General features: G+C 34.4%; 1 protein-coding gene across 1 annotated transcript; it reads right to left on the bottom strand.

The window, feature by feature from the left end:
• Positions 1-21,139: 21,139 nt before the first annotated feature.
• On the bottom strand, positions 21,140-67,632 carry LOC129225644 (charged multivesicular body protein 2b-like). Its single transcript, XM_054860111.1, has 8 exons — positions 67,499-67,632; positions 60,345-60,436; positions 56,223-56,264; positions 42,884-42,985; positions 39,457-39,507; positions 28,250-28,352; positions 23,509-23,615; positions 21,140-21,392 (listed from the first exon to the last, which is right to left on the bottom strand). Exons 1-8 carry the CDS (start codon positions 67,530-67,532, stop codon positions 21,282-21,284), a joined length of 642 nt encoding a protein of 213 aa, XP_054716086.1. The 5' UTR covers positions 67,533-67,632; the 3' UTR covers positions 21,140-21,281.
• Positions 67,633-70,659: the final 3,027 nt, after the last annotated feature.

Raw genomic sequence — 70,659 nt, 5'->3', positions numbered from 1 at the left:
ATAATGTTAATATGTGCACGTTTTTTTCCACCCCATATTGGGACATTTATGCTAAAATTGGGACTAAAATTGGAATAAAAAGGGAACTATCAATCGGATTTTTTTCGAACTGGTCTATAAACCTTCCAGTACCAAACTGAACAAACGGTGAAAGTTTCAGTCAAATCTGCCGGGTAGTTTCTGAGATCTTAGGGAGCAAATTTACCAAACTCCATTTTTATATCTTAACTAGCATTCCCGTACCCGGCATTGCTCGGGTAATGGAATTAGCAGGGGTTAACAGTGCTTGGTGCACCTAGTTTCGAAAATCCCCTATAATAATTACTTATTACCTATAACTTTTTCTAATTTGGGGAGGATCCCGTGGCCCCTGAACTCCTTACATATATGCCTTTGTCCTTAACCGATCTTTAACTGTTATTAACGATCCTTTTAAAGTATTGATTATCTTTGCAAACACAGGCCATCCACATTTTATTGATATACCTATGTTTAAGCAAGAACTTCTTTGTATACAACATTTTTAGTTTTTTTTTTCTGGTGCTAAAATTATTAAGCTGCTTGATGAACTGACTTTGGAGAAAGCTACATAACATTGGCCATGTGAAAAAAAGTCTTCTCTTAAATTGGTCCCTGCTACTTTTAATGTCTGTCCTTGTGATTTATTAATGGTTATTGCAAAGCAAACTTTAACAGGAAACTGTACTCTTCTAAATTCAAAAGGATAGTTCGCCTGTGATGATGTTCTTAAAAACTTCGTTTCTAGTTTTGAAGAAATGAAAGCAATAGACAGAAACATTATGATTTGACTTGAGAAAAGCCTCGAAGAACCACGTGAGAAACAAAAACAATATCAAATTTATAGTTCGCTATCGACCAAAAGTTGAGATGAAGTACTGAATAATGATTTGAATGGAGGAAAGCCTTCGAAAATAAGGGATTTGAATTCAATGACAGGTTTTAATTTCTCAGAAATTAAGAGGTTTTAATTAATTTCTCCCGAACTAATTGAGATTTCGAAAAATCCTTTCTTAGTGGTTACTTTCGTAATCATGCGGACATGCCTGCCAAATTTCAAGTCTGAAGCTTCAGCGGTTTCGGCTGTGCGTTGATATATATATATATATATATATATATATATATATATATATATATATATATATATATATATGTATATATATATATGTATATATATTATCTCAGGACATTGATTTTTATATATTAAGATATATAAAAATCTTCTGTGCGGACGTTTGTCACCATAAGGCTTTTTAACGGCTGGACCGATTTTGATCAAATTTTTTGTGTGTAATTAAGTTGTGGCAAGCATGGTTTCGAAGCGCGATGGATCGAATCAGAAACGTTTTTGTTAATTAATTAATTAATTTAAACATTGGATGGTTATGTCTCCCAAATGATTAATATTTATTTTAACCTATTGTTGAGCTAGAACTGAAATAAATATTTAACCCGTTGCCAAAGGACAATAAGAAAGCCAGCTCTGCTTTTTGTAATGAAATTTCCTACTGCGATATGTCAATGAAGAATAAATAAAACGTAGAGAAAGAGAGTGAAGCCTTCATTTCCTGAAAGCAACGATTTTAGTTCCCGTGATATACTATTTTAAAGTTAAATACTAGAAGAAATCGGGTTTCTTTCAGTAACCAAAAGTACCGTACCTAGCAACGTGTTTTTCTCGGCTCACAAACCCAGCCGAATTTCGGCACCAGTGGCAAGAATAGAAATTTTATTTTCATCCATTCGCAACTCCAACGAACTATAGGGGGCACTGAAGTCACTGTCTAATGGCGGAATTGAAAACTACAACAAACGCACATGGTAACGAAGAAAATGATAAAAGTGTTGTGATTTTTGTTCGTACGTATGATTTTTTCGCTTTATTCTTTTAAAATTAATTTTCAAAGTCTTGTGGATATTCTGGCCCACGTAGAAAGAAATGAGAATTCAAGAAGCATTACTAAACGTCAAAGATTCATGCAAACTACGTAGTTCGTAGTTCTAAGCAGCTATTTCCACGATGTTGAATTCGATATTTATCAATTCTTGATAAAACTAAATAATAATTGTGGCCTGACAAGAACAACAATTAATGCTAGAAAATTCAATGTGACATTACAAATTGTTATCGAAAGAAGATGATACTTTTTTGCCTTGCTTGGCTAGCGCTTATTTTTTTTTTCCATTTGTAGTTGAGTTATTTCTCTCGAATTCCCGAATCGGTTCATTTAAAAATTTTCTGTTTCGATTTTTCTAATTTCTGAGTTACGATTTAATTGTGTCATGTTATGCAAATCATCAACAAAATTCTCACGGATATATGGTGGTAGTTTTCTTTTCAGTTGATTGACCATTATTTCCTTTCACTTATCGAATTCTGTGATCTTACTACCATTTTATTCCACTCATGATAAAAATTAAAAATGGTTTAACTAAAAACGCGAAATCTCGCCAAGGCTACTTTGCTCGCACAATACTAAAAATTAATAACCCTAAACAAATTTGGCGAAACCTTTCAGCTGAGAATAAAAGGAATAAAGTAAATTCTTTCTCGGTTATTCATTTTGTTCTACGATAATATATTCAAGAAAATATTTTGCATACTGTCCATTCCAACTAAATGCTGCTGTAAAATATGGTAAGTTTAATTAATTTAAGATTAAAAAAACCCCCATATTCTTTCAAATTCATACAAAACAATAAAAATTTTTACCTGGTATAACGTTATCCAATTTTGTTAATCCAGAGTTTTCTTGTTTACGCTTCCACCATTTAATACTTTTTTGAAAGAAATAATGAAAACTAACATTATTTTGAGAAGCTCGAGAATACTACTAAGGGACGAATTAATTTCTGTTGTTGAAGGCGTTCTTAGACATGTTGAATGCGTTACTCAGAACAAACTGACCGCGTTTACGTCAACAGACACACGTGATGCGCAACGTGGCAATGTTTTAGGTGCAGACGCAGTTTTATAAATCACCGCAAGGTAGCGTATTCGAGCGCTGGAGTTCCGAATATAAGTTACAACAGGGTAGTTCTGTACACAAACGATCAGTGCAGTGGAAGATTTTTATCTTTGGCGGAAAGAACAAATTTGGCAATATATGAAGATCATTCAAGCACGCAGAGAAAGATAGGGGGATATTTCGATAGTTGGAAATCTGACGCGTTCGTCTCATCTTGGCGTTAATAGTTTTATTTTAGTAACCCTGCTGATTTATAGTAACCCTATGTAAGTAGATGTTTCCTTTCTCTTTGTTTAGCTTTGCAACGAAAAATACCTCTCGCGCAGGCACTGGAGCCAAAAATTGACGCCAATGAAGAAAGATCGCCAGATTCCCAATTATCGGAATATTTCTAAAGATAGCAAGTGAGAATACTCAGCGAGAAAGCGGGATTTAAAAGTTTTCGTTAAAAAGATCGGACCGCTAATCGGTTAGATGTCGCTTCCTCACTGATCGGCTGGAATACAGTGACGTGGTGGCTTGGCGATTTTGGCCATTAACAATCGAGTTGCGGGATTATTTGTTTGCATTTTAAAGCTACTGTTAATGTAATTTATTGTATTTTTTGTTTATTTCGCGAAATATTTTAAATTGCAAAGAATTGTTTTTGGTTAGTCATGTAAGTTGAACAATATTTCTTTTATATCAGGGGGAGGGAGGATGAGTGATTTTCGCTTATTCAGGGAACTGTTTTTACCTTTATCATTCTTTCAAATGATATTCTTTCGATTGTTTTATTCTTTTTCATATGGTGGACGTTGCAGCGGGATTTGCCGTTTGTTTTAGATGGGTAGTTAGTTTTTTACACTTAATATCTAAGGAAAATTTTTATCCTGAGTATGGCTGAAGGAACAAATCATAAATTTTGTAAAGATCTTTCAAGTATACGAGAAAAAATATGTAATAATACAGCTGCTCAGTGGGCATTAGATAAATCAATTTGTAATAAATATACGCATTCTGACACCAAGCAGCTTAAGCTTAAAACATTTTCTTTTCACTCTTTTTTGTCAACAAAGAAGTTCAAACACTTGATAGTTTATTGAAATTTTTCAACTTTTCAATTTACAGAGTTTGAACAGAGCAACGTCTGTCGGGTCCTCTAATATATAGAAAATATTTCATTTTACATTTTTATCGATTTTAATGGAGTTAATTTAGCATTAGCTATTATATTCATTTTTTATATGATTCAGAAGATAATATCAATATGATTCAGAGATAAGATTCAAAAATAAAAAATATGCTTTAGTCCGTTCACAGTCATTAGACATTTTCTTTTTTTCTAACCAACATTTAATATTTAATTAGGCACTTTTAATATTACTTAAAATTGTTACATTACAAATAATTTTATGAATATAAAATAATTATGTTACTTTGCTGTATTATTGATGTATTAATACATCATAAAAATATAGTGCATAGCCTTTTGGTTATTTTTAATAATAAATGAACAATATTACTATGATTAATATAATTTTTATATTGAAAACACTGTAGCTGAAAAAATAAATATCGAAAATATCAAAATATCATGATATTTTCAAAATAAATATCGGATATATATCGTGAATATATCATGATATATATCAACTGATATATATCGGCGAGCCCTGGTCAAAGCGTGTGATAATACGAGAACTTTTTTAAAGTTGATACTCATATTGTAATACTTTGTTGTAAGTTAAAAGTTATTTTTGTTATTGAAATAATTTCGTTACGTAAAGGATAAAATTCTTGTTATTAACATTTCAAATATTAATTGAGATCTACTAATATTCGGTCTGTTATTTATGTATTTAATATAAAGATTTTTTTAAAATTATTTTAAATGTTTTGTATAGAAAGTTAAGTCTATATGGGGCAAAATGAAGTAGTTTTTTTCGTTTACTTATTCCCTTATTTATTATATCACTTACGCATTCATTTATTTATTAATTCATTTGCATTCCTTCACTAAATATTTCACATATTTATTCATTTATTCGCCATTTTATTCTCTCATTAATTTTTTCTCATATATGATTCAATTTATTACTTTATTTATTCGTTTGTTGTTTCTTTAGCTTTCATTTATTCATTCATTCTTTTATTTAAACTTTCATTTGGTAAAAAAAAATTTTTTAATAATCAAATAGAACATTTTTTGTTTGAAAAATGTTTTTCTTTTCACTTTGCCCCATAAAAAAGAAAAGTGTTTTTTTTTTCTTTTTTTTTTTTTTTTTTTTTTAACAAATTTACTGCAAAAATAGTGTTTCAGTGCAAGGTTTCGTTATAACATACTTTGTTCAAGCTTTATGTACCGTTATTCTCAAAACAATTTTCCAATTTGTTCATGTTGGAAAAGGAAAGTTATCTTAACTATTTTTTTTACTTCATTAATGAACATACTAAGTTTGAATATTACAAATCTGATAATAACATGTAATTAGCACAAAAAAAGAAAAAAAAACTGCAATGAAACTAAAACGAATGCATGTAAATAGTAATACATAATTCCATGTCTTTTTCCTGAATATCGAGATTGCAATAGATAAAGTGCATTTTTACAAAAATATTAATTTTAAATTACGCGAAAGCAGTTAATTATTCATTCTAAGCAATATCCTTTTCCTCACCTGAGAGAAAGGTACAAAACCAAAGAAGTATTAATGATTTTCATGCAAGCGAAAGTTATCGTATATTACAAAATTTTGAATGAACATTTTTAAATCTCGCAACAAAGGGGGTTAATTATCTAACTTAAGGCTATTTGATTCTTGTAAGAATTTTTAACAAAGGATTCCATTATTAGCTTTCCTGTGCCATCACTTCAAATGCAATGTTTTGCATTTAGCGTTTATTCTATGGTTGCAGAACAGCGTTACGCTACAATGTGCGTCGCAGATTCTTGAAAAAATTTGCAGAATATTTCATGGCCATGAGAAAAAAAAAAAGCATAAAATTTTTAAAGAAAAAAGTTTGAAATTTCGCATGTGAAGATTTTTATCGTATTTTCTGGTGCATAATCTACAGGTGGCATGTAGTTGAATTAGCGTCTTATTCTTAAGCATTTATCGGTGTCGATTAAAGTTTTTCAATAAATCGAACATCAGTTTAGCTTGCATACTTTTTTTTTATTTCAGTCGCAGACTGCTGGAAAAGAATTCCGCTTTTAGGGCGTTTATAGCAAAACGCATTTTTGGTCCAATATTAATAAATTAGCTTTGTACGATAGTGATAGTGCACAAGGCTGAAATTGCTCTGCTAATATCTCAATCACCCGTAATCGAGTTTTTCCTTCTTCTTTTTTTTGGAGGGGGGGGGGGGGAAGGATAGATTAATTATGAATATTTCTCGAATTTGTATGTTTTAAGCTTCAATAAAGTAATTATTCACAAGATTTTGCACAACTGAGTGACATAGATGTAACTCATATTAATCACTTAAGTGGACTAAACCACTTCTGAATTTGCATGCAGCCTATTGGGTTTCTCAACAATAAATCATAGTTAGTAAATATTTAATTCAAATATTTGTAACGAATACTTTGCTACAGATTAAAATTTCAAAATTTGAGTACGAGACAAAGGAATTTTTTTGAGTCGAAACAAAATTAGTGGGAATTCTGAAAAATAATTGTACCATGAAGACCGATCTGAAGAAGCACATTGCCTTAATCCAAAAGTATATGGCTTAGTAAAGTAGGTGAATTTTAAAACGCGTTATTATAACTGCTACAAAGGGAGATCAAATTATTATTTTTTTTAATTCAAGAAACCTCTGAGATTCCAGAACAAAATTTAAGTTTTCAAAAATTTGCTAAGTTTCAAAATGAGTTCTGTCCTGATGAACGTTTCCTACTTTATTTTTATATGAATATCTTTTTAAATTTTAGGGCACGAATGGACCCCACTCATATAAATTTGGCTACAGTACCGGCGACGAAGAAAACCCCATGGCCCGTTACGAAGAGAGAAGTGGTGATGGTGTCACTCGAGGATCCTACAGCTATGTTGATGCGCTTGGAAAGCACCAAGTCGTCAACTACGAATCACATCCAAAATTTGGTTTCCGAAGTAAAATGAGTCCCGGCTATTGACCGAATTGAATGTTAAAATTGTTTACGGCATTCTGGTTACAGCCACTGGTGGCCTGCCACTTGCAACTTCACCTCCGAAAGTCATTGAATCCCGAGAACTTGTTGTGGTATCCAAGTCCTCAACAACAATAATTCATGGAAATTGGGAATGCTATTGTGACTTTAGCGTTGTATTGCTTAAAGCAGTGGTGCCTAACCTACGGCTCGCGGGCGATATGAGACCCGCGAAGCTGAGCCTTGTAGCCCGATGTTATGTTCAATATTAAGAATTAAAATCTATGTTTCGAAACTGAAACCTTTCAAAGCAACAGATCAGCTTCAATCTGTATTGAGAAAGCTAGTTGGAAATTTCGTTGCCAAAAAGTAAATGGAAAGTTTGTATTAATGGATAAAGCATGTAGTAATGATAACAACAGTTCTTGGTTTGTATAATTTTCTTTCCTTTTATGTGCTTTCTCATTTTAGCGAGAACAAATTTAAATAGATTTAAATTTTATGTGTGATATGGTCTGCAAGGTTCATCGTGTTAAGAGTGGTTGGGCACCACTGACCCTCCATAATCTTTTTTTTTTTTAACCTTACTGCACTTGTTCAACATCAGTCAACCCAGCACAGTTTAGAGACGCCATATTGTTTTTCGATTTAGCTTCTCCTGAAAGCAATCGAAACTAACTTATCACGTCTGTGTGAACTTTGCAAAATGGTGTTTTAGTTACGAAAAAGAAATTTTAGGGATTAGGAATAAAACGTGAAATTGTTTGAAGTAGAGCGGAAAATTTTACAGCAATATAATTTTCTGTTCAACAGAAAATTTAATTTTCTGTTCAAAAGAAAATTATACAACTACATAATTCAGATGTAGAGCCGAAAATTAAAATGCAATATAACAAAGCAGAAAATTTGCAATAAACGTATTACATTTCGCCGACAGATAAAATATAAAGTTCACCGTAAAGAATTGTAGAAATGAATGTGATACCTATTTGTATTTTTCAAATTTTCCTGGGAAAGCTTATGTGTCATTTATTTTTTATTAGTTCTTTTTTGCCCATATTTGCTTTGTCAGAAAACTTTTTATCAAGTAAAGACAAAAATGTTACTTTTTGTTGTATTGAATGTTTTACTATTATGCAAAAAAATAAAGCTCGAATTATTCTTGCAATGCAAAGAGTATTTTTTCTTGTTTGTATCCATTTTTTACAGATCCTGTCGAATTATTTCAATTGTTTATGTGATTCGAAAAAACAGTTAAATAATACAAAAAGAATTACCTACTTCCGCATAAAAACAAAACTTAACAAAACAAAATCTTACTCATTAGCCTAAAAGAAACGAATTTAAGCTTTTAATTAATTTTGTTTGTATTTTCTTCCAAATAAAAAATTAATTAATTTGTTTCCTACTTCTTGCAAATTTCAATCTGTGGTTAAGAAAAAAACATTAGGGAAGCAAACGTTTAAGTGTTTTCACTTTTCCTTGTTTTAATGAAGAAAAATATTGTGAAAGTTTATAAACAGAAGAGTAGTTTGGGTAAACAATTTCTTTAATTTAATGGGAGGAATAAAGACGCAACTTCGTACATCACAAGATATTTCCTGCAAAAAAAAAAAGCAAATTGAAAATTCGAATTTTCACATGTCAGTATAATTTGATAGAGATAAACTATGTTAAAAGGAATACTGGATTTTGTTGCTGAATTAGTATTGCCATTGTCCACTGGATTCTTAACACCATTTTTCCCTTTACTTTCGTAGATTAAGGAATAGTATTTAAAACACATTTTTTTCTTCTTACAAAAATTATTAAACTGATTAAATTGCACTATTAAGACCTATCACCAGTCGATCCCCGTAATAACGAACCCTGAACGGACTGTATTCTTAGGATATCGCTATAACCGAGGATCCGCAAGTCCGAACTTGCTATGATTAAATTAGCTATTCAACTCACAAGGCTGCCACTGAGTTGTTATCCTAAAAAAGTCGTTTTAGTTGCCCCTTGAAAGAAAAATAGTCGCAAAATAAGGTCGTATTATTTTTTAAAAGTTAACAATGAAAGCTTACGGAGCCAGCTCCAGTTACACACTCCGACATGGCTTCATACCAATCTTATTTCAATGATAAGAATGCGAAAGTTCAATGAAAACATAACAATCGCTAATAACTTCTTTAAAATATCTCAAAACATAAAAGTTAAAAAGAAATTTTTTTTTTCCCTTTCAAGTACTAATCGGCCACTTTTCTGTCTTAAATGAAGAAACGTACTATCCCTTCTATTTTGTGCAGCAAAATATTTGTTAATTTTCACAGTATGATATAATGAATAACCCAATAGTCTGTTGAAAAACTCTCTATTGTCTACCAGTCTACCATATGTGAACTGCAGTTAAATACTTTTCTGTTTCACAGCATTGCTAACATACATTAGTTATTTTTATAAGGTACAACAGACTTGAAAATGAAAAAAAAAAAAAAAAACACACACACACACACAGACAAAACACTGTTACTAAATTCACAATCATTTATGAATATAAAGCAATCAAAAGCTTTTATTTGTATTTACACATTAAAGTTTTATTTGCTTTTACAATAAAATGAAAATAATGAATTCATTTGAATTTTGACGTCTTTAACTAAAATTATGTTTTTTTTTCCCCTTCTTCTACTCGGCGAGTTTCTTGTTTCTACAAATGAACTGGAGCGAAAATGGACAAGAAATTCACACCCGTCATATTATGACTGGTGGTTTTCTAGATTAGGTAGGGGAAACTAGGGAGGTTTGACCCATGATTTTTATGAAAAGGGTATTTAGGGAAAATTTTAGTCATATTACTGGTTGACCAGTTACACAACAGTATTTTGCTGGGACAAGCCTTTTCAGAATTGAGTGGTTTTCAAGATACTGCGCCTTAAAAGTAAAGCTTGAAAATTTTGGAATTTTTTAGATTTTTAACTTCCAGTTTTGAGGGAAATGAATTTTTTAAAGTATGCATGCTTTAGTAACTTTTCGAGCTATCTTTTGATGTACAGTAGTTTTATGCATCTTTAATCTAAGCTCTGTAGTAAATTACCGATGGGGGGAAGGCGCACAGACCCCATTTATTTGTGGGGGATTCGACACCCTCTTGACCCCCCCCCCCGTGACGTCCGGCCTTCTCCATAATTTTTGCAAGTCGGCGCCCCTGGGGGGGGAATTGGAGGGGTTCAGAAATTTTTTGAGTATTGTTTTCATTCAACTATATTACATTTTTCCGTAAATCAAACTTAGTTTTAAATGCTTATATTGGTTTTGAGCCCCTATACGGACCCAGAACGTATTGGCCTAAGGTCCCCGATTAAGATATCAGAGGTCGTAGACCAAGCACTTTTTCGAGGCACTTTTTTAGCCAAACATTACAATTATTGACAGTAAAACAGTTTTTGCCATTTAGGGGCCCTTAAATAGCAGGGCTCTAGGCCACGGCCTAGTTGGCTTATTCAGTAAACAGGATCTGACATTGAGTGGAGGAATAGCCCCCAACTTTTGACCTTTCAATTAAAAAAAGAAAGACATAGCTACTTTGTTTTAAGAGAAAACTTTTTTGGAGGGCATTTGCTAATATATTACCTACTAAGTTTCCTCACATTTTTTTTTTCAAAATAAATAAAAGATAGGGATCCTAAAACTAAATGATTTTCTTTTACTTCACCAAAGACAGCGTATTGTGTTTCTTTTTAAACTTCAATTTCGGAAACATTCTGGGAAAGAACCCTAAAAACCTCCTTCTTCCTCATAAAAATCTGACTAAAGTAGCTTAAAACTACTTGTTTTGGAACTTCGATTTCGAAAAATTCCTTAGCAAAGTTCCGAGCCTTAACCATACGCGAATTTATGATTTTAAAGCTGGATCATTCCACGTCAAATCGCCAAAATTAAATAGTCGGCCGTGCCGTCATGTCCCCGATTTTCTCTGTTGTTTTTTTACGAATAGATATTTATGGGACAAGCTCAAATTATTTTGTTTGGATTTCTTGAATGAAAATTACACTTTGGAGAATTTTTTTCAAAAATTCAATTTTTGATCATTTTTCGGAGTCACCGTTTTGGCATAAATTTAGAAAATCTCTCTAATTTCCTTATTTTTCAACCAATTAAGCTGAATATAGTATTAATTTCAAGCTAATACTTTTCTCTTTCAGTATGAACGACAGAAATTGTTCTGTGAATAGTTGGGTGTTGCCACTCTTTATCTAAAGTCACTTTTTATGCTTTTTCAATTGGTAGAATAAATAAGTCATATCTCCGGAGTACGTACTTTGATCTGCATTATTTTTTTTTTTTTTTTTTTTTTTTTTTTTTTTGTAGCATATTCAAATCATCCTCTTGCTATGTAGAAAAAAGTAAAAAGGTGTTTCTTGTTGTTTCAAAATAAAATAATAAAGTGTGTTTTGCAGAAAATACAAGTTTTCTATTGCTTTAAATCCCTTTTTAAGCTTAAAAAAGCTCAAAAATGTTTCGGAATAATTAATACTGGACTGTCAAAGGATAAAAATTGATTTGTATCAATAGTTAATAGCTAAAAAGTTGTTCAATTTGGAAAAGAATTGTGCAAAAAACTCAGTTTCAGAGTTTACAAAAAAAAAAAAAAAAACACCTTTGATTGAAATTTTGATTGTACTAAATATTAAAAATAATAATTTGAAGAATAGTGTAAAAAATACTTCTACTCGCATTATTTTGCTTTTTTTTCGACATCAAAAGATGAAAAAAAATTACTATTTAAAAGTTTTCATAGCTTAATCTTGTTTGAATTACGTTACACCTGACAATAATCTTCCACACTTAACAATACTCATGCAACGTAACTCTAGATTTCTCTGAAGATTATTTTTGCTGGTTAAAGTATATTGTAACGGATTCGGTGCGACTTCCACTTTCTTGAAATGACGACACAGTTCTTGATTAAAAACAAAGAATTTATTCACACTATGTACAGGAAATATCGTCAACAACTGCTAAATTATTCATCAGCAATTAAGCAATTATCACACAACACCGTAAACTCAACGTTTACACACGTATTTACTTCCAAATACGAAAACAACACAGCGAAATGCCTCGCAATAAACAGAGCTAATACACTCTCAGAACAAATTCTCAATCGAAACTCACTTTTTATCCATCGCTAACGGTTTATATACACACCGAAAAGAAATCTCTCAAATATTCCACACGCTTCTGGAAAATAGTAGACCGTTATCAAATTTTATCAATGAACAAAAAGGAAATAGGGGGTCGTATACTTTAGCCATATAAAAAGGGGTTGTATATTCATTACGGGAAACTATTTACAGGTTACGTTACTACAATAATTACTATTTACAGGATTTGTAACATTATTTAACTGCTAAAATTACTACAAGTCACGATGAAATGAAAAGTGACCTAACGTCGATGAAAACCATGATGGAGAATCAACTAAATGCCATGGGAGATAAAGTCGATGCTCTGGAAGAAAAATTTGATACTGTGGAAGAGCGCATCGCCAATATGGAAAATAAGTTGGAAGAAGAAGACAAGAAATTGACTTCATTTAAGGAAGAAATAATTAAGGACGTGGAAAGGAGATTGGCGACCGCGGAAAGCAGCTCTGTACAGTTTGGCGCTCCAACATCGGTTGCTCGACCGTCCATTAAACTTGCCACATTTGATGGGAAAATTTCGTGGCAGGTTTACAAAACTCAATTCATGATAGTGGCGGAAGCGAACGGATGGGACTCTGTTACCAAGGCCTGTCATCTTGCAGCATCCCTGAGAGGTGACGCAGCGGACATTCTCCAGACCCTTCCGGACAGCCAGCGCCTGAATTTCGCCGCCCTCACATCTGCGTTGGAGCTTCGCTTCGGCGAGAAGTGCCAGAAAGATTTCAGCCGACTCCAGTTGAAGTCCCGTTTCCAGAAAACCGGGGAAACCCTGCAAGAGCTAGCGGCGGATGTCGAGAGACTGTCGCATCTTGCTTTTTGCGACTGCCCTGTGGATGTTCGAGACAACCTGGCACTCAACTACTTCATCGACGGAGTTCGGAATACTGAGATCCAGAAGGCCCTCCGGATGGCGAATGTAAACGACTTGAAATCCGCTTTGATATATGCGATGAAATACGAGGCCGCCCAAGAAGCAACCCGTGTGGATCGCCATCTAATCCGGACTCAGGAAGCTGATGAGTCTGATTCCAGGTCGTCCCATCTCGCTGAACTTGAGAGACAACTTGGTGACTTGGCAAGACATCTGAACAGCATAACAGCCCAAAAGAAACAAGAGCAGAAGTGCTGGAAATGCGGTAGTGAAGGGCACCTGCGAAGGAGTTGTCCTGCTCGCCAAGCTACGCGAGGGAAAGAAATCACCTCTACCAGAGCTCTGCAGATTTCCTCTACTAGTAGTGGCAGTGATGGACTTTTCATTTACGCCCATGTAAATGGGAATCCTTGCAAACTGATTGTCGACACTGGAGTCAATGTGACAATCGTTAGGACAGATGTGGCTCGTGAATTTGGATTGAAACTGTTGTGGACATCGCCACGCGTAAGTCTCCAGACTGTGACAGGTGACAAAATTGAGATTGAGGGTAAAGTGGACTTGGAAATAGGGGGATCGTATACTTTAGCCATATGAAAAGGGGTTGTATATTCATTACGGGAAACTATTTACAGGTTACGTTACTACAATAATTACTATTTACAGGATTTGTAACAATATTTTAAAATCTCTTTGAAACTTATCGGTAGAAATTCTGATTTTCTCATCTTTTAATACAAAGGAAATAGTAAAAATTTTTTTAATTAAATGCAGTTCCTACAAGCATGTCTTTCATTTCACATTTTATAAGCGTCAAAACCTATGTGTCGATTCACTTTCAAAGCGAAAGAAGAATGATGCGTATTGCATGGGTGTTTTAAGAGTGGAAGATCAATGTCAGGTGTTATGTAATCCAAACAAGTTTATGCTATAAAAACTTTTAAATTGTAATTATTCTTTTTTTTTTATTTTTTAATGTCGAAATAAATGCAAAATAATGCCATTAGAAATATTTTTAACACTATTCTTCAAATTATTACTTTTAATATTTAATACACTTTCAATCAAAGGTGTTTTTTTTTTTTTTTTTTTTTTTTTTTTTTGTTACCTCTGAAACGGAGGTTTTGCACAATTCTTTTAAAAAGTGAAAAACTTTTTAGCAGTTAACTATTGATACAAATCAATTTTTATCTTTTGGCAGTCCATTATTAATTATTCTAAAAAGTTTTTGTGCTTTTTTAAGCTTTGAAGGGATTTAAAGCAATAGAAAACTTGTATTTTCTGCAAAACACACATTAATTTTTTTATTTCGAAACAACAAAAAACACCCTTCTATTTTTTTTCCACAGTGCTTGACAATTGCTAAGGAACAATTACGTTTTTTGGAATAGTTAAGAATGGATAAAGATTAAAGAAACAGAACAAAATATATAGTTAGTAGGGAGGATGTGCCTTTATTATAAGTACAAAATAATACAGATATTACTGCATCAATGAAGTGAAAACTTAAAAATTAAAAAATAATCCTACTTATATGATTTTCATACAACCACAAAAAATGGTCTAGGTCAGAATGATGGAGACATGAGTACCTTAATATGATGTATGATTACCAGGGACACTGATGCACAATTCACATCTGTTTTCCATACTCCCCATTAATTACTGAGGAGTGCTTAGGGGATGTTTTCTCACTCCTCTCTCAATGCGGATTTGAGTTCTTGTACTATTCTGGGAGGGACGGTTCTTCGCGCAACACGTCTGCCAAGAGTCTCCCAGGCAAGTTCAATTGGATTTAAGTCGGAAAGTAAGCAGCCCTTTGCATACGGAGAATGTTTTCACTTTTTCATGTGTCTGACACTTCAATGCTCCAGTGTGGCCGTGTATAGTCGCCCGTAAAGAGAAAGTCTGGACCTGCAGCCCCCCTAAAAAGACGAACATGGTCAAGCATAACATATCTGCAATACATTTGCGACGTATCGCTTTCTTATTCAAAAATGTGAAGCGGTGTTCTGCCATTGTGCATGATGCCTGCCCACACCATGACGCCAGGGCCGTACCGATCACGTTCGCAAACAAATTTTTGTGCATAACGTGTTCCACGCTCTCTCCACAGTAGTTGGTGACCAGAATCACTTGTCACACTGAAACGAGATTCGTCAGAGAACATCACTCTAGACCAATTTTGATGATCCCACCAACATGTTCCTTACACCAGCGTAATATCTCTCGACGATGGCGGGTTGAACTTGGATGCAACGTTCGGGCTTTCTTGCATACAAACAGACATTATTTATTCGCCGTGAGATGGTTCTTGCAGAAACATGCGTACCGGTAGAGGTTGTTAGATTTGCAGCTTTCTGTCCAAGAGTGAAATTTCTGTTCCTTTTTGCCACGAGGGTTACATAGCGATCCTCTGAAGGTGTAGTGTTTCCTACCACGACCCCCGGCATGGTTTTGCGAAAGATTTCCACCTTCAGCGGCCATCTTTAATCGGGAGAAGGCACTTTTTTATACACCCATTGCAGCTGTCACAGTGGTGACACTTAGACCTGCTTCCAGTCGCCCAACCGCTCGTCCACGATCATAGATACACAAATGATAACTTGCTGACATTTTACTCTTAAGTATTTCAAGAATCAAAGAGAATTTCAGAGAAATACCTTCTTTAACATCCAGCACTATTTTTGTTAAAAACCAAACAGCGTGAATTTTCGTACGAATCTTGAGCGTGTATGCACTGTCTTTTATACAGATAACGAGTCTTGGTTGGTCTTGGTCTACCACGCCATCTGAACTTGAATTTATTTCCATTGGCCAGGTGGTTGAGGTACAAATTTGCATAAATCACTTGTTCCTTAGCAATTGTCAAGCAGTGTACATAACAAGAGATTGATGCTATAAAAAATGTGATGCAGATCATATTAGGCACAGAATAATTTCTGTCGTTCACACTGAAAGAGAAAAGTATTAGCTTGAAAGTGATACTAAATTTAGCTTAATTGGTTGAAAAATAAAGAAATTAAAGATATTTTCTAAATTCATGCCAAAACTGTAACTCCGAAAAATGATCAAAAATTAAATTTTTGAAAAAATTCTCCAAAGTAATTTTTATTCAAAAAATCTAAAATAAATAATTTGAGCTCATTTCATAGATTTTTCGTAAAAAAATAATGAACAAAATCGGCGGTATGACGGCATATGGCATTAGGCGATTTGACGTGAAATGATCCAGCTTTGATTTTCAAAAAATGCCGGGAGAATCCGGGAACCCCATCCTTTCTCATCAGGACATCAGGCAGGACCAGATTTGGAAATATGGAGGCCCCGGGGCAACGAAGGAGTGTAGGCCCCTAATCAGGGTTCGGAAAGATCATCATATTTTCGAAAATATCCGATGTTTTGATATATATCCGAATATTTTGATACATACGCATATATATCCGATATTTTCGACCAGTGAAAGTTAGGATATTTTGTAAAATTTTTATTGTGGGGGTCCCTTTGTTGTGGAGGCCCCGGGGCAGTAGCCTCGCCTGCCCTCCCCTAAATCCGACCATAACATCAGGTGGTCTACAATTGTGTTTCAGGAGTTAAATTTTGAAAAATTTCCGGGAGAAAGCTTCCGATCCCTCGTTCCTTTACCAAAAAGCATATTAAGTTGCATTTTGGGTTTTTGGGAACTTCAATGTAATATTTGTTTATCCCTGAACAACTTTTTCTTATATAATATCCGAAAAACGCATTTGTGGACCACTTTCGATAAAGTTAGGGGAAGGGTATAGAGGGTTTGAAACTTCGCCCCTTTATTTTTCGAAATTGAAGCTCAAAAAAGGCAATTTAAGAATTACAATTCGAAAAACTCCGAAAATTCGAAAAACTCCGGGGGAGAGTAATAAACCTCATCCTTTCTCCTAACATCATCAAAGGTGGCATGTATTTTCAGAAGTTCAGTTAATTAAAAGTTATGGGGATAACTCCTGAACTCGGTTGTTTTAACAGCATCGAGTGTCTTCTAAAATTTCCGACTTCCAATAGCAAAATATTTGTGGAAGAGCGTTACTGACCCCTTCAACTACGTTACAAAAAAAGGCTTGCAATCGCGTTTTAAAACTTCAATTGTGCAAAACATACGACCAAGGGCACTGAACCTTATTTCTTCCCAACATAGAGGAAATTACGTTTTTTAAACTAGAATTTCAGAAGAATCTTAGAAACTCCTCCCGAACCCCTATTCCAGTACAAATATTATATTTACAATTAAAGTCATTTTGCTAATTCGTTTTCTCCTCGTTGTGACAGTTTTGGCCAGTTTTAACCAGTGGCATGGTCAAAATCAGTTTCGTCAAACCAAAACCGCAACCATGGTTTAAAAGTACTTACAAATGTGAAACAAGTTAGATATTATATAAATAAGTGTTGATAACACACTGTAATATTTTATATGGTACAACAGGCTTTTTAATCACCCAATAAAAAAATATATATACCGGGTGGTTATAAAATAAGTATTACTATTTGAAGCAGTCTGTAGTTTGAAAAAATCATCCGATTGCAACTAAAATTGGAACACTAATCTTGAAGCGGGAAGAAGGATGGTGCAATGAAAATATTTAGTTGCTACAATCCCCTATAAGTGGCGCTGCAGCCTTTAGAAGGCGTGTTAGTGCAAAAGGTAAGTTCTCAATGCATAGTATATTATCAAGAATAAAACAAAATGTATGCTCATGCACAATTATTAAAAAAGGAGGGGGGAGACACGCGAATCATGAACATGCGAATGCAAAAGAGGAATTCTACGGCAGCAGAAGCATCAATTGTTAAACAAAACCAGGGTGCCGAGAGTCAAGGCGAGCCCCCTCCCTCATAAAACTTACACTACCTTTCCAAACAGGCCCTCCCATTTCCCAAGGGCCGAACCTCTAGTTTCCCCGACTAGAATGACATGGCTTCTAGTAGGCCTTGCACAAAATCCCTACAAAGCTCCAAAGACTAAAAGCAATTGTTTTCGCGATTACAACGGGTTTGCAAAAATTTAAGTCTCAAGAAAAAATTTTCGTGGCAGATTCTTCAACTTTTGGTTCTGTTCATGTAAAATTTGCGAAATACCTGATATCTTCATTTTGCGAAAATCACCGCTCGCAAAAATAAGTGCTTTTACAGTATGTTAAATCCATTGAGAAGGAATAGATGGAGAGAGTGCAACCCTACTATCCTAATAAGGCAACAGTAACATGTGACCTGGGGAGCAATTTCGAGTTGACCGTAACCGCTGAAGAAGTTTTCATTAGCTGAAGCCATGCATAACAAACAACCTTTAACTGTAGAAGGGAAAAATTAGATTTATAGTAATAGTGCAGTATTCTAGCATTGTAAATTGTGAGGAAAAAGCCACACCAGGAGGTCCAGTAAGTTTTCCCTAGCATGTACGAATGTTTTTTACTTCTAAATAAAGAAAAAAAAAATATTTATATGCATTCAACAAGTACATCTTCCACAGTTGCCTCTAATTTTTAAATTTTTGTACTTATTTTACCTATAAAAGTTATAAAACATTGTATATCTTGATTGTAAATAACATTTTAGTTCCATAAAAATTCTTTTTACTTAAATAGTAATTATTTTAACGGCTCTTAAGCATTTTGTGTACATTTGACTGTTGGTGAGTGTCTTCTTGCCAAGCTCCTGTGAACAGCAGATGCACAAGAATTAAGAATAAAGATTTGCTATTTTCATGCTTCAATTTAAACACTAGTATGCCTGCGTATGAAATCATTTCAAAACATTGATTTGAACAATATGTATGAATCCATGTATTTTCAGTCAATAACAGAACACTTTAAACTATTTGTACATGCCCGTCATTTCAGGGAATAAACATCAAAATACATGAAAAATGCAATTACATTATATTTTAAAATCCGGAAAGAAGTGGGGAGAGGGAGTTTGAATGATAGGCCTGTATTTGTATCCGTTATTTATTTATTTATTTATTATTATGCGGTAAAGGAGTTGAAGCCAGAGTTGCTTTGATTTGTAGCCCCGACTTCATAATAAGCGCCGTCTGAAAAATATTTAATGCCAAAAGAGCGATTGTGTGTCAAAACGCGACAACTTCCCAGCCAAACAAGTTTGTCACCTGAACTGGGAAACATTGGGTCCCAAGCTCATTTCACTGAGACATTTGCTATGGATCCCTCCATTAGTGTTCCTTCTCAATGGTTAAATTCTTGTTTCACCCCTTGAACTTTATGAAGTCTCATAATTAATAGTTTTTAATTGATATCTCCACCAATTATTATCGGAGGATTATGTTAAATGGCCAAACATAAAGAAGGGAAAATTAGGAATCTATCGATGTCTGGTTCGATGGTCACTTCACTGGTGTTCCGTAAAAGTAAGAATATAGATACATATATACATATGCTCAGTTTTTAATTATATAAGATTTTAGATGATCGTCAAGAAATTGAACAATTATTATAGCAGAAACAAATAAATAAGCATAATGTTATTCTATTTTTTATGTTTGGGTCATAAGCAAATTTTATGGGTGACATTTTTAACTAAAGAATGTTTTGTTGCAAAAAAATCTGTCTTAAAAGCGCATTTTAGCAAACTGCACTTCTTCAGCAGTTTCTTCTTTTCTGATGAATTTTTAAAGCTTAAATGAACTTCTGGCTCACACTGTGTATAAAATGGCATGCTGTGTAAAAGAAATGAAACATTCATCATTATCATTAGACTACTGTGATTAAAAAGTATCTATTTTGAACAATGTTAAATGAAAAAGATCTATACATATATGACACATGCTGCTTCATAAAACTTCATTTATTAACATGCTCAAATCCCATTCTCAAATGTATATCCCATTAAAAATTGGAGAAAAATAACAAAAGTTGAACATGATAAAGTATCAACCTTTTATATGTGTAATTATTACATTGGTAGCAAATGTAAATAGCTTTCGGTAAAAAGACACAATTAAACCTGCAGAAATGTAGCTACGAAACTAAATTCTCAGTAAACAAACAAAATTAATGCTAAACCTTATTCATAAAACTTGCAATCAAAAGTCAAAAAGGTAAAAAATTAAAATTGTTATTTAAGCCACATAAAATTTAATCATGATATCAGCATAAAACATTTTATAATCATAAGTTTGTTTCATTAAGTCACATGAACAAAAATGAAAGGCACAACATAGTTGATTCTCAAATGAAAACATCAGTGTAATTGTATTTTAAACAAACAATCGCATATGACGCATACACAATAGCTGCGTTCACATGAGATTTTTGTACCTCCCAATGCTGCGCTCCAGCTTCGGAAAAAAAACCAGTTGGAAAATTCACCGTTCACATGTGGAAAAAGATTGTAGGGTTGTACCAGAGAAAAGTTTTACCCAGCATGCTTATCAGCTATACCCAGCAAGTAAATAAACTCGTTTCACTTATTGCATACTAGGTAAAAACCCCACATTTACGCCACTTGAAAGCAAGAGGAAAAAAGATCCACATTACCAGGGAAATAACCGGCATGCGGTTTGAAGCAGGTTTTTCTCGGGGAAGAAAAGCTCCATGTGACGAAAGCTATGGAAAAAGGGAAACAAATACAATTATTTTATGAGAGGGGAAAAAAGAGCTTTCATATTCTCTCTTTGGGGGAAAAAGTCTCAAATAACCAAAAAGTTTGCACAATAAATGCATAGAAATAAAATTGAAAAAAATTCAATGTATTAAAAATTTAACGCTAAAAATTAAAAAAATAAGTATTAATGCATTATGTAAAAATCACTCTGCATTTAATCAATAATTAAAGTTTTTTACAAAATGAAACATTTTTCAAGTCAACAAATGGCATGATACATTGCATTAGCCAGAACAATTTTTATTTACAATGAATTTTTACTATTTACAATAAATGACCTCAAAGCTTTTCTTATAAACACATGTAAGTAATGAAATAATTCAATTTTACAAAAATTTATTGTCTCTAAGTACTATCCTGAATATACAAATATTAATTTTACAAAGAATAGTTTCAATACAATCATTCACTTAAAAAAATATATACTGTACAAAATATGCAATTAGAAGCCTGCACGATTTTTACGTTCGCAGTTGGGCTAATTGCTTTTCCAATTCTTCATCAGTAATAACATCTTTTCCTTTACTGCTTTCTCCAAGTTCACCTCTATGAGCTGATGGGGCTGCAATCATCTAAAATTGTTTTTAAAAAAAATAATTAAATGTTCAACTTTATCTTATTTCTAAATGATATTAGTTAGATATTGTACACAAAAGCTAAAAAAAAGTACGTGTTCTCTGTATCGTACATAGAAACAAAACATTCTGGCTAATTAAGACAGTAAAAATGGCTTTTAAAGAAAAAAAAACTTATAAATGTTCCGTGAGGGGGTGGACTGCCTTTAGCACAATGGTGCTACTTGTGGCCGAGGAAGCACACAAGTTAGTGTCATTGAGTAAATGGAGAAGATAACTTTCTATAGCTTATTGTAGAACTATTTCTATACTTATTGTAGAACTATTTCTATAGCTTATTGTAGAACTATTAATAAGTGTAGCTAAAAAATCAATCTTTCAACACTTCACACACAGTGAGTTGTTTGAGACATCAAATATAATAGCTTATGAACAGTGTGCCCGATACATTTGATCAAAATCAGGATAATTTCTATTGCATCAAAAAACCTACAAAACATAATAATAGTGTTATCAATGACAAAACTTCTCTTGCCATTTATTCTTCTAAAGCTATTTTCTTTGCTTGAATATTAAATTTGCAGTTTTTCTGCAGAAATTGCAAGCTTTTAGCTCAATAAAACAACTAAGTAATAGTTACTAGTTATGCTTAATTGCACTGTGAGAATTTTTTATGTATTTATGTTTTGCGAGTTTCCAATTTTCAGATATGAGGCAGTGAGAAGCAAAGGGACGTAAGTGGACAATTTCAAGTTTTGAGTAAAACGTGTTTAAAGATAAGGTAGGCTAGGTAGGCTTTCATTAAAAAGTTTTTCTAAATAATGTTGTATAACAGAACCTATCAGGGCTACTAGTAATATCTCTTGCCCAAAGACAGAGGAGAGGTTTGCCTTATATTTGTACTGGTTATCTCCAAATTTTAAATTTTGCCACTTTGCTTCACACAGTCTCATATGTAAGGGAAAATGCAAGATCTATCGCTTAAATGTTTAGTACCATCAGTGTGATTCAGCTCCTATATTCGATTTAAGGGGCATATACTACTCAATTGCATTAGATTCAATCGATTTCTATTTAGCAGTAGCATAGCAAGAAATTTACTTCTAGGTGAGGTTTACCTCTAGGTGAGGTGATTGTATTCAATTCCATTGAATTATGTTACAGTTGAATATACACCTTAATCTTATGTTTAAAAAAAAAAGGTCAAAACATTTTTCTGTGTTTTGTTTTATTAGAAATTAAGGATAATAAGACCAATAACATAAAAAATTGATTGGGGAAAAGATAGAAAGGGAGAGTTGGGAGGAATGGGACAATGCTGCATTTATTCTGAAAAAAAAACATGAAAAAGCTTTTCCAGCTTGTTCAGTAAATGTAACAGCGAGAGTCTAAAGCTGCAACAACCACTGGACAATCTGGAAATAATTTTTCCTATTTTATTTTGGTATGAATGCAGCATTATTCTACTTCTTATGATTCTCCTTTATAGGAAAAAGACCGATTATTTCCAAGTCAACAAGGGATTAATAAGGTTATACAAAGTGTTTCTAACAGATATTGAATGGCAATTTTCCACGCATAATAACCAATGATGATTAGTTAAAGATGAGCACATTTGAGAAAACTAACGAATTTAAATACCTTTGAAAAAACCACAATAGAATGAAGCCATGACAGTCGAAGCCCTAAGTAGCAAGGGACAACTGTATTTGAAATCATTTTTTACGCAATTTTGATTATTTAAAGTTTTAACCTAGTTATTAACAGACGTTAGTTCTAATGTTTGTAGAGAAAATTGTTTCACGAAACCTGTTCATTTTTTCTGACATCTGGCGGATGAGAACTTAATATTTGAAGTAAAATTCTAAACTAATTTTTAAACGTCTACGGAATCTATAAAAACACTGAATTAAAATTTTACTTTTGCAGATTTTAATTAGTTCCTGGTCTAGAATCATAAGCTTTTCAAAGAAACAAAACTGAAATTCATTGTTTGGGTTAGTAAAAATTACTTTCTGAAATACATTTATCTGGGGAAAATATATTTGAAGCAAAAATTAAGCCCATTAAAAGGCTGTAATATTTAACATGTATAGACAAACAGAATCCATACCTTTCCTGAAATTTCAATGCCGATTTCATCTAGAACTTGGTTCACAATAGCATCTTGTTCTTCTTCATCACCTGATTCATCTAAAACTGCATTTAAGCTTTCATCGACTGTAATATAAAAGAAAAAAGTTCATTAATGCACTCAAATTCAAGTTTACTGTAACATAAGTTTCCTTTTGTTCTTTTGCATTATCTATCTTAATAGGATTAGGGTAACAGCACCAGTAACTAATAAGGGTCCAGTAACAGACAGTCGTAAGTTTGCATTTAAATAATAAGAATTTTAGGTGGGTAATACTGATATTGCTGCGACCCATGAATATGGTGCACCATCTAGTGTTATCAGAGTGAATTTTATGAGCCAGTTGGCATTAACAAGGCAGGGGTAAAAAGTTGTGAAGAGCCACCAAGAGGTCTGCCGGTGTTTCATGTTCATTTGAATTTAATAAGGTTTTAAATTGAAAATAAAGATCTTTTGGACATTTTGAAAATAAAAGGGGAATTCTGTCCTTTACTCATCCGTTCATCATCCTATGCCTTACTGGGCCTACCTTATCGTCAGAATTGTAGGTGTCTGTTACTGAGGGTCGGATCTTTATTCGAAATTGAGCAAATGAAAATAGAATTAACTAATTCAGTGGATCCGGAAGCACCCACACGTTAGATGAGATGCAGTTGCATGAGAAAAAAATAGTTTAAAAAGTCTAAATACATTAAAAGGCTCAGAAAGTTGAGCTAACCTGAGAACGATGTCTTAAGCATGTCTGTTACTGGCGCCGTTATACTATGTATTTTACAAAAATATTTTTTAATATGGCCAGGAAAGTAATAGGTTTAATTATAGGCAGCACAGAGTATCTTATATCCTTAATTCCTTTCTTTTTAGCATGAAGCCTTAGAATTGCCATGTAGCACTTGGGATCGATCTCAAGCACAGAGTGCATGATGTTGCGGCAAATTCTTTAGAAACAAACTTGCATGTATTTACATTAGCTTTTACTCATGGCTTAGCTCACATTAAGGTAGATTTTGTCAATCAACTCAGGTGTACGGTCAAAACAGATACTATCTGTATATAGTTTAAAATGAAGTCTCCAAAAAGCATCTGTGTGTTGGAACGTGCAAAACTTGAGAACTATTCGTCCAATTTCGCTGAATTTTTCAGTTTACTTCTTTAAGTTCGAAAAAGGTTTGCAGACCGGTTCGAAAAAAATTCGACGAGTGGTTCTTTTTTATTCCAATCTAGGCCCAATTTTCACATAAATTCCCGAACATTGAGTTTAAAAATTACTTGCATACATTAATATTACATATCGTTGGAAAGGGTAGAATTTTCTGCATTCATCGCAATTTGTTTCAATGCTCTACTTTAATTATGGCAGCAGTTATTTGCATTTTTAGCTTGAATTTTTTTATGCTTAGCTGAAATTTAGGCACTTCTTTCTGCATTAAACATATTAATAAAAAATTAAGGAATTGTCCCACAGTGTTCTTTTTGACACCATTGGAAAAAGTGACATATTTTACTCACGATCTATCTCAACCCATAGTCGAAAAAAAACTAAGCTTTTACCTTCAAAGGAAAAAAATTTACAAGACTTTTTGAATGAAGTTCGAAAACTCTCATCTCCATTCAAGTTGTTAGCCATTTTATTTTTGTGTTTCCTTGGTTATGCTTTTTAAATCCATCTTTCTCATTTTAATTTCTTAAAAGTATTTCAATATAGTCAGTGTTTGGAAGGGAAATTTTGCATGATGTTTGTTTTTTTATTTATTTAAGCCTGATTGTTCAATATATGTCACTTGACACAATTTTTATTTTCAAGGTAGACTGGGCAAAGCCGGGCCATGCAACTAGTTAATATAAAACCAACGAACTTTAAACCAGCAGTCGGCAACCAACATCAACTGAAGATCTACTATCAAAGTTCGGTGAATACGAAGATTGACTTGGGTAGGGGGTAAACGGTCATGTTGCATTCGCGGTTAAGTTAAGATTACGCTGACTTCACATTATAGGCAAAATCTTATCAAAATAGGTTTTACTACTTATTAAATAGTAGCATCAAGTTAATGAAAAATATTATGTGAACACTGTTAACTCACACAGAAATATTTTCACCCATAAGTATATTGCTTGTTTTAAAAGTTATAAAATAGTAATCAAAAAAATTTTCCCTGAACATAAAAAGTTTGAAAATCTTTCAAATAGTTTGGACATTAAACCTAATTTTGTTTCAGAAAATGGTACTCCGATAGGAAAAAAAAAAATTGCCACAATCGACTGAAAATAGGCTCGAGATCGACTGTTTGATCACAATCGACGGGATGCCGACCGCTGCTTTAAATCAATCAGGAATAGGTGTAGGAGTAGAAAAGAAGTTTGCACAGCTCATTCCAAAGAATTCATTTTGGAAGGAGGTCAACAGATCTTAAGTAAAAACTTAAAAGCCTCAATCCCAACCTTGCACTGAGCAGGCAAACCTAGATTGTTGTATTTATTCCAGGAGGAGAAATTAGCAGAGTTCATGCAGGTGACCTTTTAAAAATTACTTTTCACTTACTTAAACATACTTATAATTTTCCTGGAGTCAATTAAAGCCCTTTGAGCTTTGGAGCAGAGAAAATCTTCCAATCTGAATGGATGTTATGCCAGCCATTCTTGGCCCTTATACAAACTCTTATACAATGACTTTATACAAGGGCCTCTGACAGCAAATTGGCATTAAGCTGTAAGTTACTGCCCTGAAGCCAGGCCTAAGGCAGAACTAATGCAACATAAGGACACCCCGGTTATGACATCAAGAGAATGCAGTTCCCTCTTTGTTATGGACTCATCAGTCTGGAATATACAATCATCAAGTTGGAGGCGGAGGTTCTCTCACTGAAGCTGAGTTACCAACAAGCAGGCAGTCAAAATGAATTTAGCACACCAGTAAGAGTTTATCTGACGTTTATCGACTATTCTAGAAGAATGAGTCCATAACAAGGACGAAACTGCAGTCTGTCTCTGGATGTCATGACTGGGCTGTTGGTATACTGCATTTAAAAAAACTCACAGTTCATCAATTTTTCATTTTTACTTAGAAGATGGACTCTGTAATACTTATAAAAAGATGAACTATAAAAATAAACCAATTTACATAATTTGTTTAACTAACTAGCCTTTACAAAAATTTCATTTTGTCAAACAATCATTTATAATAACCCAATCAACTGTCCAAATTTAATGAACCTCAGAGCAGCATTTCTTCTACTACAAAACTTTGTCAACAAATTGGGAAAGACAAAAAAAGAGAGGGGCTTATCACTTGCATCTGCATCTGTATGTAGCATTCAAATTGCTTACAAGCATAGCTTTTTTTTCCTGGTAAATTGAAATTTAATGGTTTTAATAATAGGGGAAGCTGTTGGACCCACGGATGGTTGTACCTATGAACCTTGGTTGGGAAATTCCTGGTATTATTGAGAGAGATCCTAATCGGGGTTCAACGTGTGTGTCACTGCCCTCTCCAATACCCCGGGAAGTTTCAACGCCATCAGACGAACATTTAAGATTCTATCACATTTTTTTGGTTTTAGTAGGCTCTAGGTAAAAAAAAGAAAAAAAAACATGAGCAATTTTATTTTTTTTTCTTCCGTCGTGGATTGTATTATTTATTTTTGTTGTAGGTATCATGATTCCCTGTATTTTGAAGGTTTTGTTTCTGATTTTTAATGTCGTAAAACTGTGGTCCTGTAGATATGACTGGCTTGCAAAACCAAAATGGTGCACCTTTGTACCCAAGGACACATAGCTATATGTACCCATGGACAGCAATTTTTAGTTTACTTGGATCACACGTCAGTCTTCTTACAATGTGAAGTTCCTCAAAATGGTGCCTTGTCATCAACGTCCAAAATTTGCTTTCAACAATGATAATGAATTTGAAGTAGGGTTTGAAAATATAGTGTTGAAGTAACCTCCACCAGTTGTAGGATCGACAGACCGTCAATCCCACCTGTTTTCATTTGAAGTCGACTTTTCTAGATTTTTGTTGGTTTAATATAAACTGCGTTTTTTTTTGTAATGGGTTGATTTTGATTACAGGTTTCAATTTGCATATAAATTGAGGTTATTATGTAGGTACATAGAGAGCCATAATTTTATGAATGTAGTTATTTTTTTGTTTAAAAACATATTAATTATTCATAACATCATTAACTCACTTAAGAGTAATAACTTTTTTTAAAGAGTTCACTGTAGTTAAAAATTAAGGAATTAAAAAAAAAAAAAAAAAACAGGAAAAACCTTCGATTAATTTTCAAAGTTTAATTTCTGTTGGATATGTTATTTAATGTTATTTTCAATGGATGTTTGAAGTATTTCAATGTAAAATGGCTTAGGAAAATTCATTGAGTATAATAGTTCCTCAGACCTATTTATGCATTATTTTTTGTATATCCATGGGTACAAAGGCACCTGTCCGCGGAGTGAACGGGGTGTTGTACACAAGGACAAAAAAGATGGTTTTTAAGAAAAAATTTTTGAAGTTGAAAGCTTTGAGAATTTCACCTGACAAAAATTGCCAAATTAGATGATAAGTTGTAGATTCTGTCAGAAAACTTTTCCGATCGATTATCCATTCCCAGAGACCAGTAAAAAATTGAAAAGTAAATTTTGTCCATGGGTACAGCAGCTTCCCCCATTGATAACATAACTTCTAGTTGAATATTACAATTAGTTACTCAAAACAATTTACCAATTTCTTCAGCCATTCCCATTTTCATTGTCTCTTTCTCAAACTCCTGCATTGTTTTCATAATTCCTTGTGGATTCAGTTCTTTATTGACGGCTCCCATTGTCTAAATAAAATAGTAGATTTACACATAAAATGCATTAAAAGTAAATCATTATTTAAACAACACTATCATGTAAAGAATTATTATTTTTTAAATATGTGTTGAGAATTGAAGTGAATTGGTGAAAAAGTGAAATGAATGAAAAATTGTTAGAACAGAGTGCAATATGAAGTTGAAGAAAAGATAGTGAGTTTATTTTTGTCTTGGTAGTTTTGAGTTGTGCCTGCCTTAATAAATGTCTTTTTGTGAAGAAATGGCCATCTGATTATGTCTAGCACCAAGCATTGGGTAGATGCAGTCATGCTGAAGGGTATGCTATTTTATTTTATGATTTAAATAAACATAATTGACACCCATATAGAGCAACTGTGTTCAGAATTTAAGATACAAAGAGAGATTAACTGCATTGAAAACACAAATGAAAAGGCTGAGAATGACTATTACTTACAGTAAGAAAAAGATTGAAGTTGAAACCATGAAGAAAATTAAGGATTCAAATGAAATTTCGTTTTTTAAATTGCAGATCTTCACTACATTTAAGTGATTAGACGATTGTCAAAATACTGTATCTTGAGCTATTGTTATAAAGGGAAAAAATGCCACTGAGATGTACTACTCAGATTTTGAAAAAGCAGAAAATTATTGTGATAAGTTACATTAAAATGAGTTCTCAACTTGATATGTGATTGGAAACTGTTCAGAGAAACAAAAATATTAGAAAATACAAAGTTAAATTCAGAACCGTAGAATTTAAGAAGTTCAAAGACACACAACTAAAGAATTTTTAAAGTTTTGAAGCCATCTTAAGAAAATGCATAAGAATAAAAATATTGATGATGAAATTAAAATATTGTAACGGATCTGGCGCAACTCCCAACTTTCTTGAAAGGACGACACAGTTCTTGGTAAAAACACAGGAGCTTTATTTACATTATGTACAGAAGAAATCATTAACAACTGCTAAATTAATCATCTGCAATTAAACAAATATCACTCAACACTGTAAACTCAACGGTTACACACGTATTTACTTCCAAATACGAAAACAACACAGCGAAATGCCTCGCAATAAACAGAGCTAATACACTCTCAGAACAAATTCACAATCGAAACTCAACTTTTTATCACGCGGGACGCTTTTATAAACATCGAAAGAAATCTCTCAAATATTCCACAAGATTCCAAACGCTTCTCAAAAATAGTAGACCGTCATCAAATTTTATCAATGAACAAAAAAATAGGGGGATTGTATACTTCAGCCGAATGTATAGGGGATGTATATTCATTACGGGAAACTATTTACAGGTTACGTTACTACAATAATTACTATTTACAGAATTTGTAACATTGCCCCCTTTCTAAGGACTGCACGTCCCGGGCAGTACAATCCCCAGAAAGGGTTCCAAACTTCTATCACAAGTTTTCAAATATACACATTAATTAATAACTAACAGATACAGAAAACACAATAATAACAAGAAATATTACTAAACATTAAAAGCAAAAATTATCTACAACTTTTATGTTATCAACTATGGTTGTTTACGTAACACTCATGAACTATGGCCATAGTATGGGGCTTACCGATCATAATGTACAACCCTAGGTTTTGCATTAGGTGATTTTTGGATCCTCACTACGACGTCATTCAGTCGGTTAAGGACTTTGTAGGGTCCATCCCAATGCGACTGCAATTTGGGTGAAAGACCTTTCCGTCGGATGGGATTCCATAACCAAACCTTGTCGCCTTCGTTGAATTCATGTCCAGTAGACCTTGTGTCGTATCGGGTCTTCATCTTCTCCGCCGCGATGTTGATTCGCTCTCGTGCGAAGTTATGAATGTCTTCCAACCGGGCCTGGAGATCCTGGATGTACTCCTCAGGCGATGCAGGCACATCCGGAGGACAACTGAAGACGAGATCACAAGGTAGCTGAAGCTCTCGTCCGAAGAGCATCTGAGATGGGGCATAACCGGTAGTCTCGTGGACAGCACTGCGGTAGGCCAACAGGAACAAAGGTAGCTTCTTGTTCTCTTCTCCACCATGCCGTCCGATTGTGTGTGTAGTGGTGTTGTCCTAGTTTTCTCAATTCCGAGAATTTGACATAGGCCCTTAAACACAGCAGAGATGAAGTTCCTCCCTTGATCAGAATGGATCTGCAAAGGTGTTCCATATCTCGAGATCCAATGCTGGACTAGAGTCTCTGCTACGGTGGTAGCTTCTTGATCTGGAATGGGATACGCTTCGGGCCATTTGGTGAAATAGTCGATGGAAACAAGAATGTATTTGTTCCCATCAGCAGTTCTTGGTAGAGGACCCAGGATGTCGATCCCAATTCGTTCGAAAGGAGCTCCAACGTTGTACAGATGTAGCTTCCCTCTGCTTCTTCTCTTCGGTCCTTTACGAACAGCACAGGCGTCACAAGAATGGCACCACTTCTCCACGTCATGTTTCGCCTTGCTCCAGAAGAAGCGCTCCCGAACTTTATTGAGGGTTTTCAAGACACCAAAATGTCCTCCAGTCGCATTACTATGTATTTCTTTCAGAACATCTGAAATCCTTGATCGGGGAAGTAGTAACTGCCACCTAGATGTTTTGCCGTCATCAGATTCCCATTTTCGGTACAGTACGCCGTTCCGTAAATGGAGTGAGTTCCATAAAGCCCAGTATCTTTTTGTTGCAGGGCTGAAGATGGAAACATCCTGCCAGCTAGGGCGCCGACTTTCACTTTCCATGAACTCCAAAATTGGTTTTATGTCGTGGTCTTCAAGTTGATCTTTTTGAACTTGGTCGTCACTCCATGGATCAGGTTCTGATGATGTTGAAGTCACTGTCACCTGATAAGCAGTAGGGCTAGTCGTTCCATACTGTTTCTTGATTCGGGAACAATAATTGCAGTTCTCAGGACAGGGTCTCCTTGATAAAGCGTCTGCATTACCGTGAGACAACCCTTTTCGGTACTTGATCTCCATGTCATATTCCTGGAGCCGCTGTATCCACCTGGCTATCTGGCCTTCTGGATTCTTGAAGTTCAAAAGTCAAGTTAACGAGGCATGATCTGTCCGAAGCAGAAATTTTCGGCTGTAGAGGTAATGATGGAAGTGTTCTACAGCTTTCACTATGGCCAGTAAATCCTTTCTGGTGACGCAGTAATTTCGCTCTGACTTTGATAAGCATTTGCTCCAGTAAGCGATGACATGTTCATTGCCGTCAATTTCTTGGGATAAAACAGCTCCGATGCCCTCCTTGCTCGCACCAGTGTCCAGGATGAAGGATTTTTCAGGCTGAGGATAGGCGAGGATAGGCGTTGATGTTAAAGCCTCCTTCAGTCGTAGAAATGCATCTTCGCATTCTTTGGACCAATCAAACTTTTGCTTGCTCTCCGTCAGCTTATGCAAAGGTCGTGCAATGTTGGAAAAACCCTTTACAAACTTCCTGTAGTACGTGCAGAGCCCCAGGAAACTTCGCAGCTGATGGATGTTTTCGGGACGACTCCAACTCTTGACCGCAGATACCTTTTCTGGATCAGTTTGTACACCTTCAGAAGAGATGATGTGACCAAGGTAGTTCACTTCCCGGCGGAACAAATTACATTTGGACGGGCTTGACTTCAGATTGGCTTCCTTAAGCTTTTGCAGCACCTTCCTAAGATTTGCCAGATGTTCTTCAAAACTGCGTCCCACGATGATGATATCATCTAAGTAGACCAGACAGGATTCGTAGGAAAGTCCTCTTAACACTGTCTCCATAAGACGCTCGAACGTAGCTGGTGCATTGCAGAGGCCGAAGGGCATCACTTTAAACTGCCATAAGCCTTGTCCAGTTGTAAACGCTGTCTTCTCTCGGTCATCAGGATGTATCTCAACCTGCCAGTAGCCGCTCTTCAAGTCCAGGGTCCAAAACCACTTGTGTCCGGAAATAGTGTCTAAGGTGTCGTCTATCCGTGGAAGAGGGTAACTGTCTTTCTTGGTGATTTCATTCAGCCGTCGGTAATCGACACAAAATCTGGTGGAGTCATCTTTCTTTCGGACCAAGACGATGGGAGAGGCCCAAGGACTGGATGAAGGTTCGATTACATCATTCTCCTTCATCTCTTTCAGGAGGGTCTCAACCTCTTCCTTCTTGGCGAACGGAAGTCGTCTTGGATGCTGTTTAATAGGGGGGTGTTTTCCAGTGTAGATCCTATGCTGCGTTAAATTCGTACGGCCAACATCCTCCGATGTAGATGAAAACAGATGCTTGAAGTCATCCACCAATTGCTCCGCAGCAGTTCTTTGATCTTTTGATAAGGGTGCACTCCCAATTAACTTCGATGTCAAGGACTCAGAAGACACAGTCTCGGGAGAATTGATTCTTCTAATGACGCAGTTTACTGGAGTACAAGTTGCTAACACTTCACCTTTCCGGATATTCCTTGGCCTTTCACACACGTTGGTGACTCTCACAGGAATTACATCCTTAGAAAGGTCCACAAGCGTAGATGCTACCAGCACTCCTTTTAGGCTATTGCTTAGGTTAGGGTATTCAATGAGTCCAAATTGAAAACTATTGCTTTCTTCAATGGAGCCAGGTATTAATGATTCTGACCTTGAGGGAATCGATAAATCTGTTTGGACTATTATTTGATGAGCGGATTTTACATCATTTTCAACATTGAAGATGGCTATGTCTTCTCTCATCAAGTGCAGTTTATTAGTCTTGAAGTCAAGGGTGAAGTTGTATTTCCTTAAAAAGTCCAATCCGAGAATGAAGGGGTCCGTGATATCAGCAACGAATGCCGTATGATGGTAGGTGGCATTCCCAAACACTATTTCCAAGTCCACTTTACCCTCAATCTCAATTTTGTCACCTGTCACAGTCTGGAGACTTACGTGTGGCGATGTCCACAACAGTTTCAATCCAAATTCACGAGCCACATCTGTCCTAACGATTGTCACATTGGCTCCAGTGTCGACAATCAGTTTGCAAGGATTCCCATTTACATGTGCGTAAATGAAAAGTCCATCACTGCCACTACTAGTAGAGGAAATCTGCAGAGCTCTGGTGGAGGTGATTTCTTTCAATCGCGTAGCTTGGCGAGCAGGACAACTCCTTCGCAGGTGCCCTTCACTACCGCATTTCCAGCACTTCTGCTCTTGTTTCTTTTGGGCTGTTATGCTTTTCAGATGTCTTGCCAAATCACTGAGTTGTCTCTCAAGTTCAGCGAGATGGAACGACCTGGAATCAGACTCATCAGCTTCCTGAGTCCGGATTAGATGGCGATCCACACGGGTTGCTTCTTGGGCGGCCTCGTATCTCATCGCATATATCAAAGCGGATTTCAAGTCGTTTACATTCGCCATCCGGAGGGCCTTCTGGATCCCAGGATTCCGAACTCCGTCGATGAAGTAGTTGAGTGCCAGGTTGTCTCGAACATCCGCAGGACAGTCGCAAAAAGCAAGATGCAAACAGTCTCTCGATATCCGCCGCTAGCTCTTGCAGGGTTTCCCCGGTTTTCTGGAAACGGGACTTCAACTGGAGTCGGCTGAAATCTTTCTGGCACTTCTCACCGAAGCGAAGCTCCAACGCAGATGTGAGGGCGGCGAAATCCAGGCGCTGGCTGTCCGGAAGGGTCTGAAGAATGTCCACTGCGTCACCTCTCAGGGATGCTGCAAGATGGCAGGCCTTGGTAGCAGAGTCCCATCCGTTCGCTTCCGCCACTATCATGAATTGAGTTTTGTAAACCTGCCACGAAGTTTTCCCATCAAATGTGGCAAGTTTAATGGACGGTCGAGCAACCGATGTGGGAGCACCAAACTGTACAGAGCTGCTTTCCGCCGGTCGCCAATCTCCTTTCCACGTCCTTAATTATTTCTTCCTTAAATGAAGTAAATTTCTTGTCTTCTTCTTCCAACTTATTTTCCATATTGGCGATGCGCTCTTCCACAGTATCAAATTTTTCTTCCAGAGCATCGACTTTATCTCCCATGGCGGTTAGTTGATTCTCCATCATGGTTTTCATCGACGTTAAGTCACTTTTCATTTCATCTTGACTTGTAGTAATTTTAGTAGTTAAATCACTATTTAACTGTTCTTGGTTAGTCGCTAATTCATTTTGTAATTGTTCTTGATTTGCAGTAAAATTTGCAGTCAAATCACTTTTCAATTGGTCTTGATTAGCCGCCATATCATTTTTCAATTGTTCTTGATTAGCCACCATATCACTCTTTACAGAGGTGATTGCATCAAGAAGTTGTTTTAATTGTTCATACATTGCGTGAGTAATCACTATAAAAATAAAGTCCAAATTTAAAAAGTCTTTATGAAAAAAATGTCCAAAGTCACACTTACTCCAAGAAAGGCCTAAAGTAGCCCCACGTTGGGCACCAATTGTAACGGATCCGGCGCGACTTCCAACTTTCTTGAAAGGACGACACAGTTCTTGATAAAAACACAGGAGCTTTATTTACACTATGTACAGAAGAAATCGTTAACAACTGCTAAATTAATCATCAGCAATTAAACAAATATCACTCAACACCGTAAACTCAACGGTTACACACGTATTTACTTCCAAATATGAAAACAACACAGCGAAATGCCTCCCAATAAACAGAGCTAATACACTCTCAGAACAAATTCTCAATCGAAACTCAACTTTTTATCACGCGGGACGCTTTTATAAACATCGAAAGAAATCTCTCAAATATTCCACAAGATTCCAAACGCTTCTCGAAAATAGTAGACCGTTATAAAATTTTATCAATGAACAAAAAATAGGCGGATCTTATACTTCAGCCGAATGTATAGGGGCTGTATATTCATTACGGGGAACTATTTACAGGTTACGTTACTACAATAATTACTATTTACAGAATTTGTAACAATATGATATTTCTTACAATCGATGAAATTAAGCTTGACAGCAGAAAGATTGGTGTGTTTCTCGACTACCAGAGAAAATAACAAAGCAATACAGTGATTAAGGGAAGGGTTTGGCTGTGATGATGTGTTGGTGCAAATTTACATTAGAGAAGCATTGAGTCTAGTTATGAAAAATTCTGCTGGAAGAGGGGGGAAACTTCCAGGCATTCAGGTATAAATTAGGAAGAAAATTTAATGTCCTATAACAGCTTCAACAGACTCAAGAAGAATTACTTGGCATCTTTAGTCGAGAGCTATATGTCAGAAAAAGTTTTAATAGCATGGGAAAGGAGTCAAAATCTGGAATGGGACGGTTTCCTTCAGTCAAAAGTACTACTTTTAGTCATTGAAATGGATAGAATGAGCAAAAAAAAAAGGAAAAAAAAATATGGACCCAGAAAATACCTTCATTTTCCCAACAGTTTTTTTTAAATTAATTTTTTTAAATGTCTGATTTTTCAAACAAGGCGTGGTCTTTGTGACGTCACAAATGATGCACTTTGCCGCATCTTTCTACTACGTTTCCATGTTATGATAATCAAGCAGCAAATTAAAATTGCACTCTATGCTTGCTACCAACTAGATTGTTGCCAATACACGTGAGTAAAGATTCGAATTAAATATTTTGGACCGTGAATGGCAACACTGAATGGCATTTCATCATTTGTGATGTCATCGGCAGAAGCATTAAACGATGAAAGAACACTGAGTTAAGTAATTTTTTTAAAATATTAAACTTAAAGAAATTATTTAAAAAATGGTCAGATTCTATGTTTTTAAGCATGCTCTTTCTGAAAAAAATACTTTTAAAATTTTGGAAACGACCCCATTAACAAAAAATAAGAACTCTTGCAGTTAGAACGTTAACAACCTTTCTTCACCAAGAAGTCAACAAAGAAATGGTTTATCTTACAAAAGCTGGCCTTAGAACAAATTGCAGTTTCTGAAAACAGAAGATCCCAACCCAAAAACAAAGTTCCCTAGTGACAGTTGCAGTCTTAATAAGTGTTGAAAGAGAAGGTAAGCAAGTGAAATACATTGTCCAAGTTAAATGCACAAAAATATTTGATCATTTAACAAATACAGTATGCTCTAGATATCTCGAACTTCAATATATCAAAAACCTTGAAATGACAAAAAATTATTTTTGCGCACACATCTAATGTTATTTTATATTCTCATGCCAAAGATTTTTTAATCAAAACCTTGTTATGTCTAATATTTTTCCAAGTCAAACATAATTTTTTCGTTAAAACCCCATTTTATTGTCTCGAAGCAACTTGAATGTTTCCAAAAATTTCTCACACCCTTCATTATTTCTCTCGGGGGTTAGGAGTGATTCGGATAAGCTTATCTCACTACTAAGCTACTGTCACTTTCATTCTAAAGCCCGGGGGTGTCAGAAAATTCGAGTCCTAAGAAGCCCAAAAAACTTACCTAAAACTTTTCGTCCAATTCTCACGCCATTTTCCTGGACCTTTTAACCCTATTCCCACCTCTGTAAAAAAGGGGAGATAAATGGAAAACCCCTTTAGAGACACAGGGAATGGTGCAAGCCTTTGTCTCACTTCTTGTGTTCCATTGCGCTCGAAACTCATTTGAAACCGTTCTGCAACTTGGCAATCCAAATCTTTGATAAGTTTAGTTGTGGCTAAACACTACATTTTGCTACTTCACAAGAGCATTATTTTTTCTCTACTATTTGTGTCTAGGGATTGCAATACCAAACCAAAAGTTCAATACCAGTATTTGGTATTTTTAAAACAGGATACCCGAATACCGGTGCTAGAAATTACTCCAAAAATGGTCGAAAACATAATGTTTAGTTGCCCAATTTCATAATTTTGTGCAAATACTTTTGTACTTCTGACAACGTATCGTGAATAAATATAAAATGATGGCACAAATTTCACAATAAAAAATCAAAAATAGTGAGAAACATAATGCATTTATTGAATTATCGCCAAGTATGGAACTCATGTTGGTGCACTTCCTGCAGCAGGTTTATTTTTAAAAATAGCAAATAATTTTAAAGGTTATATGAATTATTCATATGAATTCAATTGGTATTCAATACCAATTTTTCTTCATTGTGTATATAAAATTATGAAGAAACATTTTTGGTAAATACATCACCACAATTAAACAAAGATTTGCTTAAACAATAAAACATCGTTTTAAAATGCTCTTTAAATACACTCAAGCCTGTTTATGTGCAGTCTTTTCTTTTCTTTTTTTTTTTTTTTGAGTGACTTTTTTCTTTTTTTGTACAGAATATAAATATTTCAATCAAATTGTTTATAAAAAGAGTGCAAGGTTATTTTTAACCAGTCTTCAAGTTATTTTAACCAGTTTACAACAAGAAATTTCATGTGATGTCAGAGTACGAAAGATTATGGTTATACATTTTGAAAAGTTTTGTACTTGTAAAATAAGAGAGTATGTAGACAAAATTTCAAAAAAATGTTTACTCCTGTATTTTATCCAATCAGCTTATAAAATAGCTGCTGTGTTTTGAATTCTTTTAAAGATGATATTTCATTAAGTTTTGAGTTATTTTCAGCGCAAAAGTTTTTTTTCCTTCCGTCCTTATTCATTGTTTTAAAAAATTCTTAATTGTGTTGCAAAAACTCTCTTTAAAGCTATTTCTGAAATTTTGAGTGATTTCTAATGTCTTTTTTTCCTCTTCCCAGTTTCTATCCACTGCACAAAAACACGTTTGAGTGTACACTTATGTAAATTGATTTTAAATAGTGCAATCTAAACCTAAAAGTATGAATCAGTTTAAACAAATCTTCATATTTTAAAACTATACATAAGAGGGCTGTGTAAACGAATGAAGTGCTGGCGACCAAGCTTAGAGCGGATTTATAGAAGGGGCTGTCATGGACTGTTTTGTGTTATGACAAAGCTTCAGTTGCCGGCAGTCGGCCTAGTAGTGTAGCTCTGTTGTGCTCGGCATTTTTTGACAAGCTATAAAATGACAGAAAAACTTGAGCAGCGTTAATGCATTAAATTTTGCCAAAAGCTAGCCGATTTGCAAATGGAAACAATTCGCAAGATTCAACAGGCTTTAGGGGACTCTGCTTTGAGCAGTATTCAAACAAAAGAATGGTACAATCAATTCAAAAATGGTCAAACTTTAGTGGAAAGTAAATTGCCTTCAGGCGAGCTATTGACAAGCTGGAATGAGAATTTATTAAACAAGTGAGAATTTTAGTCACCTAGGACCGTCGTCTTACAGTGCGAGAACTAGCAGAAGAAATTGGAGTCAGCATTAGGTCAGTACATTTGATTTTAAGTGAGTATTTGAAAATGAGAAGGTTGTCAGCAAAATTAATTGCAAAGTTGCTGACAATGGAGCAAAAACAACTTTTCTTTGAAATTGCACAAAACATGCTGGACATCACCCTAGAGGGTCCCTTGCTGGACAGTGCAAACAGTAACCCTGACTTCCTGAACACAGTAATTACTGGTAATGAATCCTGCATTTAAGGGTATTAAACCAAGAAACCAAGATGCAACCATCGCAGTGGAAACACACAATATCTTTCTTCAAGATCAAATAAAGCAAGGCAAATTTGCTGCCAAGTCAAGGTCATGAAGACAGTCTTCTTCAACTCCAGGGAAGTGGTGCATCATGAGTATGCATCACATGGCCAAACCATCACAAAATAATACTATCTTGAGGTTCTTCCTCACCTATGTGATGCTGTGCAGCACAAAAGACCGAATCTTTGGGCAACAAAAACTTGGCAGCTCCATCACAACAAAGCACCTGCCACCTCTGCACATCTAATTCAGAGTTTTTTCCCTAAACACAACACTCCTCTGGTTCGCCATGCTTTGTATTCCCCCGACATGGCTCCCTGCGACTTCTGGCTATTTCCTAAGCTGAAAATGTCCCTGAAAGGAGCTCGATTTCAAGAAAGAAAAGACAAATAGAATATGTCGGTTGAGCGTAACAGCATTCCAAAAGATGCCTTAAAGAAATGTTTTGAACAGTGGCAGAAGCGATGGGAGAAGTGTGTGCATCACCAAGGTGAATACTTTGAAGGTGATTAAAGGTTTCTAGATGTAGTTTAATAAATGTACTTTTAATTAACAAAAGTCTGATATTTTTTAACAGCCCTCATATGCCCAGAAAATAAATTCAGGAAAATAAAATGTTTTATTTGACTGAATGATTACATATACATACATACCTTTGCAGTTGTTCCTATAGTAGTGGCTAGTTTTGCATTAGTGGCCATTAACTATATAAATAAGAATAAAAACATTTTTTATTTTATTCAGCAAGTTCAAAATTTCATCTAAATATACTTAAAAATTTTAAAAATAAGCATATATTTAATAAATGAAAGTCACATATTTAGAAGAGGATTTGTTATGAAATAAAAGTGTTTCATTTCGGAAAATATGAGTGTTATATGAACCCCTATAAAAGAGTTATTTGGATTATAGCTCATTATTCAAACAGTATACTTTCAGTAAGCATAAATTTATGTGAGCAGGTGAATAAGCTCAGTTTCATTTTAAAATAATTCATTTGATTTTGGACCTTCCTAGTTGAATAGTGCTTCGAAATGCCAATTTATCTCATATTAGTTGTAAAATTTTCTCTAATTTTGGTATTCATCTGCTTTCATTCTGCGATTTTTAATGCAAGAGCATTTGACCAGCATGTTGATTACTATTGAATAAATCTAATGAGTGGCAACCAATGAGTCTTAAATAACATGCAAACATTTGAAGACATTTTGTAAGATAAAATTTATTTAAGTGAAATATTATATTCATAAAAAATTGACATTTCTAAGCAACATGTTTCTTTAAACAGTTATATTTTTTAACAAAACATTTATTTCATAGTACAACCCATTTTACAAATACCACAAACACTTTCTCAAAATAGAAGCGCTTCTATTTTTAAAATATAAAATATTAATAAACAAATAAATGAAACATCCTAAGAACAAAGATGAAAACTGCTTTGACAAACTCTATCTTCTTATAACAAACTGAGGTGTTTCATGAATAGAACATCATAAATTTTATTAATTGTATCAATATTCTACTACAGAGCATCTCAAAGTGATTTCTGTGGCTATACCAGGGGGTCTGCAATGCTAACCTGTTAATGAGTGCAAATTAAGCAGGTGTGCCCACTCCTTAAAAGCAAGCGTGCAACTCGCAAAGAAGGAAAAATTTCCCTCAAAACAATCCCTCCTAAAAACTTCAAAGTCTGTGCCATGACCTTCCTCCCCACCCCCCTCTCCACCCCAGGTGGGCAAACCTTAAATAAGAAAAAATAATTGCAATTGCAGGGTGGGAGCCATATTTTAATTCAAAACTTCAAGCACTTATATAAGCACTTTGAATTCACATTTTAAGAAAAAAGAAGTATTTGTTTATGTACATACAATCGTGCAGTGAATCTCCCAGCACCCTTGGTTTTAACATTATTGCCAATTCTAATAAGGTATTTTATACATGTGAATTACTACAAAAAAAGGTCAGTTTTTTTTTTTTTGCAAAAAAAAATGCTTGTATAATTTGCATTCCTAACATTATTCTTTATTTTTTTACATAATTTCCACACTTATTTAAATATTTATTATATTGCTCAACGAGCTTTTGAATGCCTAAGTCATAGAAATGCGTCATTGTCTTTAACAATTTCTTTCACTACTTCACAGCGCTTGACACTAAAACCACAATTAGGGAGTGGAACAAGTGGAAATCGGTAAGTGCCAATTGCTTCAACTGCCAGACAAATTGCTTCCAAGAATTTACAGGAAAATTCAGAGTAACATGACTTCTGAAAGATTCCTTTCAGAAAGAGTTAGTCACCTAAGTACATTTATCCCATCGCCCAGGGTTTATATAAATATATATCGTAAAATTTCATCATTAAACAACTAAACAACCTTCTGTGTTGCAGCAGTGACATCGACTTGAACCAAAAACAATGTTTGAAAACAACTAGCGGGCAGCAGCAAAATATTAGTGCCCGCAGCAATTAGTTCAAGATATACTAATGAATTTAAAGAAGGAGTCGGTAAAAAACTGCAAAGAGCATCAGTGAAAATTAATTAAAAATAATCCCAGAATCAGCCTATTTTTTAGCGACTCCTTTGGCCCAAAGTCAGTCCAATTCTGACTCCACAGCCCTGCCTGTGCCTCCTGTATTGCCTTAAATAAAAGGGGCGGCCTCTGAGGCTGACACTGAAATAACATATCCTAAAATCTCAATTTTGAGTAACATAACATGATCACATGCAATATACCAGACAGACTAGTAATCACATCCTGAGACTGCAGTTTCGTTCTTATCAGAACTCCTCGGTCAGGAATAGTGAACAACCAAGCTGGAGGTAGACAGGCCTGCGCCAAGTCTGATCGAAGCCGTCATGCAAATGTCTTTTGAGCGCCTTTACGCATTGGTGTTAGAGAAAAATATAGTAAACACCAGGGACCTGGAGTGAGGTTATGTAGGTAAATATAAAATGAGAAAGAATACGTTTGAAATTTAATTTATTCAAAAAATACTGTGTGAATGTTTGAATTTGGAATATAGTGTTTTTAGGGGCCATTCATTAATTATGTAAGGGTCCCGAGGGGGAGGGGGGTTGGAAAATTCTCTACATACCCTTACTTCGGGGGGGGGGGTCAAACCCATTCTTACATAATATTTTCCAAGTCGATATTTTACATTAGAAATAGCGCGGTCAAGTGATTTGGAAGAGATTATATTCCATTTGCGTCTGGAAGGTAAAAATTGTATTGGGTTGATCTGTTTTTTACTTGTTTTACAAAAAATGAATAGTGCTGTTGTTGTTATTGTTGTATTACTGGCAGCTCAGTCATTTCCAGCCGAGGACTGCAGTTTCGTGATTAGCACTCATCAGCCCGGCAGAGGAAAGTGGCGGTGTATTTCATGTATTTCTGCTTTAGCCCTGGCTATTGGGCCGGTAATTTACTGAATATACCATGCCTTGCCTTCAATCCTCGAGTTGAACCGAACCATTGCTTCGGTCACTCGTCTTGTCTGCGCTAATTCTATATTAGCTACCAGTTTGTTTGGCACTCTTGGCTTCCTTAAGAGGTTTTCCATCTCCAGCTCAGTCACTTTCCTATGCCGGGTTGATGAGTGCTAATAACACCAAACTGCAGTCCTTGGCTTGAAATAACTGAACTGGTGGAGTATTTCATGTATTTCTGCTTTAGCCCTGGCTATTGGGCGGTAATTTACTGAATATACCATGCCTTGCCTTCAATCTTCGAGTTGAACCGAACCATTGCTTCGGTCACTCATCTGGACAGTGCTAATTCTGTATTAGCTACCAGTTTGTTTGGCACTCTTGGCTTCCTTAAGAGGTTTACCATCTCCTCCAGTTCAGTCACTTTCCTCTGCCGGGCTGATGAGTGCTAATAAGCACAAAACTGTAGTCCTCGGCTGGAAATGACTGAGCTAGCGGTGTATTTCATGTATTTCTGCTTTAGGCCTGGCTATTGGGCGGTAATTTACTAAATATTATTAAATATGTTTGACAAAAAAAAATCAAGTACAAGTGAACATAAACTAATGAAAATGCTGAAAAATACATTAGATATAGTAAAATTGTGTACCTTAGTTTGAGAACCAACAGACTGAATTTTGGAAGAAGCGGTATAAGTTCGGGCTTTTTGCTTCCTAACTTGAATCAAATTTTTCGCAAGAACTGCACACACCTATAGGGAAAAAAGGCATTTAATATTTTTACAGTACGAAAGATAAAATTAAGTGAGGAATCAATAATATTAGCACCACTCTGTTTAACAAGTTATTTTTAAAATATATTGAATCATAATTTGCAGCTATATTTTGGGTTCATAAACATCAGCCTATCTAAAGCAGTTAGTTCTTGCAGTCCAATAAAACTAGTCATTCTGAAAGATTTGAAATAAGCAGATTACTTTTAAAATATGTGATTCGTTTAAAATAAGTTTTATGTTTCCTACTACTAGTAAAAATAATTCTATAAATAAAAATTAAAAACTGAAACCAAGCACTTAAACTTAATACACCATACACTATGTGTTAAATTTACTGAACATCTAGTAGTTTAAATATATATTTAAAAAAAAAAAACAGATTTAGTATGGTTTGTTCAGAAGAATAACTTGTCAAATGTTCAATAATGTTTGATAAAGTGGAAAAAGTACCACAACAATCTTCATCTCCTACTTTTAACACCAATACCAAGGGAAAAGAGATAGTCTTCAATAATAACTGTACACACACAGTTGTGAACTCTTAAGGGGAGGACAAGGAATGGAGCTCCCATTTTTTATTGAAATCAAGCATTTCCTACTTTTTAATCTCAATAGCCTTTCAAATTTTTTCCTTCAAACTACAGCACCAACAATGTAAGGCAAAGTTTCAAACATAAAAGAGATTAAGAAGACTTGCCTGCTGGGTAATATCAATGCCAAATTTCAGGCAGTTGATGGGTTGTAAAATCAAACGTTTGAAATGCACATATTGTAGATGTTTAGTTTGAAAAAACCACTGAAAATGTCGAAAATAGAGCTGAATACAAGATCAATGCCTTGGTACCATTAGAATTTAGAATTGTTATGATCATGTGACAGCATGATGATACAGAAAGTGATTTAACAGAAATAGTAAAAAATTACCTTGACCACTTGAATACAGCTATGTAAGAAGTTGCTCGTAGTTTGTACTACTGCAGCGACTAACGCTCCATATAATGCCCTTTTAACAATATACACAAAAGAGAATCATATCATTGGAAAGACAAAGTTTTCTTATGCCTTATAGGGGGAACATGCTTCTTTCCACATGGGATCATGTGGACACTTTAAAACAATAGTATACAGGAAACATTTACTCCAAGAAGGTGGAGCGATAGAACTGATTATCTACGAAGATTTATTGATTTTTAAACTGTTCGTGCTTAAAGTATGTGCAAAAGTTTGGACCAAGTGAGTGTTTTCGTTTTGAAATTGGTTTTTGTTTATTTAAGAACTAGCAGTACCCGCACAGCGATGCCCGTGCTAAAAATTGAATGGAAGTCCGTTGAATAAAAAAATTGACCCCCTTTGATGTGAAATGATCAATTTTATTTGTATAAAATTCGTACACACCTTTTCAAAAAAAAAAGAACCTATTAAAATTTCTTTGGAATTCGAAACTTTTTGCCAAATCATTAAATTAGATTTAGTTGCTTTAAAACTATTTAGCCAGTGAAGTGGTTTTTACTGCAATTTAAAATATTTCGCCAAATAAACAAAGAAATGCATCAAATAATATCTTTCAAATATAAAAATTACTTCGCACATCTTTTGTCTATAGCCAAACTCGCCTATCAACCAAGCTATCATAATCCATCTGTCTAATGAAAAAAAAGAAAAAATACATCCTGTGAAAAAAAATCATCTTCAGAAAAAAAGAAAATGTCGTACATTTCATTCGGATAAAAACAAATCAAGTTCCTTTTCTTTCAAATCAAATCGCCAAAACAACGAATTACATTTACAGTTGCTTTAAAAAATAATCCTAGAATGAACTGCTCCGCGCCTAACGCGCCAAGCCCTGTTGCGAGTGAAGAGGATATTTTTCTTTGGTAATAAAATAAATGTTTCGCCAAACAAGCAAAAAAATATAAAATCACATTAACAGTAGCTTTCAAATCTATGTATATTAAGAACTGCGTTGCACGGTTTTGCCAGGCTACCTTGAGAATGAAAAATATGATAAGTGACTTATATTCAACAATCAGGCTTAAATAAAAGGAAGAAAAACACCATGCAAAATTACCCTTCCAAACAATGACGACAAATATTTAAATAATTTAAAGAAATTAAAATGCGAAAGATGGATTTTAAAAGCGTAACCATGGAAACACGAAATAAAATAAGTTTAAGGAATTAAATGAAAAATAAGGAAATGAACAACTGATTCAAAAAGCGTAACCATGGAAACGTGAAAATAAAATGGTTGAAAACCTGAATCAAAATGACATGTTTCGAATTTGATTTAAAAACGCTTGTAACTTTTTTCCTTTAAAGATAGAAGCTAATTTTTTTGACCAAAGGTCGAGAGAGATCTATAGTAAAAAATGTCGCTTTTTTCAATGGTGTCAAAAATAAAACTGTGGGACGATTCCTTCACTTTTTATTGACAAGTTTAATGAAGAAAGTAGTGCCTAAATTTCAGCTAAGCCTAAAATTATTCGAGCTAAAAACGCAAATTACTCCCGCCGTAATTAAGTTAGAGCATTGAAACAAATTGTTTAGAACGTGGAAAATTCTACCTTTTTCAACGACATACAATATTAATATGTGCAAGTAATTTTTCACCCATTTAAAAGCCAATAATAGGCAATTTACGTGAAATTTGGGCCTAAATTGGAATAAAAAAAGAACTATTTATCGGATTTTTTCGAATTATAGCCTATGTTACTCAGTAAGAAAGCACTTTTCACATTGTGAAATAATTTTTCAAATAGGTGCAGTGGTTCCGGCGATTACCTCGAACATATAAACACACAAAAATCCGCCCTCTCTCTATATAATATTAGTATAGATGAATAAAATCTAGATGACCAAAATGATTGTGGGTATAAATTTAAATGCAATAAATAAATTTGTGATGTTTAAAGTTGAGTACAGGCTGGGCTCCTGTGGTAAGTGACTTGTGCCACCGCCCATGGCGGCAGATTTTAGGGGCAGCAAATTTCATGAAGGTGAATTGCAGGGTCGTATCCAGAGGGGGGGCCTGACGGGCCCGGGCCCCCCCTGAAACCCGAAATGTTTTGTACCGTAAAACAGAAGAAGGTTTTTTTTTTTTTTTAATTCCTAATGTCAGAAAAGGAGAATAACAAAGTTCTTTTAATTCTTAATTTTGCTACTATTCAAGATTTATAATATTTTGAAGAAATACAAAAAAAGCAATTCTATTTCTCATTAGCCACAAGGCACACTTGAAATTTAGACCTTTAATTAGAACTTCCTGCTCTCTTTCCCGATTCAATTCATGACAGTCCAGGGTCAAGGCAGGCCCCTTGTCAGTTTGGTAGACTTTTCAAGTCTACCGAACTGACTTCTGTGCAATTCCTCCTCCAGGGGTGTGCACAGAAATTTTGGGGCTGTCACAAAGGCTTTTTTTTTGGGCCCTCCCATATTGTTTAACTATATTTTCAACCCTAGATTTAAAGATATTGGGCCCCATTTAAGCTCGGGACCGGACCAACAGGTGTCCCTTCTCCCCTCTGTACACGACCCTGCCCTCCTCCCCCTAAAATCTTATAAAACTTACACTGTACTGATTTCGAGCCAGGGACTCCCCAAAGGCTGAGCACCTAGTTTCCGATTAGGCGAGTATCTTGTTACCAAGATGTTTCACTATCATGGAAGTTCTTATGTTATTGCTTGTTTTATTTTTTTTCTTACTTCTACTGCATACTGTTAATACCTTAAGTATGAGGAAAAAAATTACACTTACTCTACTCTTTTTCATTTTCTGCACTACTTGTGATTGAAAAAAAAAGTTTGTTTCGAGAAATATTTCATTGCATTTATTAACTTAAAACGGATGTATCTTACAAAGTTATAAGGGCTTCAAATAATTTCAACTGTTCGAGAGTATTTGAAAATTATTTAAGTTTTTGAAATTCCTTGAAAAGTTCTTCAATTTTGTATCATATCAAGAAAATAAAGTATGAATTGTCCAAATGACCAGAATATTACTCTTCCGTTCTTATTTTCTGCATGTCTACACTATTTCTTTTAAACTATTTTGTACAATTTTCATACTGTAGGGCATTTAATGAAAAAAAGTGGGAGTAGGGGGAGTGATCAAAAACTAACTCCACTAAAAGCCGATATGAGCAGACAGTGGCGTACTGGGTCGATAATATGTACCGGGAAAAACACTTGACCGGCGCCTTGCCTTATTTTCGTAACTCCCCCCCCCCCCCCCTCCTCCACCAAGCTCAACTCATAAATTAAAATTGACGAATTTCCTATCAGAGGTGTAGATAATCTTCAGTGCCCTCGGATAACTGAAGCTTTTGTGCCTCCTCGCGTTTGTCGAAATGAGAGAAAGTTTTTCTTTTTTTACTTCCTTCGGTGATGTTATAAAGAGGGGTGTTCGGGGGGGGGAGGGGAGGGTATGCTCAACTGGAAGTTTTTTGAAATTGAAGTCCAAAACATGATTGTAGGAAAATCTTAGACAACGTTAGTAAACGGGGAAGGAATGAGGTTTGAGACTCTTCTTAGAAATTTTTCGAAATATGTTTCAAATACGCAATACAGTAAGCTATCTTAGGCGAAGTTAGAAGGGTTGGGTTTCGGAAAATTTCGCCCGGAATTTTTTCCATATTACAGTCTGAAAAACGAAAATTCAGACGTTTTTCAGCAATTTTGGAGCAATGCTATCAGAGGTTCTCCTCCAGAATATTTTTAAAAACTAGGTTCTAAAAACAAAATTAATGTATGGGAAATGAGTTGTTCAGAATTTTTTTTGAAATTAAAGTCCTGAAACCGTAATGTAGACCATCTTTGATGATTTCAGGGATGAAGATTGGGAATTCTCCTCCGATAATGTTTACAAATTCAAGTCCTAAAAGATAAAAAAGAGACTTTTTTTAATAATAATGGGCAGGAATAGAGTATGGGGCACACTCGCGGAAATTATTCAAAATTGAAATCCTAAATACGCCTTCGTCTGTCATACTTTGATGACATCAATTGAAAACATGGATTTCGGGGACTTTCCCTGGAAATTTTTTCAAAACTGAGGTCTTAAATCGGAATTTTCAGACGATCTTTAATGAGGGTGAACATTGCGTTTGAGGGGTTCTCCCCAAAAATGTTTTGAAATTGAAATCACAAAAACATAATTTCAGACTTAAGCTATCTTTAATAACCTGAAAGGAAGAAATGCAGATCAGGTACTCATCCTCGGCAATGTTTCGAAATTGATGTTCGAACTTCTAAAAATTGAACTTTAGACGAGGTCTTATAAATTTGTGACAGGATTCATGTTGACGGAAAGCTCTCCCACAAAACACAAGAGGAGGCTCTCCCACAAAGTTTTTAAATTGATAACTTGGAAACGCTGTTTTAGACGTTTAAAAAGGTGTGCTACAGTCGGGAGTGTCCCCTGGGCTGCCGCGAAGTTAAAAAAGTAGAGGGTGTACAGGGGTGGATACAAAGACAGTTTTTTCAGGGGGCAATGGACAGTAAAAAGCAGGGCAGGACTGGACCCCTCATAGGAGCGCATGATATTTCTGAACCTATTTACCCATTGTAGATGTATACAACGAGGGGAGTAAGGGAGGAGAAAACGTTTTCGCGTGTCATTGCTCATTACTAACTACAAAATTTCTTGCATAGGTGTTCCCACGAGAGGGGCATTAAAATTTTTATTTGGGAGTTTTGCGGTATTTTTTTGGGGGGGAGGGGAGTTGTCTTTCTTAGGATTATAATGTTTTTACCTGCTATCTTTTTTTTTTTTTTTAAATTGACCTTAAGAGAGGGAATTTTATTAGAAGAGTAGTGCAGGGTTTCCCTTTTAATAAAATATGTATTTCTCTAAAATTTAGGGGGTCCGGGGGGTTCTCCCCCGGAGGAAATTTTCAAAAAACGATGTAAAATTATGCATTTTGAAGCCTTATAAGGGGGAAATCGTCACTACAAAAATATCAGAAAATAAAATGGATCAACTAAGTTTTTTAAGGTATATACTTCAACTGAAAATTAAGATAACACACAGTAAAAATTGTTTTGGGGTCGACAAATCAATGGCTGCAGTCGACAGAGATAGAGCCACGGAGGAGAAAAGATAATACTTTGTTACCTCTGTTACATCGCCTTTTGGTGTGATTAGTCTTAGAAGAACCCTCCAACAGTGGCGCAATTTTTTTTTTTTTTTTGAGCACATTAAAAATTCTAGAAATTGAAGCTTTAAAAACGCGATTGTACGCCATATTTATTGACTTTTGGTTAAGGAATGGAGCTTCAGGGAGTGACCCCGATGTTTTTTTTTTTTCAATAGATCGAAATCAATTATTCCTCCTCCTCCAAATTTTCGAAATTGAAGTTTCAAAGACGCAATTGTCGACAAATTTTGAAGATTTTACGAAAAGGAGGTTCTGGAGCTCTTCCCTGAATTTTTTTTCGAAATTATGGTCCTTAAACAGAAGGAATATTTTGTATTCAGGGGCTATTCTGCTTTTTTTTTTCTTTTTTTTTTTTTTGCAAGTGTAGTCTAAAGAACCTAATTTTATATAATTAGAGGAAGGTGGTTCGGGGACCCATGCCAGTATATTCTCCTTAATTGACGTCTTAAAAACGCTATTGTAATACCACATTTTATTGTAACCCAAGAGCCGGTAAGTTTTCGAAATTAAAGCTCCAAAAACGCAATTTTCGAACTTTCTGGGCATTTGGGGGCGTCCCCATAAAATTTTGCGGAATTGAAGATTTGGAAACAAAATTTAAGATGATACATAATGCTTTCGGTGTGCGTGTGTGTGTGGGGGGGGGAGCTTCGGAAGTGTAGCATTTCGAAGACTTTCTTATTTACAGTCGAACTAGAAAAAAAGGAAAGGAATGGGGGAGGGGAGATAATTAACTGACCAATAAAAAGTAACTATTAAATATTTTTCATTCAAAGATTTTTTAAAAATAAATTAAGATTTTCCCCCGACAGTATTATGATTTTTCTTTTTTAATTAAAATCACTTTGTTTTCCCCAATACTTGTTATTCAATAATGAAGAACAGTTTTAAAAAACATTCAACTCAGCATTCTGGGAGGGCTGTGAGCCCCCCTTCTGGTTACACTGACTGAGACAGTGCCTTTCAACCAAAAAATCTCTAATAATTTCATAGAAATTTTGCAAAAGGAACCTGTAAAGCTTTTATGAGATTTCTACTTTAACTGATTACATGACTGATGTCATTGATTTTACTGCTTCTTTTGAACGAATTAAAATAATACTGATTACCGATACACAATTTATAACATTAAATATTTCATTATAATAAAAGGAAAATATGATTCTTTTGGATCTAAAATTATGTTTAAAAAATGTGATTACCGTATCATAGTGTACAAGAAATTGCTCTTTTAATCAAAATTGTTACCACATCCAAAGCTAAAGTAATATGGCTAAACATAAACATAAAAACGTAATATAATATTATCTGAAAGTAACGGAAAATCTATAAATAATTGTGAACGAAGTTTACGAAATAAGTAAATGAGCTGAAGTCAATAATGGCAATTGTGGAATCAGATAAGAGAAATTATGAATTATCAATATATGTACATAAGGATGCTTCTTTAAAAGGAAAAGCGGACATTTTCCTAAAAAATAAGTAAAAGGTTATCATAAAGTTTAAAGGAATAATTTAATAAATATCTTCACAATGATAAAAGACGTCTCATTTCTTGACTTCACAGAGTTCATCAATAACTTTTTCATTGTAAATTGTAAAAAGTTTCTGTTATATCCTGTCTTTTCAAAATTCAAGCTGGCAAAAACGAACCCTTCAAGAAACTATTCGCCTACAACAGAGCATAAAAAAATATCCTTAAAGACCTGAGAAAATGGGGGAAGGGGGCAGCCCGGATCTACGTAACCGCAGACGCCGCAGTACGGGGAGCGGGGCACACCGCAGAGGGACCCACGGCCCGAGAGACCAAAGAATCTTTGTTAAAATAAATAAAAAATGTGTGCTCAAATTTAAAAAGGTGAAAATATTTTCAACATTATTATAAAAATCTGGATACAAGCCCCTCATAACTGCTCAAAACCTTAAACAAATATTAAATAAAAATAAATTTAACATTTAAACAAATGAGCTCATAATTATGGTAGAAATATTGAAGCGGTCAAAAACAAACAACAATAGGGAAGTTGCAACCTATTAAATGTTCATATTTTGACTATTGGATATTGTTAATTGACCCTCAAAACAAAAAAATCCACCATCGCCGAATTTTAAAACACCGTGATTGATTTTTAATGAATTTTTAAAAATCCACCCGCAAAAGTGCGCTCTTCTGAAACGTCACAAGCTTACGTCACAGGGCACTAATGGGCAGCCTTCCGCCGAAGATCCCTTGCTTTCGCTAGGGACATTTTGAGCGCGCTGATATTTTTATTTTTTAGAAATTCAATAATTCTTTTGAACACACTATGGAGGCTGGATTCGTTAAAGCACAATTTAAATAATCTTCCTCAAGTAACATCAATGATGATATTCGAATATTTCCGAGAGGATGAGAGGTTTAATGTTCCAGAAACGGTAGGAGTTAAATGCGAGGTGATAAGCCTTTTACGTTTCGTCTTCGAAGTCAACTTCGAAGCACGTCGGCTTCTCTCGTATCGGAAGAGCGCATGACGTCACTTCCTATGCCATTTGACGTCACAAGCGCTTGAACTTTAAAAATTAATTTAAAAAAAACTACTTATCGTATCGCAAAATTTTTTCCAACTATGATGTTCATACATGTTACTCTATCATATAAAAATAAAATTGAAAAATCGAAAGCTTCCCTATTACTCGTTTTTAAAAATTAGCGATTAAAGGATTGCCGTAAAACTTATGCACTTCAAAATTTCCAAGTGTCAGGATAAGAAAGTAGAAAAATCGTCAAAGGGAAAAAAATATTTTTTAAGCGACAAAAAAAAGAGGAGGGGGCGGGGAATCAGAGCAACGTGAAGTCTTCATGGGGGCGCCACGCCAGCGCCACGAAATTTGCAATTACTTCACTATAAGAGAATTATGAAACTATTGAAGTATTCCGTGGTGCTCCTGACTCATGAATAACACTAAAGGGCTGTGCAATGCTGTTATTTCAGTTTTATTAATTTTTCGCTGTTAGTTATGATTAGTTATATCAGTGGCGAATCCAGGGAAGGAGCTACGTGTTTTTTGTGTGTGTGGCTGCAGCCTGCAGCCGCACTCCCCGCCCGCAAATTTGATGAAACCGAAGTTTTTGCTTTTCTTTTACTTCGTTGGAACCGACATCAAGACGATATAAAAAAAATTCGACCTCAGTCCCCCCCCTCCTGGACTAAAACCCTTGCCTTGCCACTGAGCTATATAGTGAAGGGCGCAGTAGGAAGGTTAGATGTTCAAAATAGGCGCCTTGGTTCACAAAATCTTGTAACCATGGTAATAGACAAAAATTTAAATGGAAAGATGTATTAGTTTCATTTGAGTTCAAGTCGGTGCTACTTATTGTACTATAAAAAAAAATCCTATGAAGTAGTACGGTCGTCTAACTTGTTCATTTCACACAATAAATCTTATGGTAAATGGCTCCGTAATATCCAGTACAAAATCCTAAAAAAAAAGACTTAGACACCGGCGCACTAAGGACACCGGCGCACCGGGAATTTTCCCGGTATCCCGGCGGCCCAGTACGCCACTGTGAGCAGATGACGGGGTAATTCTTTTTTTTTTTCCTCTCTCGTTTTTCCTCTCTGTCCATTAATTTCCATGATTTGTCGAGCAAGAAATTTTTATTTTGTTTGATCTTGATTGGCAAAAGAATGTATAACTTTTTAAAAACTTTGCCTATTTTTTTCATATTTTCGTTGTTTCAATTACCTAATATCAGGCCTCAAAATACAGATTTTTTTTTCAAAAATTTCTCGGGGGGAGAAACCCCCGGATTCCCTGAAATTATGGATGTTCTATATCCAACTTAAAGGGACACTCTCCTGTTATCTTTACCACTACAAGGTGAATAAGAAAAATAAGAAATTAAAATAAAATAACAAAATTCAAACAGTGGAATCATTAAAAATCGAGACAAAAAGGGTTCTATGTTAACATTTTTATGCGTTTGGTGTGTCTATATATACTATATGTGTGTGTTAGGGCAATGTGCTAATCCGGGCCCCTCCCGAAAAAAATTTCTGGATACGGCCTTGGTGAATTGTAAGGGGAAAAAAGAAGAAAAAAATAAAAAACTCAAATTTGTTTCTTAGTTTTCATTCTTTGCAGCAATATGTGAGAATACGATTGATGATTTAAAATATATATACAGTAAAACCCCTCCTAACGGTCACCCCTCAACTGCGGACAACCCTCTTATGCGGACAATTTTTAATTCCTCGATTCCAAGGCAAATAACAATACAGCAGAGAACCAATTATCCGGGAAGTTCGGGACCATCGCTATCCCGGATATCTGAATTTCCCGGTTTTCTGGATCGCTAAAAAGCACTATTAGCCGATTGTTTGCAAAACTTAAATTACTGTAATAAATAGTTGTGCATATTAAAATAGGAAGAAAACAGTTCAGAAAAGCTCATAAATATCGAAATATTAAAAACTAAGAGTGAGAGAATATTTTGAACACCAAAAAACTGAAGTTATTCATAATACCTGAGACCCTCACATTCTGTTTGGAAAAGAAAAAAAAAATCCACTACTTTTTTGTGAAGTTTTGCCCCGCACAAAGGACAACCATTTGAAGTTGGTATTTGCAAACATTTTCCCTGAGTTTTCCGTGAGTAATATGGTGTTTATTAAGAAATCGCTCATATTCTTTTTGGTATTTCAGAAAAAATGCATAGTTTTCAAAAATTACCAAAATGGTATATTTTTTAAAAAATGGCGGAAAAATCGGGAAAAAGTTGCCGGTTTTCTGGTTTCCCGGTATTTTGGTTCCCGGATAAAAGGTTCTGCACTGTATTAAACTCTGTCTGCGGACACCCCTCCATTAACCCCTTGAGGACCAGCGCTCGGAAAACGAAGCGCAGCTACGGGACCGAACGTTCTGAAATGGAACGCCGCCATCGGCCCGAGCATTTACAGCAGTTAAGCCTAACTGAACAAAAATATTCATATAAAATCATCATCTCAAAATAATGGCTTGAAATTTTAATGTTGTTTAAACAATGTACTACTGATTACTAATTACTAATATAAAGACTATTACATTATTAGAAGGAACGAAATAAGTAGAATACTAAAACTTTAACCATGTGCACAAAATTAAATGATATGTGCACAAAAACAAAGTTAGAGTTTGACATCGTGAGTGTGGAATCAAAGAAAAAGAAATGTAGCAAAAAAATATGTTCCTTATATAATTTTGATTAAAACAACTTAGGTCAACGAATTTAAACTAGTTATATTTCCCACGCGACAAGTTTCAAAACTGCTTCATAATTCACTCGAAAACATTCCCTTTCACTCACTTCGCTAATCATTTTTATTGCAGTTTCCCATCCCCAAATGAAAAAGAATAAATACAGAAGAACAATATCAGAAAGGATTCAAAAATAATCATAAACTTCAGGCCTCTTGAACTCATTCCTGTACTCTCATTGAACGGGGAATCCCAAAAGTCTGGAACACATACGCGAAAATATTTTAACCTTCCTTCCCTCCCCCATAATTTATTCAGCTAGATGTATATCTCTTTCAATTACTCGTAAAAAAAAGAGAAGCAAAGATATAAGCAAGAGCAATTGAGACCTCATAAATCATATGCGCAGAGCAGTGATTCACTGTTGTTTACATAAAAAAAATCTATCCCATTGAGAGGCCCAAATAAGAAACTAAAGCGTGTACATGAAGGTCAAATACCATGTGACTCGAATATGATCAAAGTTATAGCCATTTAGCGCCATCTAGTATCATTTAAATATTCAATTCAATCGTTCCATTTCGAGAAAGCATATACGTGACGCTGGGACTACAGCGTCGATCAGAGCGCGTAGCGGATAAGTGACGCTGGGCTGATAGGAGAGGAATCGTTGCGTAGCGTCCGCGTGACGCTGGGTGCGAACGGGTTAAGGACAAAAAAAACTTGTCCTGTTAGTGTCCGCATTAGAGGTGTTTTACTGTATATTATTGAGATTCTCCACTGTCTTGGAGCAAGCGATTGTACTAGTAGCCCTGGTTGATTCTGTTAAACAGCATGATTTAGAAAAACTTTTGGATAAAAGCCTACCTAGGATCTCATCTTTAAACATGTTCTACACAAAACTTCAAAATGTACAGTTACATCCCTTTGTTTCTCACTGCCTCATTTCTAATAGCAATTATTTTTTATTTATTTCTTAAAAGTAGTATCATATTAATCATGCACTATTTTACAAACCGAAAAGTATTCCTTAAGAATGAGTAGGAGGGAAACTTCTTCCGATAACTTGAAATAATTGATCAATGCCATGGGATTTAAGCAACTCCTACTTTTCAACCACAACTTTTTCAAGTAATTATAAGGACAAATTTTCATAAACCAAATTAAAAAATGTTAAACACAGAAGAACATCGTAAAATAACTAATTAGGACAAATGTTACCAAAATATTAATTTATCAGCAGCAGTTTTTTTTTTTTTGGAAGTAAAATTTTTCTCGAAAAAAAAACTTTCCACTTCTAGTGGTTTTTAATTGTAGCACCTTCTAAGTAACATTTATCTTGTATTTCAATGAAATGAGCACTCCAATATCCAATTTTTTAATGTATTTCGAGAGGACAGGTTTACATATTTTGCATAGTATAAAGTTATGTCATCCAAATAATATTTTCATTTACACAACGAAAAATACTTAGGAGCAATTTTCTTTCAAATACTGCAGTTTAATTTCTTTTTCAGTTCAGCTATTGTCCAAGTACATCAACAGAGTTGAATATTTAATTTTCAAGTACTTTTCAAGTCCTCTAGTAGGAAAAATAAAGCTCAAGGGCTTTTAAGGACCATAGGAACCCTGGTTTATCACAAGTTTACAGTATTATCATTTTGTGTTATTGTGAGCACTTTTGTAATTCAAACAAAATCTAATGATAAAATTTATCACACATATTTAACAAATACGTTATGAGAAATTTTTAAACACTAATGTACTTCTGAAGAAATTAACAACTTAAAAATGTTTCTGCTCATAAAAATATATGTCTAAAAGCTTTGTTTCTTACAAACCTGCTTATTCCCTTGTTTTGCAGCTTTTTTTATTTCCATTTCCTGAAAAGTAAAGATAATTTGTCAAAAAGTGATACAGAAAATGCATATCATTCAGTTTTTTTAAATTATGTTTTCTATGCAAAAGGTTATCTCCAGATCAGAAATAAATATCCATACTGTCAACTGGTGTAACTTTAGCCTTCTTGGGTAACGTTAGTTGAACAAACGAAAAGAGATAGTTTCCTACTGAATTAGGGAGAGTAGTTAACACTTACTTGTTTCAAGGGTGGCAGCACTGGCTTGACTAACTCATTACTGGTAGTACTGATTAACTTTTCGTTTGTTGGGACACGCAAAGGCCAGTTACCTCAGTAGACCGGTATAAAAAGTTTTTTTTCTTGAAAAAACAAAAAAAAGGGGGGGGGGGGTTGGTCTAAACCAAGCTTTTTTTTTTGTTTGAAACTGGGTTTATTTGGTTTTTATAACTATTTCTAAGAAAAACAATTATATTTTGAGAAAATCATGAAGATTTTTTAATTAATTATAAAGGAATGTTTTATATTCATATTTGTACCTAGTTTTTTCATAATTAATTAAATAATTAAGAGTAAAATCTTGTAACTTCATTTCTTCATACTTAGAGATTTCTATCGGAGAATATTGTTTGAAAATCTTTAACTCTTACAAAAAATACAACACATAAATTGGTCTCGGTATAAGTAATCAAAGCGATAATTTACTGTGATAGTTAAGACATTATTTATTACAAATAACCAAAAATAAATTCTTGCAAATTAATTTCCTCATAACCATAGCTACCTTCTATAAATAAAATAATAAAAGTAAAATTAAAGTCACGCATTCTTAAACACGGAAAGTATTTTGTAGTATCGACAAATGAATCTGATGTACATGTTATACAACTTTAAAAATCAAAAGATCAATGCATATCGAGGGGCACGGCAGTGCCCCAGCCAAGTCGAGCGCGAAGCAAACACTGCTGTACCATCTTTACTGGAACCATTTCGTCGCATTTTCAGGCCCCTATTTGAGAACCTTCTGATGAGACCAGAACGCAGAAATTTTCGTCATCCAGTAAGCTATAATCACACACTGGAAATCCGAAATTTCAAGTCTGTAGGTCATTTAGTTCCGAAGTTAAGCGAAAGCAAAGTTTCGCATTTATGACACTCACTCACTCATGATCATCAAAATAGAACTAGTACTTCCCATAAACTCAGAGAGGTGAAATTTGGTACAGAGTTAGGGTTTATTGGCCACATAAAGGGAATCTATAAAAACTAGGCTAATCGAAAATCTGGAGTGACCCTGATTAGAAAACACAAGAGCCCAACCAAACTATTAGAGATCGACCTACCGCCTTTACAAAAAATGTTCAACTTGGTGGGCCGCTTAATTTGATGTCAAAAATCGAAAGTCTGAAGTATCTAATGAAAAACCCTCAGCTGGTCTCAGCTGTATTAGATATGGTAATGCCCCCTTCTACTCTTGGTACATCAAAAAATCGACTGTCATTGCGAAAGTCCAGCGTAGTGGGACACATCTTCTAATTTAATCTAGCCTAACTTTAGTCTACTTGAACATCACACAAATTAAATGTTTCTACAAAAAGAAGTGAAATCCCACCAAAAACATTCTGTAAAAAACTAGCCAAGTCTCGATGGAGCTGTTTGTTTATCTCTAAAAAGTAATGAAATCTAAACAAAGTCGTGACAAGTCGAAGGTTCCTTACTGCGATTTCTTTATTGTTATAGTTAATGTTGTGTGACTTAGCCGTTAAAGAGTATACACAAGGGTACAAAAACAGGTGCTCCATGACACCATTGCACCAATCTGTCGCCAGAACCACTACCCATTGACGATGGAAAATTGCCACTTGGAAAACGTTTAAACAAAATTGACTTGTACCCACTAACGTATAAAGAATGTTTAACGGCCAAGTCACACAACATGAAATATAACAATAAAGAAATCGCAGTAAGGAACCTTCGACTTGTCATGACTTTGTTTAGATTTCATTACTTTTTAGAGATAAACAAACAGCTCCATCGAGACTTGGCTAGTTTTTTACAGAATGTTTTTGGTGGGATTTTGTTTACAGATTTTTAAAAAAGTTAAAAAATCATGTAATTTATTTACCTAATGTAACAGTGACAACAATTATAGAAAGAAGACAAGTAGGTTTTAAGAAAATCATTATGTTTTCCATTGTAGACATTATTTATCTTGGTTTAATGCATTTAGGAATACAATATTTTATCAAAAAAAAAAAAAATTATTTTAATTAAAATCCTCAGTACAAACTTAAAGGACAATACTTTCTTAACATATTTTAATAATAAAGACTGTCATAAAAATTAATGTTTATTGATTCTTCCACCATTCATACATGAGACTTCTTTTATTATATTAGGACCAAAAAAGTTCTTTGAAAGGGTGAAAATTTGGCACAAAATTTTGTTTATAAGAGCACAGAGTTACATGAATATTTTCTGTTTTCATAATTTTATACAATTTCTTTTCTTGCTGTGACTACATCATCTATCAAAGATGCAAAAAGTGTGCACAGGTATAAGCGCAATGTTATGCCTACTTTAAGTATTCTTGGACTTATTTAGTTATATTTTTTCTCTTGTCATTTAAACATTCTAGTGTTAGGATAGTTTTACATTATGCATCGCTTCAATGGTACATAATCTATCTCAATAAATCTTAAGTAATCGAGCAAATTGGGTAGTGTATGAAGTTTTAGTTGAAATATGCTTTTTGGACTATTTTGAAACATGCAAAAGACTGAAAATAATTAAAAAATTATAAAAGAGCTACTTGGATTTTTTTTCATGTAATTTCAGAAAAACTTAGTTAGCCTTGTATATATATTTATGTACCTAATAGAAAAACTACATAGATTTTTTAAAAAAGGAAAAAAAAAAATAATAATAATAAAAACTGTTTATAGCAAACTTGCATTACTTTAAACAATATAAGTTTTTAAATTTATTAAATATGTAATTTATCTATAAAGAATTGCTAGTTACATTGCATTAATTAGATTTTAATCTCGGCAATAATATGTAAAATTTACGAAACCATTTCGGGAAAAACAATGAAAATTTTTGTAAAACAAACCACTTGTTTTAAACCAACGTGGTTTAAACCAAACAACCCCGCAGTAGACAGCATTATATATTTGATAATGAAATGGAGATCATAATGCAGATGAGAATCATTAAATTGAATAACATATTTGAAAATACTAACAAAAATGGAGAACAAATAAATCAGTCTGAAATACAATTTGAATGTAATAATTATATCAAGGGCAGATTCAGGGGAGGGTCAAAGGGTCAGCTCACTCCCCTGTGATGACAAGAGTTTTATTATTATGATTATTATTAAACTTCAATTTTTTAGATTAAAAAAAACAAAAAAAACAGTACAAGTACCTTTTTTTCCTTGGTTTTGTAAAATATTTCTTCTCAGTAAGACATAATTCAAAGGATTGACTGTGTTCCTTTTCTGGGCTACATTGCTATTTTGAGTTTTTTGTTTATTTACAAAAGAACAATAATATCTAATGAGTCTAATGTTTTTTCACAGCATTGTTCTGTCTCAAACTGTGTGTGTGTGAGCCTGTCTGTGTGAAGAGATATGACTTTTGATAAAAATTTGAAAGAATACAGTTTGATTCATTGTGCAGGTGGCGCCGTTGAAAAAGTGAACTGAAAGAGACTTGATCTTTTTTTGGGGGGAGAGGGGGGTGCTACATAATATAAGAGCAGGTGCCAGGAGTTAAGCTCCCCTGCTTAACTGATACTTTTAGGTATAATGCTGGCCATTGAAACTTAACCCCCCTTACAAAACATTCTGGATCTGCCCCTAAATAATATCGACTTAATAAATGGAAAAATATGAATTTTGTCATGAGATACAATCAAACTATTTCATAGCAAAGCACTTAATATCAAATGAAACTGCTGATTATAATTAAGTTTACAAATAAACACTTTTGAACTTCAATACTCCATGCAATACTTTAAATGCACAGTCAATAAGAATCAGAAAACATACAGCTTTTTTGTTAAGAAAACCAATTCTTTGGAGAATCTATAACTTTACCAATTGTTTTTCTTGTCTCTCTAAATCTCTTCTGTCTTTTTCTATATCTCGTTGAGCACGACGTAAATTTCTGTTCTGGTCCCTCATCAGTTCTAGAATGCAGAAAAAAAAGGCTCAGAGCAAAATAGGGCAATTCCATTAAAAAGTGGACATGAGGGCTGAAATTTAAAAAATTGTTTTACTGCTACAAGTAATACATCAAATTAAAGCTAATAACATGAGGTTTATGAAATTATTAAAGAAAAGTTTTATAAAAGTAACCTTTTTATTATTTTTTTGAGCCCTAAAGTTAACATAATATAATAAACTTGTATTTAGGAAAAACATAGCATTTTCATTCGCCCAAAATTACTATTTAAAGCAAGAGAATTTTGTATGTGTGTCTATATATTACTATTTTTGACATTTGTCTATCCTTTGGAACACTTAATTCTTCATAACAAAATATTTAACAGGATTTTTAGTATAAATAAAGAGATATAGCTGTCACACCCATCACAAAAAAGATGCTTAAGTTACCATAGCAAATGCATTTCTCTATGGAAAAATATGAAAGTTTCCAAAGTTCTAATGTTTGCAGGTCTGAATAGGAGTACAATGTTTAAATTTGATCAAATATTTTTTCCCTGGGAAAATTTGCTGTGACGAGTGTGACTAACGTTTGTCATGGGTTTGACAAAATCATTGGGGCAAGTGTGACAGCATTTAAAATAGCTTTTAAAAACTTTCTGAATGAAATAGAAGATTAAACCATTTCTTAAAAAATTAGCATTGTAGTTTTTAAAAAAATCTGAAAATCTTATAACATGACAGATTTGAATTATTTGTATTTCAATCCTTTTTTCGTTATTAAGAGAGTTACTTTTATTTAATTCTTGAAACATTTCAAAGGAGTAAAATAGCTTCAAAGTAGAGACATACCGAGTACTTGGTAACTATTCGGTACTCGGCCAATTTGCCGAGTGCTTGGTACTTAGCCAAATTTTGATCAGATACTCAGCCAATACCGAGTAGTTGCAAAAAATTGAATATTGTTCAAGACAGATATTACAATTAATAATAAACGCAGGTATATAATATATTGCAATCACTAACAGTTCAAATTTACAAGCCAAGCTTAAATTTTGAGAATAATGAAGTTTATATTGCTTTAATGGAATGAATCTTTATTTTAATGTCCCCAAAGTTAATAAAATTTATTTATAAAAAATTGGGCAAAAAAGGTAAGTGTAGAAAATATGGAATTTTTATACCATTAAATGGATTTTTGCTACGAACAAAAACTATTTATAAGGAATATAAAAAGACCTTTGCTTAAAAAATAAAAGCAAACAAAACAACATTTAAAGTACAAATGTGCAGGAACACTGCAAATACCTGTTTTGGCGTTACAAGGAATGCCTTTTACAATGCATAAAATGTGAGCTTATGGATTTAAAGACATCCGACAGAAGTCGGATTTTTTTGTCGAATGTCTTTACATTCATTAGCTCACATTTTATACCCTGAAAAAGACGTTCCTTGTAACGCAGAAGTACGTGTCTGCAGTGCTCGTGTATTGCTTTTAAAAATTATTTATGTTTGGCGAACTAGAACTAAAATAGATTGGTATAATTTGTTTTAGTTCTAACTTGATTAATCACACCTTTTGTTTATTTTTAATTTTAAAAATAACTTTTTTCTAAAATGTTTGACAGAAATAAGATCTTTTAAGTAAGGCATAATTAAATTTCAGCTGGAATATTGTTTTAAAAACTATTATATGGACAGGAAGGACTATACTACTATTCCAATAAGTTCAAAATGTACCACGTATATGTTGATGGTTTTTCTTAAAACAAAATTGATACTCGGTAACTCACTACTCTGTAACTCGGTACTCGGCCGAGTAGTGAAAGGCCGAGTACTTGGTACTCGGCCAAAGTGTTACTCGGTACGTCTCTACTTTTAACGGAAGTAAATTATCAGTTGCCCATTTCCACAATTACTCTGTTTTGTGGAAATGCCTCAGTCAAATTTTTTTCATGAGATAAAAAGTAATATCGAAGACACTGGAATTATACAACAAGTAAACTTTACCCAAAACTATGGCACAGGTTCTCAGGATGCAATATAAAGCCTCACTGACCAATTATGACATTTACAAGTTGTGCATGGCTAAAACATGATACAATTTGTTTTATTATGGAAGTAAATTACTGCATCATGACAAATATGCTCCATGGGACATTTTAAAATGCTAGCATAACTGATCTGAAAACGGAATTGTCTAACCATGAAAAGTGACAAAATGTTCTGATTGCTGTAGAGCTCAATCAAAAAAAAAAAAAAAAAATGTAAAACAAAACTAATGCTTCCTTCCAGGACAGGGGATTTTCAACTAATATGAGATTAGAATTTTTTTACCATTTTGTAAAAAATGCGACAGTAGTCGTATTTGTCTTATTGGCTAAATGCAGTCAACATTGTCAAATTGAGCTAAGTCAAATCAAGCAGCTTTTCATTTATTTAATTGTGCAGTGAAGATGACAAGAATTGATCTGTATATTGAAGCAAATACTGTAGTCTGAGTGAATATCATCTGCAAGTTAGAATTAATGATGAAATGAAATCCAGACAAGTGACAACTTTCGGGAAAGCAGCTCTGATAATATTTAAGCTGAACAACCTGCAAAGTTTACATTGTAAAATATAGCTACCACTGACACTCAAATGCTATATCTTACTCCCAGTCAGATTATATTAACACCTGATGTAGCTTTTATTTTTCTTTTCACTAACCACCAAAGGTAATGTAATACAAAGCACTACTAAATCCTGTACTACTAATTTATTGCATTTCTACGACAAGGTTACCTCAGCTTTAGATAACAAAAAATGTGTGGATGTTGTTTATATTGATTTTCAAAAAGCTTTTGACAAGGTACCGCATGTTGCTCTTCTCAGCAAGTTAGCTGACATTGGAATAGGAGGAAAAACTTTACTTTGGGTTAGAAATTGGCTTACTGGTAGGAAGCAAAGAGTAGTTGTGAGAGGAAATCATTCTAATTGGAGTGATGTTTTAAGTGGGGTTCCTCAGGGATCAGTTTTAGGGCCTCTTTTGTTTATTATATTTATGAATGACATCAATGAAAATATTTCTGGAAGCATGAATTGTTTTGCTGACGATGTAAAAGTTATGGGGATTGTCGAAAATGAAGAACAAGTAAAACAGCTGCAAGAGGATTTAGATCATATTACTAAGTGGGCAGATAAATGGGGTATGGCAGTTAATGTAGGGAAATGTCAAGTGCTACACTTAGGTCATGGAAATAAGCGTATGAGATATCGTTTACAGGGTTCAGTCATAAATCAGGCAGAAAATGTTATGGATCTGGGTGTCTTTATAAATCAGGACTTCAAGTTTAGTCAACAGTGCAGTATTGCTAGTAACAAAGCCAACAAAATGCTTGGGTTCATCAATAGATCTATTTCAAACAAATCTAAGAAAGTTCTTCTGCCTTTATATAGGAGTTTAGTAAGACCTCATTTGGAGTATGCTGTTCAGTTTTGGTCGCCTTATCTGAAGAAAGATATTTTTGTATTGGAAAGGGTTCAAAGAAGGGTAACTAAATTAGTAAGGGGACTCTCAGATTTAGATTATGATACCAGACTTAATAGGCTTAACATGTATAGCCTGGAGCAAAGGAGAGTCAGAGGGGACATGATTCAGTTATTTAAATTTATCAAAATGAAAGATGTAAATGGATTAAATTTTTGCGGGGAAAGCAGGACAAGGGGTCATTGTTTTAAGCTATTTAAATCTCAGGCTAACTTGGAAATCAGGAAAAACTACTACTTTAGCAGGGTCGTGGGCACTTGGAATAGCTTACCGGAAGAGGCGGTAATGAGCAAGGGAGTGGATAGCTTTAAGAGGGCCATTGATCTTCATTGGGGACTAATTAATTGACTAGGACCAGCCTAGCTGGGCCCAGAGCCTGTTGCTGGTCGTCACATTTGTATTTGTATTTGTATTTGTATATTATTAATATTACATTACTGCTCTACATCTTAACTTTAAAAAGAAAAAATAAGCAAAGATATGCAAAAGATGATATTTAAAAAACGAAATTATTTGTAATTACCAAAAAAAGCTACACTTGACCTAATTTCGTTAGCGGCCATTAAAGACCTGCTAAACTAAATGTACACCCAGTACTAGCTTTTTCTCTTGAAATGTAAATTTATATTCACTATTGTCAAGTATGGCATATGTTCTGATCACTATTCTTTTAGAAATTGCTCATCCAAGTAGCAGATTTGCACAGTGTCACACCCGTCACAAATTTTGTCACACTCGTCACAGCACAAAAAAAAATCCTATTTAGTAAAAAAATTTAAATTCATCATAAATAAAATGCATTAAGTTTCATTTGAATGTCTTTTAATGGAAAAAAAATGCTTTGGTCTTGAAACATTGAAATAATTACAGGAATTTCTAGTCATGTCTCGCAAATGTCACACCCATCACAAGATCAAAAAAATTTCTTTAAAAAAAATTGAAAAGTCCTACAGTTTTGCTTCAATTTAATTATTTAAGCAAATGCATAGTTAAACATGATTAAAATACTTGTATTTGTTAACTGATTTAGAGCTCAAAATGTTGGTTTAATTGGTAAAAATAGTGTCTGAATGTTACACCCATCACAATGGAATTGTCCAATATTATGCATTTAATATCACACACTGATTTGATTTTTCAAAGATAAAATTTTTAAAATATGTAAAATAAAATTTTTAAAATTTTATTCATAATTTATTTCAATAATAGGTCATGAATTGGACACATTTATACTTTTGTAATTAGGTGCACCAAGCCAAAAATTAGGCTATTTAAAACTCATAGAGAAAACATGTTAATACCATGTAGTAACATAATGGATCTACCAATGAGGAATCTAATTGTAATGCAAGCACAGTTGCCAATGCTTTGGTGGTGGATCCATTCTGTGATGCGGCAATAAAGCAGTTAGACATCTACTTTACTGTGCTACTTACTGTCTTCCTCATTTGTGTTGTGATTCCTCAAACATAGTAGAACCCTGTATTGCTTATAAATATGTAACACATGTTTTAACATTTAGCTAATTATACATCTCCTCAACTAGCCATTTAAATAGATTGTGGCATGTTTTTTAGACTGTATTTCTACGAATGGGGCACAGTGCTTCAAAGATAATGGCCTAGTTCAGGGGCAGTGCAATTGCAAGAGAAAACAGTACCCATAGAGATGAAAATTAGCAATCGCCAAGACACATGTAGTAACTAAATAAAAGCAAGGGCGACTAAAAATATTTGTGTAGTTCTACTTTTGGATAGGGGAGAGGGGGGCACCTTTGAACACTGTAAATATTATCTTTAAAAAAAATGTTACGTTTTTAATGTATATGGCAGCACATTACTATTGTTTCTCTGCAGCAAAGTAAGCCAAGTTTGATCATTTTGCATGCATACTATTGTCTGAGCAAGGTATGTGTTTTTTTCTCTCTGAAATCTAAACTTTTTAAAATAAAGTTGTAAGGTTTTTGTAAAAAAACCTGTAATTCTATAATTCTAAATGATTTTACAATATTTAAAGATAAGTTTTAGCTTTAACTTTTAGGTTTTGTTGTGTTATTATTCTTAAGCCTACTTGAGTAAATTGTTCTAATTCCTAATTCCATATAATGGGGTACCTTTGAACAGAAAAGTTGGGGCACCTTTGAACAAATGAAACTTAGAAGAAAAGAGTTATAAATGCACCTAAATATTACTATTTTATTTTGGATTTAAAAGAAAATTATGAAAATGAAGACATACAAATTACTGAATAGTCTGTTTTTTAATATAATTAAAGTTCTACTGATATATAAACACTACTTTTAATTACTACTCTTGTGTTTTATTTTGCACATTGCCATTATTCCTATTAGAGAAAAATGTCTTTTATAAAAAAAAATCTAATTTTGAAGATATTATTTTGGATACAGATGAAGAGGAAAAGGCTCTTGTTCTAGAAGATTTACATGTCAACGATTTCATTATACTTCAATTCCAAACTAAACGAACCGTTCTTCATTACGTTGGTCAAATTGAACAGCAATTGCAAGAAGAAACTGAATTTAATGTTAGGTTTCTTCGCAAAAAGGAAAGCAATAAATTTTACTTTCCCGTAGCATCAGACACCAGCACAGTAGATTTCCAAGATATAGTAAAAAAACTGCCACAACCACAGATTTCTGGAGGGACCTTACGTGCTGTTACAACATTTTGCTTTGATGTCAATTTTGATTCATATAAAATTAATTAAATAGTTATAAATTTTTAATTTCAGTTAAATAAAATGCTGGACCTGAGTCCCATCTAACACCAGAAACCTGCACCACAAGTTCCCAACCAAAACATGACTACACCTACTTAAATATTTAAATACAATTTAATTTCCCAAGATTGGAGCAACTGACCTCTCCCTTCCTGATCTCCCAAAATACTAGGCCAAGGCTACAGAAAAATGGACATTATTTAACATGGGTTAACCCTAAAAAAGTAAGAATTTGAAAAACTATCAGTTCATGAAATTCACCCAGTCACAACAGAAGATGAATAATAATTAATTAAACTGCATGATAAAAAGGCCGAAAGATTACAGAAAATATTATTCTTCAATGGAATTAGCTATTTTGAGGCTCAGAGAGAGAGAGAGAGGGAGAGAAGGGTTGAAGTAGAAGGGACATTCCATTTTAGCCTGTGCATTTGGGGATTTGCAATGAATAACGTGCGAACACACGAATATTGTGCCTTGGAAATTGAGTTATTATGCATTGGTTTTCTTATTTTACTTTTCAAGCACAAAGGTATTTATTTAACTTTACTGTGCCTATAATTAAACTATCAGCACAGTTATTTTGGGAAAGCAGGGCACAATTTAAAAATCGTTAATAAAACAAAAGTTCCAAAATCATTAAAGAAAGAAAAAAGTAGCGAAATCATAAAAATGAATTACAAGCTGTTAAGGTCGGCATACCAAATCATCAAATTCAAACACTGATATTTTACGTAACTTAGAGATAGAACCCAATAAAACTGACATTTTAAGGTAGACGATAAAAACGACAAAACAAATAAGTTGAACAAACCTGCTGCGGTTGGCTTTTTTGAAAAGAAACTCATTTTTCTCGGGAAATAATTTTAAAAAATTCTTCGTAAAAGAAACGATCATCTGACTGTGACATTCGGCAAGAGATTAGTCATTTCAGATTTCAGCATTCAGAGGAATGTTTACAATGATCTGTTGCCATTTATTTATCTTATTTTGACTAAATACATTACTTTTAATTTATCCAATGGTGTGGCAACGGCTCAGTATTCTCGTCTGTCGGACTTGTTTTCATACTACGATATATATTAATGGTTGCTCTGCAGTGCTTAAGAAACGCGCTTCAGTTCAATATTTCTATTCTATTCTATTCAAGAGTCACAACTGACTATAACTGTATTTATGTCGAGGACTGCATACAAAGTGCCTTGCCTCCATTATTTTATATACCGATAGATGGCAGCACCATCACCGGATCGAACAGTTAATGAGAATTTAGAACTAGTCCAAGAGCTAATAGCTACCTGGTACTAGCTTCCCCAGAGGTATCGTTTCACTTGGAGGACATTGAGACCACGAGCATATTTAACGTCGCCCAGTCCCCTTTAATGACGACGGTGGGTCTTCGACCAGCGGGGATCGAAGCCGAGCCCCTCCGGCCCCGAGTCCAATGCCCTACCGATCAGGCTACCACGGCCCCAGTTCAATATTTGAAGGTTGCATACTTTCTGAGCACTGGGGCTGGATCTGTAGCGGGGGTCAGGACCCCTCCCAAAAACTTTGTGAGAGTAGGAACATTTTTAAGAAGAAAAATAAGATAGAAAATATGAGATACTAACAAAATTAAACGCATGTGTTTTTTCTCCTCGAAGCAGAGCTACTATTTCAAAAATTTTACTCCACCTTGTTGCTCACGAAACTAAAGATAACCTAAATTTGCTTTTAGGGCTTTAATTTCGAACCTTTACTGGAGGAGAGCCCGTATTTCCATGCTGCTCCACGAACGTCACGAAAAATAACTTAAAATTGCATTTGTCTTCTTGATACTTACTTGCTGTCTTAGCTTTGACCATGTTTATAATAATGCGTTTGGAGTTTTCCTGAGGAAAATGCCAAGTTACTTATTAAATTTTCTTTGAATGTTATAAACACACGACTGGCTTTACCTAGAACCCCTGTAACTGGAGACACCGACGCATACGCAAGCAAGCAGGATCAATCGTACTTATTACACAACAAGGAAATACAGAATAAAAGACATCCCGTGGAACACTGCAACATGTTATCAAAGGTTACAGAGCATTTATAACGTAGTGATAGTAAAATCAGAAGAAATAAACAGAAGCGAGCTCCGTTTCCAGGTTGCCAGTCACTTCGTCGACTATTAATTATCCATAAAATACACCGCCAGTTCAGTTATTCCATCCGAGGACTGCTGTTTCGTGCTTTTTAGCACTCATCAGCCCGGAATAGGAAGCATCTGAGCTGGAGGCGGAAAACCTCTTAAGGGATCCAAGGGAGCCAAACAAACTGGTATCCAGGGTCGTATCCAAAGGTGGGGGGCACCCGACGCCCCCCCCCCCCGAAACCCGAATTTTTTTGTACCGTAAAACAGAGGACAGTTTTTTTTTTAATTTCTCATGTCAGAAAAAGAAAATAACAAAGTTGAAGAAATACAGAAAAAGCAATTCTAGCTCTCATTAGTTGCAAAGCCATACTTGAAATTTAGACCTAGGACTTCCGGCTCTCTTTCCCAATTGAATTCAGGGCCAAGGCAGGCACCTTGTCAGTTTGGTAAACTTGCCCTCCTCCATCAGGGGCGTGCGCAGAAATTATGGGACCCATCACAAATGACTTTTTCGGGCTCCCTCCATATTGTTTACCCGTATTTCACCCCTAAGTTTAAAAATAATGGGCCTTCTTCAGGCTCGGGCCAACAGGTGTACCTTCTCCCCCCTGCGCACGTCCCTGCCCTCCTTCCCCTAAAACTCTTATAAAACTTACACTGCACCAATTTCGAGCCAGGGACTCCCCAAGAGCCAGACCTCTAGTTTCCGATAAGGCTAGTATCTGGTTACCAAGATGTGCCAAATTCAGCTCTTTGATACATCCTGAGTAAAAAATGTATAAATCATGATTCTCGCGTTTTTGTAGCATATTTTTCAAGATCAGTATTTGTGACTGATATGTTCCACGTCTCGCCCTTTATTTATTACCGAATTCAGTGTTTTGGAAGTTCTTTTGTTGTTGCTCGTTTTTATCTTACTTCTACTGCATACTGTTAATATCTTAAGCATGAGAAAAAAAAATCACACTTACTTTGCTCTATTTCATTTTCTGCAATACTTGTGATTGAAAAAAAAAAAATGTTTGCTTTGAGAAATATTTCGTTACATTTATTTTAAACTTAAAACGGGTGTGTGTCTTACAAAGCTATAATCATTTTGTAAGATTGTGCAATCAACTTCTGAAAAGTGCAAATAAAGTGCTTTAAATAATTTCAACTGTTCTACAGAGTCTTTGAAGAATATTTAAGTTTTTGAAATTCCTTGAAAAGTTCTTCAATTTTGGCTCTTATCAAGAAAATAAAGTACAAATTGTCCAAATGGTCAGAATATTACTTTTCGTTGTTATTTTCTGAATCTCTACACCATTTTTTTAAAAACATTTTTTACAATTTTTATACTCTAGGGCATTTTATGAAAAGGGGGAGGGAGGCTATGCTGGGGGAAATGATCAAAAACAAACTACACTAAAAGCCGATATGAGCAATTGAGGATGTGCTTCTATTTTCTCCTCTCTGTGGATTAAGGTCAACGATTTGTCGAGCAAGCAACTTTTAACTTTTATTTTGATTAATCTTGATTTGCAAAGGAATGCATTACTTTAAAAGACTATGTTTGCCTATTTTTCTTTATATTTTTGTAGTCTCAATTACCAAATATAAGGCCACAAAATACAGATTTTTATATCTATTTTTCAAAAATTCCCCGGGGGAGAAACCCCCTGCCCCCAGAAATTATGCATGTTCTACTCCCGACTTAAAGGGACACTCTCCTGTTATCCTTACCGCTACACGGTGAATAACAAAAATAATAAGAAATAAAAGTAATAACATTCCAACAGTGGAATCAGTAAAAATCTAGGCAAAAAACATCTTCTATGTTAAATTTTTTATGCGTGTAAGTGTGTCTATGTGTA

The sequence above is a fragment of the Uloborus diversus genome, chromosome 7, assembly GCF_026930045.1.
Source record: "Uloborus diversus isolate 005 chromosome 7, Udiv.v.3.1, whole genome shotgun sequence".
NCBI lineage: Eukaryota > Metazoa > Arthropoda > Arachnida > Araneae > Uloboridae > Uloborus > Uloborus diversus.
Note: the sequence above shows the minus strand (reverse complement) of the source record. Positions and strands in the feature narration are given on the sequence as shown.

Bases quoted from the DNA above. Each gene is read 5' to 3' on its own strand.
- LOC129225644 (XM_054860111.1), bottom strand. From the start codon at position 67,532: ATGAGTTTCTTTTCAAAAAAGCCAACCGCAGCAG. The intron at 39,508-42,883 runs GTACACAATTTT...TTATTTATATAG, and splicing joins CTGTTGGTTCTCAAACTAAG to TTAATGGCCACTAATGCAAA. The intron at 28,353-39,456 runs GTATGTATGTAT...TATTTTATTTAG, and splicing joins CTATAGGAACAACTGCAAAG to ACAATGGGAGCCGTCAATAA.